At 46.5% G+C, this 60,948-nt stretch overlaps 1 protein-coding gene across 3 annotated transcripts; it reads left to right on the top strand.

The window, feature by feature from the left end:
* The first annotated feature begins 319 nt into the window (after nt 1-319).
* On the top strand, nt 320-37,531 carry ca7 (carbonic anhydrase VII). Of its 3 annotated transcripts, none has more exons than XM_060837565.1 (8): nt 320-347; nt 1,651-1,923; nt 2,731-2,928; nt 14,984-15,102; nt 19,894-19,989; nt 24,412-24,474; nt 26,668-26,823; nt 36,948-37,531. In XM_060837565.1, the coding sequence occupies exons 2-8, from the start codon at nt 1,884-1,886 to the stop codon at nt 37,077-37,079; spliced, it is 804 nt and encodes a 267-aa protein (XP_060693548.1). In that variant the 5' UTR covers nt 320-347; nt 1,651-1,883; the 3' UTR covers nt 37,080-37,531. The 3 variants fall into 3 exon arrangements, with proteins under 3 accessions (XP_060693548.1, XP_060693547.1, XP_060693549.1); XM_060837564.1 differs by lacking the exon at nt 320-347 and adding an exon at nt 1,060-1,096; XM_060837566.1 differs by lacking the exons at nt 320-347; nt 2,731-2,928 and having other exon boundaries at nt 1,633-1,923.
* Nucleotides 37,532-60,948: the final 23,417 nt, after the last annotated feature.

Here is a 60,948-nt window from a genome sequence, read left to right as displayed (position 1 = left end):
TATCACTGGACTAGTAATCCTCCTTGGGGATGGCTCCAGTCCCCACAGAGCAACTGGTGCAATTTAAATTCATCTAATTGAAAATTAGTCTCAGTAATTGTGCCCATGAAGCTATTGCTGATTTGATTTATTATTGTCACATGTTCTGAAGTACAGCAGAAAGTTTTGTTTTGAGCACAGTACAGGCAGATCATACAGTACAGAGTGCATTAGAGTAATAGAACAGAGCGGGGAATACAGCTGCAGAGAAGGTGCACAGACAGCAAAATCAACATTAAATTTGAACTCTGAGAGGTCCATTGAGCAGTTCAATAACAGCGGGGAAGAAGCTGTTCCTGAACCTGGTGGTACGTGTGTTTAAACCGCTGTATCTTGTCTGATGGAACAGGGTGGAAGGGATTAAAACCAGGCTGGGAGGGGTCGTTGATTTTAATTGTAAGGTTCACCAACGTCCTTTACGGCAGGAAACTGCTGTCGTTTCCTGGTCTGGTTGCACGTTCTCCCCGTGTCTGCGTGGGTTTCCTCCGGGTGCTCCGGTTTCCTCCCACAGTCACAAAGATGTGCGGGTCAGGTGAATTGGCCATGCTAAATTGCCCGTAGTGTTAGGTAACGGGTAAATGTAGGGGTTTGGGTGGGTTGCGCTTCGGCGGGTCAGTGTGGACTTGTTGAACCAAAGGGCCTGTTTCCACACTGTAAGTAATCTAATCTAATCTAATCTGATGGTCTACATGTTACTCCAGGCCCACAGGGATGTGGTTGACTCTTACCTGCCCCTTCAAATGGCCTAGAGAGCCAATCAAGTTCAAGGGGGAAGTGGCGCTGGGCAGGAATCACAGGCCTCTCAGAAATGTTCACATGGTCATCACCTGGGGGAATATTGTGCATTTGTCCTGTAGACTTCCTGACATTTTCAAGGACAGACTTCTTGCAGTATTGGCGATGAAGGGGTTAATAACTGCTGCTTCTCTCTTTCTAAAAAAAACACTGCTGTTTTCTCCATACTTCGATGACTAAATATGAAACCAGAGGCTGTTTCCTATTCGATACCCCAGCTAAAAAGAACGCCAGGGCTGAGGGAGGAATGTGCATTTTACTGGTGGGTAGTTAGAGTGTTAGTTTAGGAGCATATTTTGGTAATTGGTGAAAGATAAAGGAAAGCAGGGGAGCTCTTGCGGTGCAGTGGTAGTGTCCCTATCTGTCAGGTTAGAGGCCAGGTTCAATTCCCATCTCCTCAATTAGAAAGTATTTTAAAAAACGCACATGTCTGCTTGACATAGAAAAATGTACAGTGATATAGACAGAGCTAACTACAAGCTGCTGTCTGGACAGGGAGCTCAGTCCCAGCTGCTCTGAGTGACAGGGAGGTACAGTTGACATGTTTATTTTACCGCTCAGTGTTTCTTTTTACCTTCAGCAGTATTTTTGGATAAAAATTCTGACTGCGTAGAGAGGTTTTGTCACAAGCGAGCTATGGAGCATTTTATTTCATTTTCTCTGACTGGAAGCTGTGCAAACGGATTGATTGAAGATGCGTGTTGCTGTGTTTGTCCCCCTCCCCGAGCTACAGAGGGAGGGGGAGTGATTGAGGAAGTGGTGTGATAGCTGTAAGATCTGGGATTCACTTGCAGCCTCTCTCTCTCCCTCACACAGCAGCATCGTTGTGCGGCGCTGCTGAGCCGTCGAGTGTTCACCTCACACCTTCACATTCCCGGGATATAAAGCCTGCTGATACTCCCACCGCCTCCTCTCTCCCACTGCCTGGCGCCACCTCCAAAACAACAACAACACCAACCCATGAACGGGCAGGTGAGAGACAGGCAGAACTGAGGGAAAGACGCTCTGACTCCAGCCTTTCAACCCATCAGCGCCCCTGCCCTCTCATCATGAATGGACAGCACTGCTGGGGCTACGGGGATGATAACGGTAGGCATTCAATCCTCCTTTCACTGGAATTCGGATTTCTCAATACTTTGTAAAAGAGCAGGTAGCTGCAGTCGCTAAACGGAAGGGGCATCGTTTATGTGATGGCTGTGTGTACAGTTAATGTGTGATTCATTATCAAAACAAAACCTCTACTCCTTCTGAACTTGTCAAAAAGCAGGTAATTTCTAACATTGATTCCCTCCGAGGTCCTAGTATTGGAATCAGGGTATTGCAAGTTTTATCAGGTAGTTTTAATTGTATGTAATTCTGGGCATAAACTCCCTCTCAGCTCCAGTTTACTGTTCTGGAGTGAGTCTGGACAGAGATTACTGAAGGGGGGATTTGTAAACGTGGGGGGTGAGGAGGGGGATTATAAATGTTGGGGGAGGTGAGATTTTGCTGAGTCCTCCAAGTTGTTGGGATCTGTAAGGTACTGCCTGCAAGGCGGCTGGGAGCAGATTCAGAAGGAACTCTCAAAAAGGAATTAGAAAACTGGCAAATGGAAGAGAAGGCATGCAGGTCTCTGAGGTAAGACTTATTGCAGCAACCCTGGTCCGGCCGATCTGTACCTGTCTCGGTAGTGCTTTGAATGTGACTTAGGCACAGTGTGACTAAAATAGCTTTTGAATTCACCAAACTCGGATAGCAGAAACAAGCTAAAGGATACTCTGGGCAAAGAAACCAGAGGGGCTTTAGGGGAAGGAGAGCCAGATGAAAAGGCAAGTGCTTTCTGCGAGCCAGTACCAACTCAATGGAGCGAATGGCCTCTCTGAGCCACTGTATTGTGAATTCTGTTTTCTCTTGCAGGCCCCTCAAACTGGCACAAGCAGTTCCCGTTCGCACAGGGGGACCGGCAGTCTCCCATTGACATTGTGCCCGCTCAGGCTGTTTATGATGCCAGCCTTACACCCATCTCCATATCCTACAGTGCCTGTACCTCGCTGTCCATCTATAACAATGGTCACTCCGTCATGGTGGAGTTTGAGGACTGTGATGATAAGACAGGTGAGAAGCATGGGGGTGGGGGAAGGCAGGGCAAGAGGGTTGACGAGTGGGGGAGAAGCGGGTGGGGGGTGGGGCATTGCGGAGAGGGAGCTGGGGAGAAGAGGGCGGGGGGAGTTAGGGTGTTGGTGGGGAAAGTGGGATGAAAGCACTAGAACTCAGCGCCTCAGCACCTTGCAAAGTGTTTCACAATGACCTGTTTTTACATTGTGCTTGCTGTCTCAATGTACGACATGCAATTGTCAATGTGCACAAAGCAAGATCCCACGAGCAGGAGAAAGTGAGGTCTGCAGATGCTGGAGATCAGAGCTGAAAATGTGTTGCTGGAAAAGCGCAGCAGGTCAGGCAGCATCCAAGGAGCAGGAAATTCGACGTTTCGGGCATAAGCCTTCCTGAAGAAGGGCTCATGCCTGAAACGTCGAATCTTCTGCTCTTTGGATGCTGCCGGACCTGCTGCGCTTTTCCAGCAACACATTTTCAAGATCCCACGAGCAATCTGATAATAACCAGGGAATTTGTGTGTGTGTGTGCGTGCAAGGTGTCAATATTGGCCGTTACATAGAGGAAGTTTGCATGTTCTGTTTGAAGGAGTGTTATGGGATCTGTTCACCAACCAGATGAGATTAAGATCAAAATCTGCCTGTAGTTTAGCTCCTCATCAATGAGTAATATGTGTAGACTGTTCATGAAATGTTGTAGAGAACTGGATTGACCCACAGTTAACCTGCTTGGTTTCAGTTTTTAGTTATGTCGGCATCATAGACTAACATCATCTGTACCCCACCAACACTTGGTGTGAAGCTCCCTCTGTATCTCTGACAAACCTCCTGTTATGACATTCACTCACCTGGGAGCCCTGCAAAGTGGGGAGGGGCAGGGGAGCAGGCAACAGATTGGGCTGACTCCCAGTGAAACAGCCCCATCCATCCCCACGTTTAAATCCCTTTCTGATGCTGGAAAAGGGAAGTAGCCCTCAGTGTAATGTGTGTTACCTCTGCACCCCCCAGAGCAATACTATTTTAAAGTGTGGTCGCGTATACTGTAGGGAATGCAGCACTCAAGTTATGCAAAGAACGATCCCAAAAGCAGCTCTATGCTGATGGCCAGATTTCTTTGTTTGGTGTTAATGATTAGGGATTTACATCGACCAGATGACAATGAATAACTATCCCCACCTCCATTCCTCTTCAACATAGTGTCACAGGGTGTGTTACATCCAGGGCAGACAGGGCATTAGTCTAATGTTCGACCTGAAAGATGGTTCCTCTGACAGAGCAGCACCACCTCAGTACTGCACTAGAAGTGCCAGCCTGGGTTATATTCCCTGCACTATCCAATGGATAAGACTATTGCAATGGTAGGAATAATGCTTCATTGGTATAAACCAATAGAAATAAGCACACACGCAGAATGCTAAAGACTGCATGGGGTGTCAGATTGAAGGTTCAAACATTTAAGATGTTGGTCCAGTCTTTGTCAATGTGTCCAGTCATAGAGACGTACAGCATGGAATCAGATCCTTCGGTCCAACCCGTCCATGCCGACCAGATATCCCAACCTAATCCAGTCTCATTTGCCAGCACTTGGCCCACATCCCTCTAAATATTTCCTATTCATAAGCCCATTCAGATGCCTTTTAAATGTTGAAATTGTACCAGCCTCCACCATTTCCTCTGGCAGCTCATTCCATATACAAACCATCCTCTGTGTGAAATAGGTGCCCCTTAGGTCTCTTTTATATCTTTCCCCTCTCACCCTAAACCTGTGCCCTCTAGTTCTGGACTCCCCTGCCCCAGGAAAAAGACTTTGTCTATTCGCCCTATCTATGTCCCTCATGATTTTATAAACCTCTATGAGGTCACCCCCTCAGTCTTTGGCGCTCCAGGGAAAACAGACCCAGCCTAATCAGCCTCTCCCTATAGCTCAAATCCTCCAACCCTGGCAACATCCTTTGCTGGAGCGTTTCTGTATCGGTAAGGTCTAGGTTCCAATTTACACACACACAGTTGAGCACACAATCTGTGTGCAGTACAGAGGGAAGGCTGCACTGTCAGAGCTGCCGGCTTCAGCTTTGAGATGTTTGATCAGCCTTGGGTTGGTGAGCGTTAAAATTCCACAGCACCATTGAAGTGCACCTCCACAAGCTAAAAACAATCTACCGCATACAGAGACAATAATATTAGCAATTAGGAAAGTGAGTGACATGTGTCTTTATTGCAAGGTGACCGCAGTAGAAGGGCAAGGAAACCTTGCTACCATTGCTTAGGGCTTTGGCGACACCCAGAATGCATTTGTGTTCTCACTTTCGGGGAGGCCTCCGCAGTTTACTTCCCATTATCAATCACTCATCCAATCCCAAGGTGAAAAAGAATCCATTAGTAATTCATCTCATTGTTGTTAAGGAAATAGGAGCAGAAGTAGGCCATTCTGCCCCTTGAGCCTGCTCCATCATTCAACACAATCATTGCTGATATTGGCCTCAATGTCACTTTCCTGCCTGCTCCCCACATCCCTTGATTCCCCAAGAGATCAAAGGTCTGTCGATCACAGCCTTACATGTACACAACGATGGATCACACACACCCCTCTAGGGCTGAGAATTCTAGAGAGACCCAGCGCTGGGTGAGGAGCTCTCCCCTCAGCTCAGTCCTGAATGAAACAAAATCAGGAAATTGCTGGCAAAGCTCAGCAGGTCTGTCAGCATCTGTGGAGAGAAATCGAAGTTAACTTTTCGGATCGGGGACTCTTCTTCAGAAATCAGACCTGAATGATACCTGTTTAATCCTAAGACTGCACCACTGTGCTTCAGGATCCCCAGTCCGAGGGGAAACTACCTCTGTGTTTACCCCCTTAAACCCCTTCAGAATCTTAAACAAAAAACAAAGAACTGGGGATGCTGGCAATCTGAAACTGAAATAGAAATTGCTGGGGAAACTCGATAGGGCTGGCAGCATCTGTGGAGGGAGGAACAGAGTTAATGTTTCAAGTCTGCTGTGACTCTTCTTGTTCTGAGGAAGGGTCACTGGACCTGAAATGTTAACTCTGTTTCTGTCTCCACAGATGTTGCCAGACCTGCTGAGTTTCTCCAGCGAATTCTGCCTCCCTCAGAATCTTGTTTCAATGAGATCACTTCTCATTCACCTAAACTTCAGAAAAATGAACCCAATTTACTCATCTGCAAATGTGTTGCTGGTCAAAGCACAGCAGGCCAGGCAGCATCTCAGGAATAGAGAATTCGACGTTTCGAGCATAAGCCCTTCATCAGGAATATGAAGGGCTTATGCTCGAAACGTCGAATTCTCTATTCCTGAGATGCTGCCTGGCCTGCTGTGCTTTGACCAGCAACACATTTGCAGCTGTGATCTCCAGCATCTGCAGACCTCATTTTTTACTCCCAATTTACTCATCATTGAACAACGCTTTCATCCGAAGAACTTATCTCATCAACCCTAGCTGAACCCTCCAGTGCATGCATATCCTTCCTTAGATATAGGGGACACACCTGTACATCTGGGTCTCACCAAAGCCCTGAACAATGGAAGCAAGGTTTCCTTTCCCTTCTACTGCAGTCACCATACAACAAAAACATACCTCACTCGCTTTCCTAATAGCTAATATTATTGTCTCTGTACATGGCAGATTGCTTTTAGCTTGTGGAGATGTACTGTGTGTAAACTGGCTGCTAGACTTCCTACATTACAATAGCAACCATACTTCAGAAAGTGCTTAATTGATTTTGAGAAATGATGAGGTGCAGCAGGAAGTGATCAGACACAGGCAGAAAGAAGCAGTGCCTCTATCAAGCTGAAGACAAATGACCACAAAGTGCTGGATATCTGAAAAACAAACAGGATTTACTGGAAACAGTCAGTGAGGAGACCAACTAGGGTTAGCCTACCATTATAACCCACATCCTGTACTTACATATCCCTCCTTTCTCCTTTTTTTTGGACTGAGGATTGAAAAGCTATCGGGGGAGGCAGAGATATAGATTAAGGGCCACAACCTTATTGAATGAGGGAGCAGACTTGGTGGGAAAAATGGCCGACTACTCCCAATTAATACGTTCACATATTTATATGACACTCTGAGGAGAAGGTCCACAGTGCTCAGGCTCTGACTAAACACACACACACGGACACACACACACGGACACGGACGGACACACACACACACAAATTTTGCTTTACTGCATATTTAAAAGAAAATTATTTTTCAATGGGCATCAAATGGTAAGGCCTGTTTTTATTATAGAGTGGTAAACTTTGCTGTCATTCTGTGGAGGTTTAATGCCTCATTAAGCCTCTCCAAGAGGCAATGAGGAGTTAGCACATTGTTGTACAACATGCCTTCAGATTTCTGGTCCAGGAACATAAACACAAGTTCATTCGCACTGTTTCTTCTCTCTCGCTATCTTCAGTTCCCCCATCAATGCTGTTTCTCCCTATCCCCACCTTGCTACTCCATTTCTTTGTTTAGTAACTGCAGGAGGCCATTCATCCCCATGAGCGTGTTCTGTCATACAATTAGATCATGGCTGATTGTTTCTTGATTCTGCAATCCATTGATAAACCCTGTCTCACAAAGATCAATTAATCTGCATTCGGGAATATTCCATTGACACCCCTCGCATCAGCAACCTTTTCAGGGGAGAGTTTTAGATTGCTTGAAGTAACACTCCCTGATTTTTTTTCTCTCTCTCCTTTAATGATTTTAAACAGTTCAAATAGTTCATGCTTTTATCTTCTGTGCTCTACCAGACTCATCTATGGGACCTTTAACCCTTTTTCGTCTCCATGCAGCACTCCTTATCAGCTGGAACTAGGTTCTGTTACCTCGAGTACCTGAGAGATGTACAGGAAATAAAATGATGTTGAATCAGAATAATTTCAGACTGAAATGTATCTAACTCCACATCAATTTGACTTAAAATGTTGGTGAATTTGCTGGTCTTGGAATTTGATTGGTACAGGATGCAGAATGTGGTGCTGAAAGGGTCAAATCATTTCTTGTAATCTTTTGCCAGTTAATTATTCATTCAGAAACGCAGCACGATATATTACAGAGTCAAGGCCATCACTGACATGGAGGATGGCTTTCTTGCTAAACGAGCTATAAATGTGGATCTAAGATTTGCAAACTGCAATCACATTGAACGTGGTGGCTGTAATTTCCCTGCGGCATTTGTCCTTCTGGCTGGTAGAGGTCACGGATTTGGAAGGTGCTGTTCAAGGAGCCTTGGTGATTTCTGCAGTGTATCTGCTAGACAGTGTACAGTGCACTGCTGTCAGTGAGTGGGAGACCTGACTCCAATTCTAGTGTTCCATCGTGTTGCCCCATCAGCTGCTTTTTTTGCTTTTTGCTGCTTTAATCAACTGTTTTTGGTGAAGGGAGGAGGTGGGGAAAATAACAGCAGGCACGCACTCCCAGATAATCAGAAACCACTCTTAACAACCAGTTTCTCATGCTGTAGTTACTCGACTCGAGTTTAATGATAGGTTTCGGGTGACGTGAACTGGGAGGTCTGACATCCTTCCGGTCTCTTGGTTTGGGTTTTAATCCCTCTCTTACTTTAAGCCAAATAAAACCTCCATGTCAGAAATTGAGGAAAATTATAGGAATGAAGCCATGGGTTATCACTGAGTCAGAGCAAGCGAAGGACTTTGCATTCTTCTTCCTTTATGACTTTACCGAACCCAATAAACTAGTCCGAAAGCAGCGATAGACCCTACTTGAGCAGAAAATAATTCCAACACACCACAGCTGTAGCTCAGTTGGTAATACATCTGTGAGTCAGCAAGTCCTGGGTCAAGTCCCACTCTGTAGACTTGCATGATTAATCTCGGTTGATAATCCCAGAAATAGGGAGCTGTAAGTACTGAGGGAGTGTTACAGAGAAATACAGGAATAGGTGCAGAACCTCAGCATTGTGAGGAGAAAACAGCAAGACCGTTTCCCACCCAGATCTGAACAAAGGTCATTGAACTCAGAACGTCAAATGTTTCTCTCCCCACAGACGCTGCCAGACCTGTTGAGTTTCTCCAACACGTTCTGCTTTTGTTTCAGATTTCCTGCACCCACAGTTTTTAGCTTTATCTGAGGGAGTGCGAGACTGTCAGAGATGGTGATGCTGAGGGGGTGCCGCACTCTCCGAGGGGGCAGTATTGATGGGGTGCCACGCTGCCACAGGGGATGGCGCTGATGGGGTGCCACTCTGTCAGAGAGGGTGGCGCTGACAGGGTGCCACACTGTCAGAGGGGGCAGTACTGATAGGGTGCCATGCTGTCAGAGGGGGCAATACTGATGGGGTGCTACACTGTCAGAGGTGGCGGTGCTGATGGGGTGCCACGCTGTCAGGGGGGGCAGATTGAAGGGTTGAGGCCGGATTGAGGGAGTGCAGTACTGTTGTTGGGGATGCTTTGGTGATGTGGGGAGGGTGTCACTGTTGAAGGGTATCATTTAAGGATATGCTCACATGATCAGGGCAGCAGGGCTAATGTTGAGTGGAAGCTACAGGGGGGAGGCTGTGGGTGTGGAGCTGAAACCAGGTATAGACTATGTCACCTCCTATTTCCCCCCGCCCCCAACTCACCTGCCATTGGTTGCTTGACATGTCAATTCTCAACCTACTCCACCAATAGGAAAGCAAGGTGTCGATCGGACTGTTTCACTGAGAGGTGTGAATTATTCCTGTACCTGCCTCAACAGGAAACAGTAATTCATCAAAAACATTCATCAAAAAAAAATCATCTTTTATATTTCCCTATCTGAGTTCCTTCCTGGGTTCCAGCTCACTGTAGTGTTTTGGTGATTAATCTTCAATTCCAGGGAATTCTAGACTAATCCAGGAGGGTTGAAAATGCGTTGCTGGTTAAAGCACAGCAGGTCAGGCAGCATCCAAGGAACAGGAAATTCGACGTTTCGGGCATAAGCCCTGAAGGGCTTATGCCCGAAACGTCGAATTTCCTATTCCTTGGATGCTGCCTGACCTGCTGTGCTTTAACCAGCAACGCATTTTCAACTGTGATCTCCAGCATCTGCAGACCTCATTTTTTAATCCAGGAGGGTTGCCATTTCCTGGAACCCATGATGTGGGAGGAGCTGGTGTTGGACTGGGGTGTACAAAGTTAAAAATCACACAACACCGGGTTATAGTCCAACAGGTTTAATTGGAAGCACTAGCTTTCAGAGCGCTGCTCCTTCATCAGGTGGTTGTGGAGTAGGATCCCAGGACACAGAATTATGACAAAAGATCATAGTGTCAATCAATGATGTGATATGTTGAACAAACACATCTCCTGGAACAACACTGGGTAATGGTGGGAGGTTGCTTTCTGAATGACAATTCCATAACCTGGAGCCCGGTGTTACTGGGGAGATACCCAATTCCATGCACCGAGCCAGTCCATACTCATGTTGTAGCTTTGCTTAAACATTAGTCCTTTCTGGAGAAAAAAGAGATTATGCTAAGAGGCTTGGAATTGTAGAACTTTAGTGTTTAACTAGTTCCCATCTCCGGGGATGACTATTCACCAAATCCCTTCAATAAGGCTCCGTGACCCAGTTGGAAGAAAAACCAGGGAAGGATAGAACTGTGATGCAGGCCATTGCCAAATAGCCAGCTAATCCTTGCTTTACAAGTGTCAGCTAACCAGCGGCTGAGTACTGGAGAAAAAAACTGTACCTTGGAATTGAATTACTGGGAGAGGGACAGAGTTAGTCAGGAGTGGATTGAATTTAATTTGATAGATTGATATTGGCAGGTAGTTAGAGTCTCAAAGGGTTAGATGTGAAGCAGCTTGTTTGTTCTGTTTGAATTTCAAAGCCAACGTGGAATTGCAATGTCTTGTCTCTGTTCTGTTGATCAATGTGAGAATGAATGATGGCTCTGATCTGTACAGATTCCTGAAAGGATCTGCCCTGAAAGTTTGTCTCACACACACACACACACACACACACACACATACACACTTCCCCCTCCATTCCCATCCGGCTTTGTGGGAAACAAGCATCCACAATGGGGAAACTGAAGGAGCTTCCAGTCCATTCTGCCCATCGTGTCTTTGCTGGCTCAGTCAAAGCTTTATTCTAATCCCACTTTACCACAGCCCTGAAGGAGGGAGGTGTAGTTCTTGGAGCTAAAGGGATCAAAGGATATGATGAGAAAGTGGGAAAGAGGACTGTTGCTGATCAGCTTCATCATACAGAGTGATAGAGCAGGCTTGAGGGGCTGAATGGCCTACTTTCTATGTTTGATTCAAAGATAGAATACAATGGCCTCTCCCTGTGCCAAAAGTAACCCATTCCCAGGAGGTTGCAGAAAGATATTTCTGCCAAAGCCTCTTGTCACTTCCTCAGGGTCATTTTAAAATTCCTGCCCCCTTATCAATGACTGCCCAACCAGAGGGAATAATCTCCCTCCTCTGATCAAAATTAAACTCCACTGAATCTGAACTGAAAACAACAAATGCTGGAGGTCACAGTGGATGAGGCAGCATCCATGGAGAGAGAGCGAGTGAACGTTTCGAGTCCAGATGACTCTTTGTCAGAGCTGACATGAAGAGGAGAACATGCCTCCCACTCAGAGCATCATTACGGTAAGCAGTTAGCAGGATAGCAGAGGAAATACTTCAGAGACGGCTGTAAGCTCTCCCTGAATAAGTCGCAGCATCCCAACCCCCCCACCCCCACCCTCGACTGTGGGCACCCGAGATCTCTGACTCGAGACCGCCCAGCCGGGGAAAGGACCATCTGTGAATGTGACAGCTCCTCCAGGGTCTCTGCCAGGTGTCTAAGTGCAGACAGTAGGAGGAGTGCCACCCCATTCAGCTCAGCAACCACCCCATGCCCTCGCACCTCATCATCGTGAGTGGGCACGTATTGGACCAGTATTGGAGTGGAGGGCACTCAGCTTTGTGGAGAAACAGGTGCCATCTGCCCCTTATCTCTGCAAATCTCCTCCTGTCTGAGTGCTAACTTGCACCAAGTTCCAGTCAGTCTTCACTCCACAACTCCCTGTCTTACACTGGTTCAACGAGGCATCGGTCTTTAAAAGATCCTCCCCCTTGGTTTCTAAACCTATCCCCAGTGTCTCACCTCCCCATCTCGAGAGGTTCCTCCAGGCCCCCAAGCTCTGTGCACTTTACTCTGGCCTCCTGCCTACCATATGAATCGCTGCAGCAGAGGGGGGCTGTGCCTTTGGCTGCCTGAGCCTTGGGAATTCCCACCCTACCTGGGATCTGAACTCAGGGATTCCTTCTCTCTGCTGGGCACCTAGCTCTGGGGATCCCAGGATTCCCATCCTACCTGGGATCCGAACTCGGGGATTCCCTTCCTGACCCTCTCCTGCTTCCGCTGCCCACTTTCCCTCTTGCAGGTTGTTAGCTGATGAAGTAGCAGCGCTCCGAAAGCTAGTGCTTCCAAATAAACCTGTTGGACTATAACCTGGTGTTGTGTGATTTTTAACATTTGGTAAAGACATGTTGTAAAAGGCAGTTGTTGAATGCAACATGAACATACAGTAAATGTGAGTGTTTGTGGTGTATTAGGGAACCTTTGACAGGGCCTTCAGTGGTTAATTTTACCACTAGCCATGAGAATTGTAGGTGAATCAAATTACTGCGATGTAACTTCTGCCAACTTGGCATTTGATGTGCATAAATTATTCAGGGTGACCCACTCCTACCTGTTTCATCAGAGGAGGGACAACCATCCTGACTGATTCTTTTCCTCCCTTGCTACCATGTTGAAGAAAACAATGAGGCCATTTGGCCCTCAAACCAGCTCTACCATTCTGGTGGGTATGTGTTCCCTTTTAACTTAATCCTTTAGGTACCGGTGTCGTTCTGACAATCTGTACTGTACCTACTCCAGGCTGAGTGAATCCTAGCCAGTGTGACTCCCTCTCACTCTGGAAGCTGAGTAAGGCAGACGGAAACTTCTGTTCTTCATCTGTGTTTGCCTTACTGCTCTGACAGGTCTTCAATCAATGGGCAGCTTCATGGAGAGAGATTGGATATCTCGTGAGCAAAGAAAAGAGAAAAGTTGCTGTTCTGTATACATGCCTGCTGCTGGTGTCTGAGGCTGTCACCTCACCTGCTGTTCTCCTGTTCTCAAAGGAAGTGATCACTCACTGGTCTGTCAGTGAGGGGTGGGGGAGCCGGGGCTGGGGGAACACATCGAGGATCCTTTGCTGCTTCGATTGCCTGCCCTGGATGAATCATTTACAGGCTAATAACCAACCAGTTAGATTGGATTTGATTTATTATTGTCACATGCACCGAGGTATAGTGAAAGGTTTTGTTCTGCGTTCACTACAGACAGATTGTACCATACAAAATGCATTAGGGTAATAGAACAGAGCCAGGGATACAATGTTATAGTTGCAGAGAAGGTGCACAAAGTGTGAGGTCAGCATTAAATTTGAGAGGTCCATTCAAAAGTCTAATAACAGCGGGGAAGAATCAGTCTGTCTGTGAGTCTGTTTGGACATGTATATATTCTGCCCAATGGAAAAGAGTATAACTGGGATGGGAGGGGTCTTTGAAGTTGGCTGCCTTCCCAAGATAGAGGGAAGTGTAGACTGAGTCAATGGATGGAAGGTTGGTTTGTCTGATGGACTGGGCTGTAGTTTCCTATGGTTTTGGGAAGAGCAGTTACCTAACCAGGCTGTGGTGCACTGGGGAAGTATGCTTTCTCTGGTGCATCTGGACATGAACCCACCTTCTCTGGTCATCAAATCCTGGAGTAGGACGTGAACCTGGAAATGTTACCCACTGCACCACAAGACTGCCCCTGGGTTAATGAATATTGAGTGATTGAAATCTTCTGGTCTTCATTTACTTGTTTCTTCTTTAATTCTTTCTTTCTTTCATCCTTTAGTTTGTCCTTTCTCAGTGTATAAAGGGATCTGTTCCTTAGATGACCCTTGAATTACAGCAGGGTGCTGTGGGGTATGCGGTGCTAAGAGAGGAACCTCTGATACAGAGTAGACTGAGATAGCCCTTGGTAGGAATGTGCCCAGAATGGGCTTTAATAAGGAAAGGTTAGACAGGCAGTGCCTGATTCTGCTGGAGTTCAGAAGATTGAAGGGTGACCTATCGAAGGGGGTAAGACCCCGTGATATTAGTAAGGTGGATGTGGAAAGGATGTTTCATTTTGTGGGTCAGCCCAAAACTTGGGGACACTGTTTTAACATCAGGAGTTACTCTGAGATGAGAATATTTATCTATCTGGGTGACGGGATGGGGTCATAGTTGTGATTTCTGGAACACTCAGCCTCAGATGATGGGGGGATGGGGGTAGTAGTGGGTCGATTCTTGTCAGGCAGGGGGAACCAGGGTGGGGGCTGGTGGGGTTGATGGGAATGTGGGGAATTCAAAACACAACCAGGTCAGACATGAATAAAGCCAAAATCCCGCAGATACTGGAAATCTGAAACAAATGGAGAATGTTGAAGAAATTCAGCAAGTCTGGCAGCACTTGTGCAGAGAGAGACTGAGTCAATGGTTGGTGGTTAGACAAACAAATCAGCCATCATCATCTTGAATAAGAGCAGGTTCGAGGAGCCGAATGGATTCCTTCTGCATGTGTTTTGTGCGACTGACCTTTGTTACAACACAACAGTGAACCCTTCTGTTAGTTAAACCAAACATCCAGAAAAGCTCACCTCGCCTCTGTTAAAATACAACTGACAGAGAATTCACAGATTCCACTATTTAATGAAAATAACAACAATTTATTTTCTTACTCTAAAAGTGAACATTAAACAAAACAAATTCATAAATCTAAGCCCCCTTTTCTCTTAAATGCTGTTCTGATTTCAACTCGATAACATGTGGATGGATAACTGAAACACCACAGTATGAGGTTACAGGCTAAGTGTTGGAAAATGACACTAAGTAGATGGAGGCATGATCACTGGTGTGGGCACGATGGGTCGAATGGCTTAGTTCCATGCTGTAAAAACTGTCTGACTGTCTTAAAGCTGCTATCTAAATGCAAATTGTTATTGTGTGGTAGTGAATGGCTTTCCTCACCTGCTTTCTGATTGTTGCAGTGGTAAGTGATGGCCCACTGGAAAACCCCTACAAACTGAAACAGTTCCATTTTCACTGGGGACGGAGAGGCAGTCAGGGATCGGAACACACCGTCGATGGCAAGTCATACCCTGGCGAGGTGAGCAAGAGTGTCTTTGACCGATCAAAACCTGGATGGGGGAGGGGGGGGGAGGGAAGATGGGGTCTTTCCCAGAAGTAACAATCTCCAGGGTTCAGATTCTCACTCCGGTTACTCACTGTTACCTCCTCCAATTCCATTGCTTAGTCATTGATAGAATGTAAAAGCTGGTCAAATATTTCCCGTCCCTAGTTGCCCATTGAGAAGGTGGGGGTGAGCTACCTTCTGGAACAGCTACAGTCCATGTGCTGTAGGTAGACCCACAATGTCCTCAAGGTTGGAATTCCAGGACTTTAACCCAGCAACAGTGAAGGAACGGTGATGTATTTCAAAGTCAGGATGGTGAATGGCTTGGAGGGGAAACTTGCAGGGGATGGTATTCCCACGTACCTAATGCCTTTGTCCTTCCAGGTGGAAGTAGTCATGGATTTTGAAGGTGCTGTCTGAGGATCTTGGGTGAACTTCTGCAGTGCATCTTGTAGATGGTACACACTACTAAAAGTAATGGGTATGGGTATAGATTAGGGGGTCAACCTTCATGAACTGACTGAGACAGTGAATACTGATAGATTCTGAACCTTCACCCATGGCCCCCTGCCTCCCATCCTTGTTCTTGTCTGATATCCCTGAACAGGGTCCGGCCCTGGCTCAGGAAGAGATGTCCAGGTCTTACTTTTGTGTTACTGTGGGGTGCTGAGGTGAACTGTAGCAGCTCCATTCCAGGTCAGGCTGAGAAGGGTGAACCATTTAAGGTGACTCCTTAGCTGTATAACTTTCAACCCTGATTTAGGTAGGGACAATGAAATGGGGGAAAAGGGCAGGTGAAAGGGACGGAGTCATTTGGAGATATAGTACGGAAACAGTGGACTAAATGGCGACCTCTTGTGTGCTAACGATCCTAATTCTGTGGTTCAGGTCATTAAACCATGGGATGAACCACAGGCCAAATTGAAAAGGACATCGCATGAGGGATAGCACAGTATCCAATCCTTGCTGGGTCATTAAGATATTGAATATTGAGAGGTGTCCTGGGATACCTGTTACCCAGCGGTGAATTCACAAGCTGCTAATTGTACATTGCTTTGCGTACTGGTCTGTATCTGTATATGGGCCTGACCTCAATTGGCACCCTCCCACACCCCCAAGGACCCGCAAGTCCAGGGCCTCCTCAACCACCGAATCCAAGCTACCCAACGCCTGGAGGAAGAATGCCTCACCTTCCAACTACACAGCATCATTGTGGATTTGACCAGTTTCCTCACCTTCCCTCCCTCCCTCCACCTCATCCCAGATCCAATTCTCCAACCTAGCACCACCCTCTTGACCTGTTCTACTTGTCCATCTTCCATCCCACCTATTCGCTCCACCCTCCTCTCTGATCTATCACCTTCACCCCCATCTGCATCTACCTATCGCCTTCCCCCCCCACACCCCTATTTATCTCACGACCTCCCTCTCCTCCACATTCCTCCACATGGGAGGGTTTATGCCCCAAATGTTGACTCTCATGCTCCTCAGATGCTGCCTGACCTACTGCGCCACACTTTTTGACCTTTGGGTGAAGGTGTGTGTACTTTATTCTTCATGACGTATTTTACGTGAATAGTACCATTCGAAGACGGAGTAAGAATAGGCCATTCAGCCCCTTGAGCCTCCTGCTGTTCAATGTGATCATGGCTAATCTGATTGTAACCTGAATTCCACAATTCTGTCTGCACCCTGGTAACCTTTCACCCCTCTCCCATTTATCAAGAATTTATCTACCTCGGCTTTAATATTATTCAGGGACTCTACCTCCACCACCTTTATTGGGAAGAGGGTTCCAGCCCTCTGAAAGAGTAGGTTTCACCTCATCTCAGTTTGTCAACGGGCAGTCCCTGGTTATTGATCAGTCAGCCTGAAGTTTAGGCTCTCCCACAGCAGGAAGCCTTCACCTTGTCAAGAGTCCTCGGAGTCTATTACATTTCCATTAAATCACCACTTACTCTTCTGAATGCAGTGGATACAGGCCTAGACTAGAATCCCAACAGAGTGAAAAGAGGCCATTCGGCCCATCAAGTCTGTACCAACCCTCCAAAGAGCATTTCACCCAATCCCTGTAACTTGGCATTTACCATGGCCAATCCACCTAACCTGTACATCATGGGTAATTTCACATGGTCAATCCAACTACCCTGCATGTCTTTGGATTGTGGAGGGCCCACACAGACATTGGGAGAATGTACAAACTCCACACAGTCACCCGAAGGTGGAATCGAACCCAGGTCCTTGTCGCTGTGAGGCAGCAGTGCTAACCTCTGAGTCACTATGCTACTGCCTGGCCAGCTTTTCCTCATAAAACAACCCCCCTTATTCCAGGTAATCATCTGGTAAACCTTCTCTGAACTGCCTCCAATACACTTACATCTTGTGCACAGCACTCCAAATACAACCTCATCAGTGTCTTTACTTAAACTCCGTAATTTTATATTTATATTCAGTTCACCTTGTGCTAAAAGAATACCTTGCACCTGTTTCCTAACCCCTTGCTGTATCTGCATGCTAGTCTGCTGTCTCACCTTCCCACACTGCTGTGCTACCTTCTGGGTCACAGTCTACACCAATCCATCCATCCCACCCAGAAACACCTGGGACAGGCAAGGTAAAGAGAAATCAGAATCCCAATTTGGTGTGAATACAAGTTTAGAGAAATCACTTCCTGATCTCTTTCCTACTTCACTCCATCCCCAATTTTGCTAGTTTTTTTTCCCTAAGTGATCAGAACTAGCCCAGGAGGGTTCTTGACAACTCCATATAATGGGTCTTATTTAAACAGGAACAGGTTAGCTCTCCCTTGTGTGGTTTATGCACATTTTTGTTATCATTTATTGTAAGTTTTGGGTACCATGTGAGTTTTCTGTGTCTCTGAAATTAATAATTAACTTCAGTATTTCTGTAACCATGGTGATTTCCCTGAAAACAGCCTTTGAGACCTAGTTTGAAATGAATATTTTTTGTGCACAGTGCGTTTGTTAGAGATTTTTGGAGCTTGATTTTTTTTTTCTGCTTAAGAAAATCACCCATCACTCAGAGAGGGATTTTTTTTAGTTTTACTTTTGAATTTTGGACAGTCCAATGAAACCCTTTGATGAAGATTGCTGTTTTTAAAACCTGTGCTTCTGAGAAGGGAAAGAAATAGTGAAGGACATCTTAGAGTGAAAAGTCAGTGTTCGCCTCAGACTAGAAATGGTGGGATTGTACCCTGAAGAGATTACTGAAAGCTGAATACGTTTAACTTCAAGTGTATGAAGGCTTCTTCCTGGAACTGTCTGCAATTAAGTCTATACATTAAATTACAAGAAATTTAAATCTATCAGGGCATTAGTGACAGAGACTCTGTGAACAGTCTATAAGTGGCAGGTTTGGAGATCATTCAGCATGTGAACCACAACTAGATTGTCCCCTAGTCTAGACTTCCCTAAAGGATAGAGTCCTTCCCGTTTACCCTATCTTAGAAACTAAATGGCTTCAAACTGGAGTGAGTCAAACCCCAGCATACAGTGGCACTACAAGTCCTGACCAGATTAGAGATCATAGAGTCATAGAGATGTACAGCACAGAAATAGACCCTTCAGTCTAACCTGTCCATGCCGACCAGATATCCCAACCTAATCTAGTCCCATTTGCCAGCACTTACCCAATATCCCTCTAAACCCTTCCTATTCATATACCCATTTAAATACCTTTTAAATGTTCTAATTGTAGCAGCCTCCACCACTTCCTCTGGCAGCTCATTCCATACACATACCACCCTCTGCGTGAAAAAGTTACACCTTGGGTCCCTTCTAAATCTTTTGCCTCTTATCTTAAACCTATGCTCACTAGTTCTGGACTCCCCCTACCCCAGGGAAAAGACATTGTCTATTTACCCTATCCATGCCCCTCATGATTTTATAAAATTCTATAAGGTCACCCCTCAGCCTCTGACGCTCCAGGGAAAACAGCCCCAGCCTGTTCAGCCTCTCCCCATAGCTCAAATCCTCCAACCCTGGCAACATCCTTGTAAATCTTTTCTGAACCTTTTCAAGTTTCACAACATCCTTCCGATAGGAAGGAGACCGGAATTGCACGCAATATTCCAACAGTGGCCTAACCAATGTCCTGTGCAGACACAACATGACCTCCCAACTTCTGTCCTCAATACTCTGACCAAGAAAGGAAAGCTTACCAAATATCATCTTCATTATCCTATCTACCTGCGACTCCACTTTCAAGGAGCTATGAACCTGCACACCAAGGTCACTGTGTTCAGCAACACTCACCAGACCTTACCATTGAGTGTATAAGTCCTGCTAAGACTTGCCTTTCCAAAATGCAGCACCTCACACTTATCTAAGTTAAACTCCACCTGCCACTCCTGTGATTGGATTAATGTTCCTATCAATCACACAGCTGGAATTGACTGGGATCTGTGTTGTATACCTGTTCTCCATTCACTGCAGCTTGCTGGAGGGGAGATCCTGCACTGAGCAGCAGCTGTGTCTGAGCTCTTTCTGCTGCAACTGACAGATTCCCCGTTTGCAGGGAAATGGACAGGGACGTGCATTAGGAAGGTATACAGGCCAAATGCTGGCAAATGGGACTCGTTTGGTTTGGGAAACTTGGTCAGCATGGATTAGTTGGCCTGAAGGGTCTGTTTCCCTGCTGTATGATTCTCTGACTCAGTTGAATCAGACTGAATGCTGCTGACTGGGGAGTATCTTGGCCCCTCCTGATGTGGATGATCAGAGTTTGTTTCTCCATCTCTTTCAGCTTCACTTGGTTCACTGGAACTCGACAAAGTACAAAACCTTTGGAGAGGCGGCAGGGTCACATGACGGACTGGCTGTGGTCGGTGTGTTCCTGGAGGTAGGGCCAGAGAGCGAACACTTACTGTCATATCGACTGAATCATTCTCGTTTTACTCTCTGTCAAATTCAATCTACAATAACCAACTTTGTGCATGTCTCTGTGTGTGTACATGAGTTTACATGTGTGTCCAAACGTGTGCACATGTTTGTGTGCCTGAACATGTGTGCGTATGTCGCTGACTCCAGCCAAAGGCCAGAAGGTCAGATCTGCCACAATTATTGTAGCAAATCTATTTTGTTCAAAAGAAACGATTTACGTTTAAACAGGGCTGGGTTATGACCTCCGAACACTTTACAAACAATAATTTCCTGAGGAAGCAAGACATTCTGAAACCAGCAACAATCTGTGCTGTCGCTCACCCACTAAACAGTGACCAGTCATCAGTTTTGGTGTCTTTATGTAAAGAAAGATATCAAGATTTGTGCGAAGATTTGTAGCTTGGGTGCTCGTTGTTGTGGTTCTGTTTGCCGAGCTGGAAGTTCTTGTTGCAAACGTTTCGTCCCCTGGCTAGGTGACATCATCAGTGCTCTGGAGCCTCCTGCGAAGCGCTTCTTTGATGTTTCTTCCGGTATTTATAGTGGTCTGTCCTTGCCGCTTCCGGGTGTCAGTTTCAGCTGTCCGCTGTAGTGGTTGGTATATTGGGTCCAGGTCGATGTGTTTGTTGATGGAGTTTGTGGATGAATGCCATGCCTCTAGGAATTCCCTGGCTGTTCTCTGTCTGGCTTGCCCTATGATAGTAGTGTTGTCCCAGTTGAATTCATGTTGCTTGTTGTCTGCGTGTGTGGCTACTAGGGATAGCTGGTTGTGTCGTTTCGTGGCTAGTTGATGTTCATGTATGCGGATTGTTAGCTGTCTTCCTGTTTGTCCTATATAGTGTTTTGTGCAGTCCTTGCATGGTATTTTGTAAACTACATTAGTTTTGTTCATATCATTTCAGTGGAGGCAGTTCAGAGAAGGTTCACTGGGACGATCCTGGGTGTGGAGGGATAGTCTTAGGACCAACGGCTGAACAGGTTTCAGCTGTACTCACTGGAGTTTAGCGGAGAGAGAGGTGATCTCAGGATTCTTAAGGAGCTTGACCGGGTCAATGCTGGGAGGATGTTTCTCCTCCTGGGAGAGTCTGGGACCAGAGGGCACAGTCTCAGAATAAAGGGGCAGCAATTTAAGACTGAGATGAGGAGTAATTTCTTCTGAGGGTTGTAAATCTCTAGAACTCCTTGTCACAGAGAGCAGAGGGGGCAGAGTCCTTGTGTACATTTAAGGCTGAGGTAGATTCTTGATCAGTCGGGCTGAATGGCCTACTCCTGTTCCTATTTCTCATGCTGCAAATGTGTTGCTGGTCAAAGCACAGCAGGTTAGGCAGCATCTCAGGAATAGAGAATTCGACGTTTCGAGCATAAGCCCTTCATCAGGAATAAGAGAGAGAGAGCCAAGCAGGCTGAGATAAAAGGTAGGGAGGAGGGACTAGGGGGAGGGGCGATGGAGGTGGGATAGGTGGAAGGAGGTCAAGGTGAGGGTGATAGGCCGGAGTGGGGTGGGGGCGGAGAGGTCAGGAAGAGGATTGCAGGTTAGGAGGGCGGTGCTGAGTTGAGGGAACCGACTGAGACAAGGTGGGGGGAGGGGAAATGAGGAAGCTGGAGAAATCTGCTCATGGTCTCATCTGAGCAGTGATGCTGGTGAAGAGAGTAATATTGGCTGGGAGACTGGGCAGAATTCCGCTGCTTTTTGAGATATTAACACAGAATCTTTCTTTGACAGAGTAGAGACGGTGGCACAGTGGTTAGCACTGCTGCCTCACAGCGCCAGGGACCTGGGTTCAATTCCCACCTCAGGCGACTGACTGTGTGGAGTTTGCACGTTCTCCCCGTGTCTGCGTGGGTTTCCTCCGGGTGCTCCGGTTTCCTCCCACAGTCCAAAGATGTGCGGGTCAGGTGAATTGGCCATGCTAAATTGCCCATAGTGTTAGGTAAGGGGTATATGTAGGGGTAGGGGTTTGGGTGGGTTGCGCTTCGGCGGGTCGGTGTGGACTTGTTGGGCCGAAGGGCCTGTTTCCACACTGTAAGTAATCTAATCTAAAAAAAAAGACTGGCATTGTGGGAATATGATGAATTGCAATCACCAGACCCAAGCTAATTCCGGGTTCCAATCCATGCCATCAGCTGGTGGAATTTAAATTCAATTCCTATTGCTAGAATTGAGAATAAATATCTAGTCTCGGAGATTGTGACCATGAAATTACCATGAATTGTCATCAAAACCTATCTTGTTCACTACTAATGTCCTTTAGGGAAGGAAATCTGCTATCTCTACTTGATGTAGTTTACCTATGATTCCAGACCCACAGTATGAACAAGGAATGAGTGGATGGCCCTCTGAGGAAAGGTTAGACAGGCTGAGCCTATATTCCCGAGAGTTTAGGTTAGTCAGAGGTCACATAACTGAAACATTTCAGATCCTGAGGGGTCTGGACTGGACGGATGTGGAAAGGATGTTTCCTCTTGTGAGACATTCTAAGATGAGAGGGTCATGGTTTAAAAATAAGGTGTTACTCATTTAAAACCGAGTTGAGGAATTATACTCTCTCTGAGGGTTGTGAGATTTTGGAATTCCCTTCTTCAAAAGGCCATGGGTGCAGAATCTTTCAATATTTTTAAGGCAGAGGGTGATAGATTATTAATGACCGAGAGGATGAATGAATATTGAGGGTATGGAATTAGAATGGTTAGGTAGTGGTTTTTGACTAGTGCAGAGGAAATGGGCTGAATGGTCATCTTTCTGTGCTGTAGACCTCACTGATCCTACAGAATGTGGAGTTGAAGTTCAAATCTGATCAGCTGTGATTTTATTGATTGGAGAAGCAGGCTCAAAAGGCTGAGAGGCCTCTTCTGGTTCCTTGTTCATAAACAGCTGGCACTTGATTACCCTCTGAAGTGGGCCAGCATGCTGTTCCCTTCAGGGGCAGTTAGCAATGGGCGACAAGTAAAGGACAATGGACAGTACAACACAGGAACAGGCCCTTCGGCCCACCAAGTCTGTGCCAACACGTGATGCCTTTCTAAACTAAAATTGTTTTGCCTCGATGCTGTCCGTGTCCCTCTGTTCGCTGCCGATTCATGTACATGTCCAGATGCCTCTGAAACATTGCTATTGTATCCCCCTCCACCACCTCCTCTGACAGCACATTCCAGCCACTGACCACTCTCTGTGTAAAAAACCTGCCTCTCACATCTCCTTTAAACTTTCCCCCTTTTAACCTAAGAGTAGATTAGATTCCCTACAGTGTGGAAACAGGCCCTTCAGCCCAATCAGTCCATACTGATCCTTCAAAGAGTAACCCACCTCCCCTCTGACTAACACACCTAACACTATGGGCAATTTAGCACGGCCAATTCACCTGACCTGCACATCTTTGGATTGTGGGAGGAAACCGGAGCACCCGGAGGAAACCCATGCAGACACGAGGAGAATGTGTAAACTCCACACAGACAGTCACCCAAGGCTGGAATCGAACCTGGGACCCTGGTGCTGTGAGGCAGCAGTGCTAACCATTGAGCCACCATGCTGCCCCTGAGCCACCGTGCCGCCCCTAAACCTATGCTCCTGAGTAATTGACATTTTTACCCTGGGTGATATGAAAGAGCAGTGAACACCCTCCATCTGAAGGGTTAGCGTTCCAGTGCAGGGTTCTTCAGTGCTGCCACTGTCAGCTCAGCCAGGGTTACATGGGAATTCACTCTCTCCCTGTTACTCAAAGAGGAGATTTGTGATATATGAAGGACATGGAAGCACGGGAGAGACAGCACATTACTTACAATCATGATAGTTAAACTGAGATTTATAATTATTGGGAAAAATTTAACAAGCCTATTTTCATTGGAATCAAATATGATTCTGCAGGTTTTAAAAATTCCAAAGTGGTTTGTTTGGGTTGATAGAGACGTCTATGCTTGTAACGAAGACTAAAACTGGGGGCCATAAATATAACATTGCACTTACTAATCCAGGAGGGAACTTGAGGAACTCTCCTTGACTGAGAATGTTGAACTTGCCCCCATTAGGGAGAAGGTAGTGGAAGGGTGGGCCCAATGAGGTAAGGTGTGGAAAAGGTTCACATGGGTAGGAGGTCCCACCTCAGGCTAGATTCTGTGTCTTACAATCTTATTCTCCACAACCACCTGATGAAGGAGCAGCGCTCCAAAAGCTAGTGCTTCCAATTAAACCTGTTGGACTATAACCTGGTGTTGTGTGATTTTTAACTTTGTACACCCCAGTCCAACACTGGCACCTCCACATCATGACGTCAGGCTAGATGGGCCAAACGGCCCTTGACTGAGGTATAAGGTTCTCCATTGGCTAAGGGTATCTCTGATTAACCAATCTCATCTCACTATATTTTAAAATTCTCATCCTCTCTTTCAGATTGGAGATAAACATGCCGATATGCACAAATTGACAGATGCCTTGTACATGGTTAAATTCAAGGTAAGGTCGATGTTTGTGGTGGTATAGAATTGTCCATCTGCCCTGGGTGGAGGCAGGGCAACTTTAAATCTGACAGAGAGTCAGTGCTGGACAGCACAGAAACAGACCCTTCGGTTCAACCTGTCAACCAGATATCCTAACCTAATCTAGTCCCGTTTGTCAGCACTTGGCCCATATCTCTCTAAACCCCTTCTTATTCATATACCCATCCAGATGCCTTTTAAATGCTATAATTGTACCAGCCTCCACCACTTCCTCTGGCAGCTCATTCCATACACATTTATTATGGTTGTTTTGTTATTCCCTTGACTATTAGTTTACTGCCCTGAAGGAATGTTGGAGCTTTATCTTGGAGTCAGTCATTTTACCACAAAGTGGATCGTTAGTCATTTCATTGATCAATTTTGTTTTCTGTGGTTGATTTAAACAGTCTGTCTGACCAATTGCTCACAGGTTCCACTCACTCCCTGCAGGATAATTGGGAACCTGTTGGGTTACTAAAACAATTTGGACAGATTTCGTGGGGATTTATCCTCTGCAAGCTTGTATTCCCTGAAATTTAGAAGGCTCAGGGTGGATTTTATTAAACTTAAAATATTGAGGGGAAACTGATAAATTAGGTTTATTTCCACTGGTTGAGGAAGAGGAGGACTGTTGTGTAAAGAAAATAGAGCTGGGCCTTTCAAGAGTGAACTTAAGAAATATTTCATCCAGATTAGCAGAATTTTCAAATCCTCTTCCACAAATTGTTACCGGACCCCACCCTGAAAAGACTTTGGACCTAGCTACACATTCAGTTGCTCTTCAGTGACACTGTATTCTGCAAGTAAGCATTTTTTTAAAAAAAATCTTACAACTAATTAATACAATCAGTTACTTTCCAAAAGACAGCGGTGAGTACTTTAGGCAGGAAAGTCCTACAGACATTGACTTAAATGACTATTTAACCCGTGTAAGCAGGAAATGCTTATTCCTATTCACAAAGAGTCACTTTGACCCCAGTATCATGGTGAAGAAATGACCTAAACTGTGGTTTTAGCTGAACCCATGACTTCTGACTCACCAGTAAAAGGACTTGAGCAAGACCTGGACCAAACAGGAGCACACTTAATGCTGATGCTGGGTTTTTTTTTCCTAGTCTTGATGCAAGTCCAGCCAGCAGAGAGGACGGCAAGTGTTGGGCAAGTTTTCATTGCAAGGAGTGGAGTGCTGGAGGAAGGTAGCCTTGTTCTCACATGGACAGAGAGAAGCACTCCAGCAAAGACCTAACATGATGTGGCCATCCACACAAGCTTCAAAGTCCGTTTGTTTCCAAGACAGTGCACCAACATCATCCCTTCCAAGAATAACACCCCCATGGGACAAGCTACCAAAGGGAATAGTCACCATTCCAACCCTGTAAAATCCTTAAACCTCACCTTCTCTAGATATAAAAACAATCATTCATGAAACATGGGTGTCACTCTCTGGGGCCAGCATCTATTACCTGTCCCTAGTTGTCCTCTTGAGAAGGTGGGGGTGAGCTGCCTTCTTGAACCGCTGCAGTCCATGTGCTGTAGTAGACCCACAATGCCCCTTAGGAGAAAGGGAGGACTGCAGATACTGGAGATCAGAGTCGAAAGTGTGGTGCTGGAAAAGCACAGCCAGTCAGACAGCATCTGAGGGCCAGGGGAGTCGACGTTTCGAGCATAAGCTCTTCATCAGGAATGAGGGGTGGCCCAAGGGGGCTGAGAGAGAAATGGGAGGGGCAGCTGGGAACACAATAGCACCACAGCTACACTAGCACCATTCCCCACCGGGTCAAGGAAAATGGATACGCAGAGCAGGAAGATGGCATTGCCGGTGTTGGACTGAGGTACGGAGAAATTTCTCTCAGAGGGATGTGAACTTCTAAGTCCCAGGGAGCTGTGGATGGCTGTTCAAGGGGTACTAGTGAAGACCAAGAGCAGTAGATGTTTGGGTGTAAACAAAATGAGAGGATGTTGGGATAGAGGAATAAAGGAAAGCTGAGCAAAAGTATCAGCTGTGATCAGACTACAGAGTGGGACAGTTTCATGTCTCTGTGCAATCTCCTCCTGTTGCTGTTTCTTACACTGAGTTATTGACCTGAGAAATCTCGAGCTGAGTTAATGAGGCTTGTTCCTCACTGAGATGGCCATGACTAACACAAAATCCGTATCCATCTCTCATTAGGAAACAAAGGCTCCGTTTAAGGACTTTGACCCACAGTGCCTGTTGCCGAAATGCAAGGATTACTGGACATACGCCGGCTCTCTGACCACACCACCCCTGAATGAGAGTGTGACCTGGATCGTCTTCAGGGAGCCCATCAGCCTGTCCGAGAAGCAAGTGAGTGGCCAGTGTTTCTCCTGGATACTCCAGACATGTCAGGATATCTCTCACTCTCTCCTCTCTTTCCTCTCTCTTTCTTTATCGTTTTCTCCCTTTTCTCTTCCTGTCTCCCTTCCTTCCTTCTCTTTTTTCATTTTCTCTCTCTCTCTCTCTTTTTTCATTTTTTTCTCTCTCTCTTTTTTCATTTTCTCTCTCTCTCTCTTTTTTCATTTTCTCTCTCTCTTTTTTCATTTTCTCTCTCCCTCTCTCTCTCTCTCTCTCTTTTTCTCTTTCATTTGGTTTGTGACTTGTCCAAACTCCTGGTATAAATTCTTCCAAACAACTATTGAGAAGAGTGGAGCCAGTGCCTTCAATCTCTGCCTCAGACTCCATCCCTTTGTTCCAAGCCCCATTCCTCTACTTGGCGAAACTCTGAGATGGGACCACATTATTCACAAGTTCACGGAATATCCAACCACACATCTGGGCCATCAACCAGAAAGCAGAATCAATGGGCCGAATGGTCTAACTCTACTCCTATATCATAGAGTCATAGAGATGTACAGCATGGAAACAGACCCTTCGGTCCAACCCGTCCATGCTGACCAGATATCCCAACCCAATCTAGTCCCACCTGCCAGCACCCGGCTCATATCCCTCCAAACCCTTCCTATTCATATACCCATCCAAATGCCTCTTAAATGTTGCAATTGTACCAGCCTCCACCACTTCCTCTGGCAGCTCATTCCATACACGTACCACCGTCTGCGTGAAAAAGTTGCCCCTTCAGTCTCTTTTTTTATATCTTTCACCTCTCACCCTAAACCTATGCCCTCTAGTTCTGGACTCCCCGACCCCAGGGAAAAGACTTTGTCTATTTATCCTATCCATGCACCTCATAATTTTGTAAACCTCTACAAGGTCACCCCTCAGCCTCCAACGCTCCAGGGAAAACAGCCCCAGCCTGTTCAGCCTCTCCCTGGAGCTCAGATCCTCCAACCCTGGCAACATCCTTGTAAATCTTTTCTGAACCCTTTCAAGTTTCACAACATTTTTTCAATAGGAAGGAGACCAGAATTGCACACAATATTCCAACAGTGGCCTAACCAATGTCCTCTATAGCTGCAACATGACCTCCCAACTCCTGTACTCGACACTCTGACCAATAAAGGAAAGCATACCAAACGCCGCCTTCACTATCCTATCTTCCTGCGACTCCACTTTCAAGGAGCAATGAGCCTGCACTCCAAGGTCTCTTTGTTCAGCAACCCTCCCAAGGACCTTACCATTAAGTGTATAAGTCCTGCTAAGATTTGCTCTCCCAAAATGCAGCACCTTGCATTTACCTGAATTAAACTCCATCTGCCACTTCTCAGCCCACTGGCCCATCTGGTCCAGATCCTGCTGTAATCTGAGGTAACCTTCTTCACTGTCCACTACACCTCCAATTTTGGTGTCATCTGCAAACTTACTAACTGTACCTCTTATGCTCACATCCAAATCATTTATGTAAATTATAAAAAGTTAGAGGGCCCAGCACCAATCCTTGTGGCACTCCACTGGTCACAGGCCTCCAGTCTGAAAAACAACCCTCCACCACCACCCTGTGTCTTCTACCTTTGAGCCAGTTCTGTATCCAAATGGCTAGTTCTCGCTGTATTCCGTGAGATCTAAACTTGCTAATCAGTCTCCCATGGGGAACCTTGTCGAATGCCTTCCTGTGAAGTCCATATAGATCTTGTGGTCTTATCATCAGAAAATGACTCCTCTGTGTCTGCAGCATTGCCTGCCTCTGCCCCTTCCTCAGTCCCTGGCTCAGGAAAGGTATTTGCTTCTTTCTGTTCTCTGGATGGAGCTGCGTCACCGCTCTGGAGCCAATGGAATATAAACATGGGCCTCCTGGCTTAGAGGTAGGGACACTACCAGTGTACCACAAGAGCCCCCCTGAATCAGGAGCAGGGGAGGTTATTGGGTGGTAGGATTTGTTTGAGTGCACTGGCAAAGAGCTAGCACAGATTTGATGGGCAATATGAATTGAATTGAATTGATTGTCCCGTGTACCGAGGCACAGTGAAAAGCTTTGTCTTGTGAGCAATACCGGCAGATCAGAGTTCAATAGCATAGATAGTAAATAATAGGTAAACAGCAGCAAAAACCAAAACACAGGTACAGGCAAATGTTAAGAGTTTGTGAGTCCATTCAGTATTCTAACAACAGTGGGGCAGAAACTGTTATGAAACCGGCCGGTGTGTGTGTTTAGGCTTCTGTACCTTCTCCCCGATGGTAGAGGTTGTAGAAAAACATTGCCAGGGTGGGATGGATCTTTGAGAATGCTGGCGGCCTTTCCTTGACAGTGGGCCTGGTAGATGGATTCTGTAGATGGGAGGTTGGCCTTTGTGATTGTCCGGGCTGAGTTCACCACTCTCTGTAACCGTCTCCGATCTTGAATGGTACAGTGGCCATACCAGGTAGTGATACATCCAGACAGAATGCTCTTGACGGCGCACCTATAAAAGTTGGCAAGAGTATTCGTCATCATGCCCAATTTCCTCAGCTGCCTGAGAAAGAAGAGACGTTGTTGGGCCTTTGTAACCAGTGCGTCCACATGAAGAGTCCAAGAAAGCTTGTTGTTGATGACCACTCCCAGGAGCTTGACACTCTCCACTCATTCCCCCTCTGTGCTGTTAACGTGTAACTTCCTACCAAAAGTCAACAATGAGTTCCTTGGTTTTGCCGGCATTGAGAGCTAGGTTGTTCTCAGTGCACCGTTTTTCCAGGTCTTCCACCTTCCATCTGTCGTCTGTTTCGTGGCCATCTGAGATTTGACCGACTATGGTGGTGTCATCAGTGAACTTGTACATGGCATTAGTCTGGTATTTGGCAACGCAGTCATGGGTGTACAGTGAGTACAGTAGGGGGCTGAGTACACCCCCCCCCCCCCCGGGGGTGGGAGTGGAGGTGGGGGGGTTCCAGTGTTGAGTGTTAGTGAGGATGAAATATTGTCCCCAATCTTCACTGATTGTGGCCTGTGGGTCAGGAAACTGAGGATCCAGTTGCAGAGAATGGGGCTTCATCTGAGATCACTAAGTTTAGTAATCAGTCTCGAGGGGATAATAGTGTTGAAGGCTGAACTGTCATCAATGAGTAGGATTCTTATGTTGCTGTTCTTGGTGTTAAGATGTTCTAGGGAGGAGAGAAGGGAAAGTGATATGGCATCTGACGTGGATCTGTTGGTCCGATAGGCAAATTGGAGTCCGTCAAGAGTAGTGGGGAGGCTGGAGTTGATTAATGCCATGACCAGCCTGTCAAAGCACTTCATGAACAGCGAGGTTAGGACCACTGGGCGGTAGTCATTGAGACATGCTGCATGAGCCTTCTTAGACACAGGGATGATGTTGGCCTCTTGAAACAGGCAGGGACAGAGGCCTGCTGCAGGGAGAGGTTGAAGATGTCCGAGAAGACCTCTGCCAGTTGATCTGCACATGCTCTGAGTGCATGGCCTGGTACTCCGTCTGGTTCCATCGCTTTTTGTGGACTCGCACGAAGGAAAACTGATCTGACCTCTGATGCAGTGACTGTTGGGATAGGTTCATCAGGACTTATCGGAATAGGTGTTACCTCTCCACCGACATTCTGCTCAAAGTGAGCAGAGAAGGCGTTGAGACGATCTGGGGAGAGATGTGTCATCATCTGCTATCTTGCACTGTCTCTTTTTAGAACCTGTGATGTCTTTCAGTTCCTACCCTGTTCCAGTCACTCTAACCCAGCCCATTAATACCCAGTATTTCAGTGTCTTTTCTAGCGATAGCGAGCAGGCATAGTTTAGAATGGGCCTTTGTGACAGTTGCTGCATATTGTGTATGTTAAAGTTGAATTAAGTCTAACATTGGGCCAACGTGAATATATTAAGAGGCTGTAATGATACAATTAATACCAGGAAAGCTGCAGGCTACAGAGGCTAATTATACTGCTCAAGTTCAAACATTCAGCCTCCCACGTCCTCTCATTTCACTTTCTCTGACTCCCCATTCTCTCACTCACTCACTCCCACCTCCCCACTCACAATTTCACTCATGCCCCGCATTCTCACCCTCCCATCCCCCATTGTGTTTATTTTATTTCACTTCCTGTCAGCTGTCTCTTTCTCCCTCTTGTTCCCTCCAACCCAATGCTTTCTCACTCTTTTTCTCTCTCTCTCTGTCTCCACCTCCCTATCTCTGTCTGTCTCTCTCTCTCCCTCTGTCTCTCTCTCCCTCTGTCTCTCTGTCTCTCTGTCTCTCTCTCCCTCTGTCTCTCTCTCCCTCTGTCTCTCCCTCTGCCTCTCTCTCCCTCTGCCTCTCTCTCCCTCTGTCTCTCTGTCTCTCTCTGTCTGTCTGTCTGTGTGTCTCTCTCTCTCTGTCTCTCTCTCTCTCTCTCCTTGTGTCTCTGTCTCTCCCTGTCTCTCTCTCTCTGTCTGTCTGTCTGTCTGTCTGTCTGTCTGTCTCTCTCTCTCTCTCTCTCTCTCTCTCTCTCTGTCCCTCTCTCTCTCGCTGCACATTTCCCCTCCCCCCCAATAATCTGTCTCTCATACATGTGTCTCTAGTGACTGTGGAGGAGCACTGAGTGACTCAGAGTTGAATGCTCACACACTGAATTAGCACAGAGCTCAGACACTGAGGGAGAAACGTCATGACTGACTAATACCCAAAAGGTTCAGCCCATCAGTGCAGCGGTGTTAGAGCTGCTCGGAACATTTAATTGCTTCAGCGTGTGGGAGATGATCCACTTCCCCTCTGCACCTTCTGTGGACTGGAGCAGCTGTCACTCGGAAGCTCAGTGTCATTGTATCTGCCCTGGTTCTCTCAGCCTGTGACTCACAGTCACTGCACAGCCCCCTGTACGCCTGCGGACTGACAGCTCTCTCTCTCTCTCTCTCTCTTTCTCTCTCTCTCTCTCTCTCTCTCTCTCTCTCTCTCTCGCTGCCTCCTTTCAATTCTCCTCCAGCACTGTGGCTGCTCTGATTGTCCTCCTGTCATTGCTCTGCACAGTAAGGAGCCCACTCGGTCCATTCTGTTTGGGGTAGCACGGTGGCTCAGTGGTTAGCTCCCAGCACCAGGGACCTGGGTTCGATTCCCGCCTCAGGTGACTGTCTGTGTGGAGTCTGTATGTTCTCCCCATGTCTGTGTGGGTTTCCTCCCACAGTCCTAAGATTGTGCGGGTTAGGTGAATTGGCCATGCTAAATTGCCCATAGTGTTAGGTGCATTAGTCAGGGATAAATATAGGGTATGGAAATAGGTCTGGGTGGGTCACTCTTTGGAAGGTCAGTGTGGACTTGTTGGGCTGAAGGGCCTGTTTCCACACTGTAGGGATTGTATATACTTCACCTGGTCTTCCTTCTACCTCAATGACCTCTCCCCACTCGGAGCGTCTATTCCCTTCTCTCCCACAGAAGCTTCAGCTATCGCTGTCTGTTCCCACATTCCAACACTTCACTCCATTATCTCTAAACAGCTTCAGGACTCCCTGTAATGGTGAGAGGCGCTATATCAAGGCACTGAATCTTCCTGACTCCAAGGATATGGTGGGCTGGGGTGGGGGATGGAGGAGGGGTAACTAAGGGGAGCGATGTAGGGACACATCCCCCATCGTAGGCATTTTCAGGGGGTTCAAGTGCCAAGAGTCAAATGGAGCAGAAAGTGAGGAGTCCATGCCGTGCCAGGTTCCCATTGACCTTCCCACCAATGACCAGTGCCCTCGCGCTCTCCTCCTCCCTACCCCCTTGCCCTCAAACTACCTTCACCCTCTCTCCCTCGCCTTCTCCCTTGCACCCTCCCTCACCCTTGATGCACCTCCATCCCCCTACCCCCCCCCCCCCCCAACTTCTTCACCACCTCTCCTCCTCCCCCTCATGGAGACTCCCAGCAGGGACTGGCCGGTGATCCCGCACCCTGACCCGGGCGGGTGTGTTTGATCTTTGTCCTGGACTCACCCACAACCGGAGTCCCATCAAGGATTTAGGAGAAATCTCTTTCGCCAGGGGGTTAGTGTGGATTGTGACTCACAGGGGGAGGGGGAGGTGGGCAGTGTGCACATATCCTTGGGGCAGATAGATAGGGGGAAGGGCCACGGGCTTGGTGACAGTGAGCTAGGAATCCAGACTAATGTGCCACCCTTACCCAGTCTGGTGAACATGTGACTGCAGACTCATAGCAATGTGACTGATTTCTCAACTCTCCTCACCCTATTGAGGGCAGCTTGCTTGTGGTGCCCACATCCCATTCCAGAATAAAGGGCAAAACACAGTGTCTGTATAGTGCAAAAAGAGGCCATTCAGCCCACCAGTTCTATACTGACCTTCCAAAGAGCACCCCACCCATATCCTGTAACCCCTCATTTAAACTGGCTAGTCCACCTAGCCTGCATATCCCTGGGCAATTTAGCATGGCCAAACAACTTAACCAGCATGGGTTAGGATTGTGGGAGGCAACCCACACAGACACAGGGAGAATGTGTAAACTCCACACAGACAGTCGCCCGAGGCTGGGATTGAACCCAGGTCCCGTGAGCCTAATCACTGAGCCACCCGTGTGAAGCAGAAACAGTTAGAAAGCTTTGTTGATGGGGTGAGATGAAGCTGAGTGGGAGGATCCTGGATGATCGATCCTGTTTCTGTGTGATGGTCAGTGTGGGAGGGAGTCCTGGCTAAACCTTCCACAGTCCCATCCCCTGCTGGGGCTCCCTGATCTCGGGTGAGCCAATGACAGATTCAATCCCAACAATAGCCCACACTCCCAGGGCAACAAATAAACAAAATGGGTTTTGTTTCTTTGGTAATCCCCGAATGTGATGATTGGTATTCTGCCCAGAAATTGTTGGCTCCGACTTCATGTATTCCCGGAGGTTTCATCAAAGACCAGCCTGATCCATCAATCATTTCCTAATGATTAATAACAAATTTAAACACAACAATACTTCCTCGGTTCCTGTATTGTTTCAGGTAGTGTTTATAGAGATGTCCATGATATTCCTGGAGCAGCTGGGAAACACTGTCCTGTTTATGTTATTTTCTTGCACGTGGCCTGTTAATGTAATTGGCTTATTTCTCAAGCCGAGACTAGGGAAGGTTTCTCTAGACTCACTTCCCCTCAGGATCACAACCTAATATATAAGATCTTGACCCAGATTCCATCGTGGCCAGTTAAACATCCATTGTTAGCCACTAACAGCTTTTCACCCTCCGGGCTTAATCGGGAATAATGAAGGGCTTTTGCCTGAAACGTCGATTTTCCTGCTCCTCGGATGCTGCCTGACCTGCTGTGCTTTTCCAGCATCATAGAGTCATAGAGATGTACAGCACGGAAACAGACCCTTCGGTCCAACCCGTCCATGCCGACCAGATAACCCAACCCAATCTAGTCTCGCCTGCCAGCACCCAACCCATATCCCTCCAAACCCTTCCTATTCATATACCCATCCAAATGCCTCTTAAATGTTGCAATTGTACCAGCCTCCACCACATCCTCTAGCAGCTCATTCCAGACACGTACCACCCTCTGCGTGAAAACGTTGCCCCTTAGGTCTCTTTTATATCTTTCCCCCCTCACCCTAAACCTATGCCCTCCAGTTCTGACTCCCTGACCCAAGGGAAAAGACTTTGCCTATTTACCCTATCCATGCCCCTCATCATTTTGTAAACCTCTAGAAGGTCACCCCTCAGCCTCCGACGCTCCAGGGAAAACAGCCCCAGTCTGTTCAGCCTCTCCCTGTAGCTCAAATCCTCCAATCATGGCAACATCCTTGTAAATCTTTTTCTGAACCCTAATCTAGACTCCTATTATTTACTCCCTATCCCTCCCCCCTTTTCCTTCTGCTTATAAACCCACATTTTCTCAGTTACTGTCAGTTCTGAGCAAGGGTCACTGAACCTGAAACGTTAACTGATTTCTCTCCACAAATGCTGCTGAGCTTTTCCAGCAACTTCTGTTTTTGTTCTAATTTACAGTTCTTTTGGTTTCCATTTGTATTTTTATTGGGGCTGTGGGGTGTCCCTGGCAAGACTGGTCTTTGTTTCACCCTTAATTGCCCTGTAGCTGAGTGGTTGGTAAGATCATTCCAGAAGGCACTTAAGAATCAACTCCATCACTGTGGGTCTGGAGTCACGTGTAGGCCACACCAGGTAAGATGGCAGCTTCCTTCCCTAATGGCCATTAGTGACCCAGGTGGGCTTCTGTAACTTGATAGCTTTCATGTCACCATCCCCAAGACTAGATTCCAATTCCAGTTGCTGGGATGGTGGGACTTGAGCCGATGTCCTGAGAGCATTAGCTGGGCCTCTACATTATTAGACTAGTGACACCAGATATCTGCCTCCCCCAAGTGCAGTTAACTCTGCATTTGCATGGCACCTTAAACAGAGCTGCTCTGTGTGGCCGACTGTGAACCCTGTCACCTCATAATCCGTACAGCAGGAACAATTGCACTCAAAACAGAGCCAAGCTCTTGCAGAACCTTCCAGGACCTTCCGTGAGGTGCAGAGTGACTGCTGGTTAGAGGATGTTTAGATTTGAGTTGGGAATGGTTTTACACAGAAATAATCCAAACTACAAAGTGAGCCCATCAGTGTGATGTCAGACACCCTCTGTATGAAAGAGAGTGTGTGCGCGTATGTGTATGAGAGAGAGAGAGGGTGAGTGTGTGAGAGAGAGATGGTATTTGAGAGAGGGTGCGTGAGGGAGAGGGTGTGTGGGAGGGTGGGTGGGTGTGTGTGTGTGAGCGAGAGAGAGAGGGTGTGTGTGTGTGTGTGAGTGTGTGAGAGGATGGGTGGGTGGGTGTGTGTGTGAGAGAGAGAGAGAGGATGGGTGGGTGGGTGTGTGTGAGAGAGAGAGGGTGAGGGTGGGTGTGTGTGTGAGGGAGAGGATGTGTGTATGGGTGAGTCTATGAGAGGGGGAGGGTGTGTGTGCATGAGGGAGAGAGAGTGTGTGTGTGTGTGTATGATGTGCATATTCCCTCTGTGTGCTCCGTGCTATGAGCCAGATTATAAATGAGTTCCACTTCACTTCACTCCTGGCCATTTGCCAGAGTAGAGTTTGTCAGCTTCACCCTCGAATTAAGTTGTTCAATTGTCAGACATTGAAGAAATTGAAATTACAGAAAAGGGTGTTTTCAGTATCTCCATCAGTAGATTTTAATTTAGCAGTCTCCTAGCTATGATAGCGCCTCCTCCTGGGGGTTATACTTGGCAACTGTAGCTAGATTAGATTAGATTACTTACAGTGTGGAAACAGGCCCTTCGGCCCAACAAGTCCACACCGACCAGCCGAAGCGCAACCCACCCATACCCCTACATATACCCCTTACCTAACACTACGGGCAATTTAGATGGCCAATTCACCTGACCCGCACATCTTTGGACTGTGGGAGGAAACCGGAGCACCCGGAGGAAACCCACACAGACACGGGGAGAACGTGCAAACTCCACACAGTCAGTCGCCTGAGGCAGGAATTGAACCCAGGTCCCTGGCGCTGTGAGGCAGCAGTGCTAACCACTGTGCCACCGTGCCGGCCCACCGTGCCGCCCCTTAGGTGGCAAGCCCCATTTCTCTTAGGTGGCAAGCTCTTAGGTGTTCAAGCCCCATTTCTCAGTAATGTACAAAGGATGGATTGTGGCCGTTTGGGTGGATGTAATAGTTTAATACTAAACTCAAAACACCAAAGACCCGCGGCTGCTTCAGAAAACAAAGTGTTCTGAAGAAGTGTCAGTGGACCCGAAACATTAACTCTGCTTTCTCTCCTCGGATGTTGAGTTTCTCCAGGAGTTTCTGTGTTTTTTTAGTGGTATCATGTCTAGTCTGAGCAATCCCTCAGCCCCGACAGTCAGTCCTCATGCAGTGTTACGTGCTTTGGATTGGGTTTGAATCTTTGTGTTGTAATAGGAACAATAGGAGGCCATTCGGCCCTCAAACCAATTACTATTCAAATGCAATCATGGTGGATCCAAAACTTTCCTCTATCCACTCACCTTGGCTCCACCTCCACATTTGGCAAAAACCTATGGGTCAGGGATTTAACGTGATGAATTGGATTTATGTGCATTACAGTTTGTGAAGAGAAGATCCTTATTTCTCCCGCTGTGTGTGTGACATTCTGTACTTCCTCCACATAGCTGGATAAGTTCCGAATGCTCATGTTCTCAGGAGAGGAAGACTCTGAGAAGCAGCCAATGGTGGATAACTTCCGGCCTCCTCAACCCCTCAAAGGGCGAACAGTCCTTGCCTCCTTCAAATGGAAACCTTAACGTCCTCCTTCACTGGCTCCAAATCAAAATGGAAGCCGTTGGAACGACAAAGGCAAGCAAGGGCCCAAGGGAAAACTGGCCAGATGACTTGTCACTTCTATCGCATCAGCACCCAAACCAATCCCTGCTCAGGTATAAAATATAGTATATCTCTTTTGGCTGTTGCATCAGATTTGAGCCTCCTCCATTCCCCATCTCCCCCTCTGCCCCCTGTAGATAGTGTGTATTTGTTCACGCTGTTCAGTGGACAGGGAGCTCCCAAATATCTGTCATGCTCTCTGGATTCTCTGAGGAATTTTTACTTGGAGCTATTTTGAAATCAACATTGAAACTGGGGATTGGTCTAAAGTCTACACCTCACACATGCACCCACATACCGACCAACACGATGATTATCTTTGAATTGAATGAATGTTAGTCCCTTTTCCCTTTCTGAAAATGTGTTGCTGGAAAAGCGCAGCAGGTCAGGCAGCATCCAAGGAACAGGAGATTCGACGTTTCGGGCATAAGCCGAAGAAGGACTTATGCCCGAAACGTCGAATCTCCTGGGCTCCTTGGATGTTGCCTGACCTCCTGCGCTTTTCCAGCAACACATTTTCAGCTCTGATCTCCAGCATCTGCAGACCTCACTTTCTGCCCAAGGTAGCCATGATACGGGGGTGAGAGTCAAAAAGTGTGGTGCTGGAAAAGCACAGCAGGTCAGGCAGCATCCGAGGAGCAGGAGAGTTGACGTTTCAGGCAGAAGCCTTTCATCAGGAATGAGGCTGAAATGTCGATTCTCCTGCTCCTCGGATGCTGCCTGCTTTTCCAGCACCACACTGATCGACTCTGACACTCCAGCATCTGCAGTCCTCACTTTCTCTTATGATGTGGAGGTGCTGGTGCCAGACTGGGGTGGACAAAGTCAGAAGTCACATGACACCCGGTTATAACCCAACACGTTTATTTGAAATCACAAGCTTTCGGAACACTGCCTACTCATCACATTCTCCTGTTGGGCTATAACCTGGTGTCAAGTGACTTCTGACTTTGAGAAAGTGAGGACTGCAGATGATCAGAGTCGAGAGAGTGTGGTGCTGGAAAAGCACAGCAGGTCAGGCAGCTTCTGAGGGGCAAGAGAATCGACGTTTCGGGCAGAAGCCCTTCATCAGGATTGCCTGAAACATCGATTCTCCTGCTCGTTGGATGCTGCCTGACCTGCTGTGCTTTTCCAGCATCACACTCTCTCGACTCTGACTTTGACTTTGCCCAAGGTAACCAAGACCTGTGTGAGGTTATAGCAGTTTAATTCTCCCATCTGCTTCAGTCTGTGTGAACAGCACATACTTGTCAACCCAGTCAGGTGCTCAGTGTTCAATTAATTATTAATACCACAAGTGTGGCTATTAAAGGGATAATATCCAGGCACAGGTTAGAGACTAGCGATTTCTCATAGCACCAGAAGTGCAGTTCCAGTTCAGTCTCAATTCCAGAATGTTTGATCAGGTTATTTGTCATTGTGCATTAATTTCAAGCTACGTTTAAACCACTTCCAATAGAGGGGAAGTAAGACAAGTGAACTCTTTGCTTATTTCTGTCCTACTCAGTTAACTCAATGTAATTATAATTAGGCAGCTCTTCCTTAAGCCCTTTTTCCTGCCTATTCTGCAACTACAAAAACAAAAAAAAATTTTTTAATGAGGGATTCACATTGAGGAGTCTTCAAGCTAATCTACATCCAACAACTTGCTCTGAAGACTCTGCTTACATTTTGACAGCTGTTACAGAATCCATCAGAACAGCTGAGACAAGCTGCAACAAACGAAATGACCCACGGGATTATTTTAAACAAAAGAGCACACTTTGCCTCACCCTGATGTTAACAAATCCTCCAAAAGATTCCGCATCTGCCTTGCTGCCAAACCCTAATCAGTTTTCCTTTTGTCCGTACCCTAAATATGTTTCATTTTTTTTTGTTGAAATCCATCCATTAGTTTAAGGGATGCATTGTTGGTCTGTTTGCTTTAAGCATTCATTACCTCCTCACACGTCCAGTGGTGAAGGGAGTTTGTTACTGGATGATTGGCCTAGCAAATGGGATTGCATATTCCAATGCGTGGAGCTTCAGAGTTTAAATCAGATGAAAATTATCAGCAAAATACAAAATAGTTCACTCAGGTCCTAGGGGGACAGAAATCTGCTACCTATTGGGTTTGTTATATGACTTGAGATCCGTACTGATGGCATTGACTCCTCACTAAACAGTTGCGTTACATATGCCATTCTCTCAAACCTGCTGCAGACAGACATTGTGATGGTTCTTGATGAAGGTCTTGCAAATGAAACCACTGGTCATGTCACAGACAGCCCCACATAATGCAAATACCAATCTCACCAACCTCACCAATAATGCAAGTACCAACCTACACTGCCATACCTCTGCCTGGTTCACGCCAGAGCTTGAGCTAATGGGGCAAATTCCTGTTTATCTATTTCCAAATCCAATTTGCCAGTGGGGCCTTTCCTTCTCCACTGTAAATTATCAAAACAATTTGATAATTTTAGTGTCAACCAAAATTTTAGATCTAGCCCAAGCTATGGAAAATCACGCCCAAATCTAGCTACACGTACCCAATGGCATTCCATTGTCCTCACTGATCATGCATCATTGACTGTCCGGAATCACTGCTTGCTATGTTCAATGCTTTGGTCACTTTCCTGGGTGAGTGTAGCTCCAACAAATGCTCTAGAAGCTTGATATCATCCTGGGAAAAGCAGCCTGCTTCATCAGCACCCCATCCACAAACATCCACTGCCTCCACCATCAATGCTCAGTAACAGCAGTGTGTATCACCTACAAGATGTGCTGCAGAAATTCACCAAAGATTCTCCAAACCCACGACCACTTCCATCTAGATGGACAGGGGCAGCAGATACATGGGAACACCACCCCCTGCAAGTTCCCCCTCCTAACCACTCCCTATCTTGACTTGGAAATATATCGCCGTTCCTTCACTGTCAATGGGTCAAAATCTTGGAATTCCCTCCCTAAGGGCATTGTGGGTCTACCATCAGCACATGGACTGCAGCAGTTCAAGAAGGCAATTCACCCCCCACCTTCTCAAGGGGCAACTAGGGACGGGCAATAAATACTGGGCCCAGGCAGTGACACTTCAAAAAAGTCTTACATGGACAAAAGTGCACAATAGCAAGAATGTATCAGCTTAATGGCTCTTCTGTAAATTTCGTGGGACCTGGGATCTGTTAAAAGTGTGTGGTGATTTCTGTTTGTAATTGAGTGGTTTCCACGCCTGTAATTTATTCAATAGTAAAGCTATTAAATAATAAATGTATTCCATTAAATTACAGCTGTTTTGTCTTCTGTTAAAACAATGCAAGAAAGAACTAAACACAATTCTTATTTTCCCCCACCCCCTCCTGACCTATGGACACTGTTGTGTGAACTGTTCATGTGATGGTTGGTTTGTCCTGGGGGGTGATTGTCTTACTGATTGAGCTGTCTGTAAGCCTGCTGTGTACTGCGCAGTCATCTGTTTACAGTCTGGGAATTCACAGGAGGATCGTGGCCTCAGCATCACCAGAACAAAAATCAGCTCTGCAGTCAGTCAGGAGGTTGGGGGTGACAGCGAGGCACAGGCAGGGAATGCAGACTGACTCTCCGATGCAGTACTGATGGAGTGCTGCACTGTTGATGCCACCTCTCAGTTGAGATAATGGCTTGGAAATTTCAAAGGCCAGGTTGTTGTCGGAGCAGAGCAGACTGGAATTGCACTTTGGCATCCTGTGGAATCCCAGGCATAGCAACTCCATGGGAGTTATCCAGGAAGGTGAAAATTCTGATGGGCAATTCCCATCATTGGAATGCTCCGAAGAAAAATACCTAACCTGGGAGGGTTCCACTTGCGTTAAGGGTCACCCGGGAAAGCAGATGGAGTTCCTTAGTAACTGTTCAGCTGAGCGAGGCCTCCATTCTGTGGAAGAGATGTTACTTGGAGAAGAGGGTATCTCATTGCTGAAACAGAACATTGCTGACTGTGGGATCTTGCTGCGCATAAGTGACTTTTATAACATAGGAAGCAATGCTCCAAATTTCCGGCCTCACAGCAGGGTTCAGGTGAAAGTGGTCCTTTGGATTGTTCCAGAACTGTCCTCTGGAACTGCACCTGGAGTGTGAGGAGCTCTGTGTTTCAGGTAAATGGCTCTTCCAATGCCTTGGAAGGAAATGATTCCTGACTGGAGTGTCTATAATTACTCACAGGCTTCCTGTGTTTGTCTTCTTTACACTGGAAAATAACTGATTCCCACCGGATGGCGAAGCACAGTAGATAATTTTCAGGTTTAGTTTTTTTTTAGATCTTTCTGTTTTTTTTAGACTCTCAATGAGGTAATCAGAGCAGACTGGAAGTGAAGACCGTCCCTCCTGTGGTTGGTAAATGGATGTTGATTTGAGAGAGGGTGGCGAGAGAGAATGGGCAGCCAGAGATAGTGAAGGGATAGCGATATATTTTCTATCAACAGACACATCGACCTAGACCCTATATACCGGCCACTGCAGCGGACAGCAACTGACAACCGGAAGCGGCAGATTCAAACCAGTATAAATGCCGGAGGAATCAGCACAGAAGCGCTTCACAGGAGGCTCCCAAGCACTGAGGATGTCACCTAGAAAGGGGACAAAACGTTTGCAACAAAACTCCCAGCTCGGCGAACAGAACTACAGCAACGAGCACCCGAGTTACAAATCTTCTCACAAACTTTGATATATTTCCAAGTCAGGATGATGATTGGCTTGGAGGGGAACTTGCCGGGGATGGTGTTCCCATGTACCTGCTGCCCTTGTCCTGGTAGAGGTTGGTGGTTTGGAAGGTGCAGTTGATGGCGGTTTGATGAGTTGCTGGAATGCGTTGTGTGAAATGGTGGTGCAGCGAAAGGGTCTGGGACCATATCCAAAACCACATCAGTGAACACTGGAACTGGAGTCATTTAACTCCGGACTGATCATGTGTTCAACTTGAAACTTCCGGCTACATTCTTATAAAACCTTATCTACAACCTGCTCACTATTAATTTACAACCATCACTGCCTTGTGGTTGCAACTCGAGCTAATTTGAGTGCCATTAACCAGTCCCATGATGGAATATAATTATGGTGACGATATCTCCAGAGATTAGTAAAATTTGATGATAATTGAAATATTACCTGAGATAACAATGTACCTTCATATGTTGCCTCAGTTAAAATAAATCATTAACTGTAAATTAAGGTCTGACTATTCTAAAGCCCAGTGTTAAACCTTGAATCTCAATGCATTTGTAAACTTTGTATTGAAGGTGAAAAGTATGAGAACCTGCTAAAAATAAATCACTGTTCCCATCAAACACTCTCAGGACAGAGCCAGCACAGGGTTAGATACAGAGTAAAGCTTCCTCTACACTATGGAGAAAATGAGGACTGCAGAGGACAGCATGGGGTTAGATGCAGAATAAAACTCCCTCTACACTGTCCCCGTCAAACACTCCCAGGACAGGGACAGCACGGGGTTAGATGAGCATGGGGTTAGATGCAGAGTAAAGCTCCCTCTATACCAGCTCCCTCTATATCCCTCTATAGAGAGAGAGAGAGAGAGAGCTCCTGAAGAGTCATAGCTAGCTTGTTGCTTTATAGAACTGACTCATGGAGGAGTTGAAGAGTGTGGCGCTGGAAAAACACTGCTGGTCAGGCAGCACCTGAGGAACAGGAGAATCAACATTTCGGGTTAAAGCCCTCTGACCCGTGTAATGAAAGGTGTGTGACATTTGATGTGTATATCGATATATATATTTAAAGTTTGGATTGCAAATGAGTGACATGTGCGTGTTGGTTAGTTTGGAAGAAAGATTTAATAAAACAAAGGTTTAATAATGGAAAACATTCCACCCTGACGGTCAGGGACTAGTAGTAGGACATAGAATATAGAACATTCCAGCACAGTACAGGCCCTTCGGCCCTCGATGTTGCGCCGTCTTGTGAAACCAATCTGAAGCCCATCTAACCTACACAATTTTTGTCTATATGCCTATCCAATGCCCATTTACATGCCCTTAAAGTTGGCAAGTCTACTACTGTTGCAGGCAGTAGTCATAGACTGGTGTCCTGCAGGGATCTGTATTTGGGCCTCTGCTCTTTGTAGTTTTTATAAATGACTTGGATGAAGAAATGGAAGGGAGGGTTAGTAAGTTTGCTGATGATACAAAGGTTGGTGGTGTTATAGATAGTGGTGAGGGCTGCTGCAGGCTACAACGAGACATTGACAGGATGCAGAGCTGGAAGATGGAGTTCAACCTGAACAAAAGTGAAGTGATTGATTTTGGAAGGTCAAATTTGAAGGCTGAATACTGGATTAAAGACAGGATTCACGGCAGTGTGGAGGAACAGAGGGATCTTGGGATCCATGTTCATCGATCCCTCAAAGTTGCCACCCGAATTGTTAGGGTTGTTAAGAAGGCATATGGTGTTTTCACTTTCATTTACAGGGGGATTGAGTTTAAGAGCCGTAAGGTTTTGCTGCAGCTCTATAAAACCCTGGTTAGACCACACTTGGAATGTAGTGTCCAGTTCTGGTCGCCTAATTATAGGAAGGATGTAGATGCTTTAGAGAGGGTGCAGAGGGAGATTTACTGGGACACTGCCTGGATTGGAGGACTTGTCTTATGAAGAGAGGTTGAGTGAGCTAGGGCTTTGCACACTGGAGAGAAGAGGCAAGAGAGGTGACTTGATCGAGGTGTACAAGGTAATGAGAGGCAGAGATAGAGTGGATAGGCAGAGACTTTTCCAAGGGCAGCAATGTTAAAATGATATCCCCTTTTTCCAAGGGGAGATCATTTTAACATGATTGTAGGAAGGTTTATGGGAGATGTCAGAGGTAGGTTTTTTTTACCCAGAGAGTGCTGGGTGTGTGGAATACACTGCCAGCGGTGGGAGTAGAGTCAGGGACATAGGGACATTCGAGCAACTGCTGGACAAGCCCATGGACGGCAGTAAATTGAGAGGTGTGTAGGTTAGGGTAATCTTAGATTAAGATAAATGTTGGGCACAACATTGTGGGCCGAAAGGCCTGTACTGTTCTATGTTCTATGTTTGAAAAAAAGGTTATAGAGTCTTTCTGAAACAATTTCAAGATTGAATCTCCAGACCAGGTTAACTGCAGTGAAGTGTGAATTCTGTATTGTTTATGACATTTAGTAAACCATAGACTTGCTTTTGGGGTGAAGTTAATCAGGGACTGATTCTAGTTTATGAAAACCCAGAGACTGAGAGCATTTAGGGCAGGTTTAGGGAGGAGATCTGACTGGGGTCTGCAGCAAGGAGAAAGTGAGGTCTGCAGATGCTGGAGATCAGAGCTGAAAATGTGTTGCTGGAAAAGCGCAGCAGGTCAGGCAGCATCCAAGGAACAGGAGATTCGACGTTTCGGGCATAAGCCCTTCTTCAGGAATCGTCGAATCTCCTGTTCCTTGGATGCTGCCTGACCTGCTGCGCTTTTCCAGCAACACACTTTCAGCTGGGGTCTGAAGCAAATACTGTTACAGCAAGGAACGTAGAGTCACCTTGGGTAAAGGTTTAGTTTGTGAAGTTTCCAGACCAGGAGTTCTTGGCTAGAAGTCTGCAGATTATTAAAAGACTGAGAAAGTCTCAGCTCTCAGTTTTGTGGTGTGGAGGTGTTAGTGTCAGACTGGGTGGAACCAAGCCAGAGGGCATCAGGTTATAGTCCAACAGGTTTGTTTAAAATCACAAGTTTTCAGAGCGCTGCCCCTTCGTCAGGGGAAGACACTTCACCTGAGAATGGGGCAGGGCTCTGAAAGCTTGTGATTTCAAATAAACCTGTTGTACTATAACCTGGTGTCATGTGACTCCTGACTCAGTTTTCAGAGAATTCATGTAAAAAGATCTCATAGCTCATAGACAAAAGTGGGGAGGCGCGGTTAAATCAAAAGCTTTGATGTAGATGAGAGTTTTTTTCTCTGGATTTGTGAGGCTATAGAATAATAGTGTTAGATAATAAATAAGACTTTATTTTGATGTACATTTAAATATCTTTCAAGTTAGGTTCAAGATTTAGATACTCCCACATGGGTCACTAATGTCCTTGAGGGAAGGAAACTGCCATCCTTACCTGGTCTGGCCTCCACGTAACCCCAGACCCACAGCAACGTGGTTACTTCTCAACTGCCCTCCGAAATGGCCTAGCAAGCCCCTCAGGTCAGAGGCAACTAGGGACGAGCAATAAATGTTGGCCAGCCAGTGACACCCAGATCCCATGTGTGAATAAAAAAATTATCTTCTTTTGTGGTAATCAATTTCTGTTTTATTGTTAAAAGGAATCAGAAGCCTTTGTTTCAGAGAATTATCATTATGTTAAGTAAGGATCAAAGTGATCTATCAAGCCAGCTTTCAGTCTGGGATCTAACTTTCTCAGTAGTAACATCAGCTCGGACCATACCCTGATCCTTTGCAGTTCCCATAATGTTTGTTCAAATGAGAGTTCCAAGAAAGTACAATAATAGAATTAAAAGTTTGAATTAATCTACCAATGCTGGACATTAAGGTCCTAATGAGGGCCCTTCCACGTTAATTTCACTTTCCATTCTGTCTTCAAAAACCCTGATTATTTTCTCCTTTGTGAAGATATTAAATCTGCTATAATACTGGTTCTCAACATTCAGGACCTGCAACACTCACTCCCTGCACCACCAACGCTCAGTAACAGTTTGTGTATCATCTACAAGATGCACTGTCGAAACTCACCGAAGGTCCTCTGACAGCACCTTCCAAACCCATGACCACTTCCATCTCGAAGAGGGAACACCACCCCCCTGCAAGTTCCCCTCCCACTCACCATCCTGACTTGGAAATATATCGCTGTTCCTTCAGTGTCAGTGGGTCAAAATCCTGTATTTCCCTCCCTCAGGGCATTGCGGGTCTACCCACAGCTCATGGACTGTAGAGGCTCAAGAAGGCAGCTCACCCCTGCCTTCTCAAGGGGCAACTAGGGACGGGTAATAAATTCTAGGCCTAGGCAGTGATGCTCACATCCTGTGGAAGAATAATATAAATTTCCTCACTCGTCCCTGGACATAAGTTCAATTGATTACTGTACGAGGTAGTTGGTTAGTTGGCTGAGCTGCTGGGCAATTATGCAGTTGTCTCGTGACCATTCTGGGCAACATCATCAGAGTGACCTCTGTGAGGCGCTGTTGTTCTGTCCGCTTGGTTTTATGGAGGTTCAGTCTATTGTGGGGGGGGGGGAATGGTGGCCTGTCCGAGACTTGGTTACTTTGTCCTCATCGAATCGATGGCCCTCTTGGTCTGAGTGTACAGAGATGAGGGAGAGTGGATCATGTTGTTTAGTTACCAGCTGGTGATTGTGAAGCCGGATGTTTATCTGATGTAGTGCTTGTTGCAGTTGTTGCATCCCACGTTGGTCCTACATGCCGTGGGTATGGGGCCCTTCAACACCAATTGTTGAAGTCACTCTGATGATGTTGCTCACGGTCAGTGAGATAACCAACTCCCTCATCCACAACCTGAGCTACAGATCTTCACAAAAATCCTTAATGATTAATGTATTGCTTACGATAGCTGCCTAGTTATGTTTAGGTCTAGACCAGTAATTTGGAGAATGTGAGTTAAAATCTCACCATGGATCTCTGTGAGTTTCAATTTTATTTCAAAAAAAAAGGAAATAAGATAAAAGGTTGGTTTTGCTAAAAGTGACAGTGATAATGTTGTTGGATTAATTGATGCCCTGATATCCTTTAGAGGGGGAACAGTGGTGACCTTCCTGAGTGTGGGTCCATGGCTGATCCCAGGCAGAACAACACCATCTGAATTAGTCTGGATTGCAGTCTCTAGGGTGGGACTTGAACCCACAGCCTTTTCTCACTGAGGGAGAGTGGGAACCATTGGTCTCTGTTTGACACATACCCAGCTCTATTTGGGAGAGATGTTATGATTGGTTATGGTGTTGGGGGATGGGATAAGTCTGATAGCTGCTGTGAAATGTAACCATGTTTGTACGTACAGTAGCGCCCCCGAACCTCCCCCCCCAGGGGATACATTCCAAGACTTACCACGGAAGCCTGAAACTGCAGATAGGAGCGAACCCGTTTACTTCAATGGCAAACGAACCTTCCCAGCAGCCCCCTGGAACCTGGTTCTGGAAGGTTCCCTATAACAAGTTCGGGCCACTGTAAACTGCGGGTAACTGAAACTGCGGAAACCGATTCCATGAATACAGGGGTCGCCCTGCGCAGCTTCAGGTACAAAGCCCTGACATGTTGGACGAGTGAGTTGCCACTCACCACCTCAGTCCATACATGATCAACACACCCTGCAATATTGTTAATGAGTCAACAATTCACATAACATAGCTCTTGGCCCTTGGACCCGGGTTAAGTCTCAGTTAAAATACTTTGTGTTCAGTTTAAATCTCCTCACATAGTTAGTCATTCCTGAACCTTTAGGTAGAGAGCTCAACAGGATTAATTCCTAGCTCACAGCACTTTTAATTTATTGGCGTAGACTAAAGGAGTTGAAGTTTGACACTTTGAAGGAAGAGAGACCGGGTTTCCAGGATTGTGCGCATACAGGTTAATGAGGAGCGAGCAAGCCCATGCTAGTCCCGGCAGTGTAAGGCTGGATTGTGAGTTCACCTCTGAGCTCGAGCTAACTTGAAGCACCGTTTTCTGACTCAGTGGTGGAGGAGGAGAGTGCTCTGCACACAGGGCAACATTGGTGGGTGGGACAGGCTGCGTGGAGCCGGGAATCTATTCCAGGCTCTTACTCGCTGATGTGTATCAAAATGGGATGGTCAGGAAATGCAAGCTTGGGGTACAGACAGAAAAGGATATCAGCAACAGTTAGGGGAAACTGAGCTCAAACATACTCCCAAACCAACCAGACAATGGGAGCAATACTCCGACAATCTCAACCCAGTGTGACCCCAGGCACTTGCACATGGATTGATATGTTATAATTATCCGAGCTTAACTGAGACATTGAGATGAAAGACTACAAACAGACCTCCTAAACGTACAGACAGTACGTCAGTGTTTTTGAGGGAATGCAGCCAAATTGTTCACTCAGTTGGTGGAATTTGGGATCTGAAATGTGGAGCCAGGTCACTCAGGGGTGATTGTGGGAAGCACGTTCTGACATCAAAGATCATAAAATCATCAGGAACCTTCCTCCTGGGCACAGCTGTCCACCCTGGGGTTTACTCAGAGGTTTGTAAACTGAGATTGGTTGATTGTTTGAGACAGTTCTTTGCAGCAAAGAGAGTGAGTCCGGGAAGCTGTTTCATGCCCAGTGCCAGGGTCTGGAACATTTGCTCAGGCCCGGGGAGGTCTGGGTAGGAGAGGGGCAAGGTCCAGACATTGTGTCGAGGTCAGTCCCAAGGACACAATCAGGGCTGTTTGATATGGTCAGGAGGAACTGAGCGAGGAATCACATTCAGAATCAAAACGTCAAAGCTCATAATATCTCACCCAGAGAGAAATGTCTTCACCCAGAGAGCGGTGAGCCTGTGGAATTCACTACCACAGAGAGTGGCCAAGGCATTGTGTGTTATCAAGAAGGAGGTAGATACAGCTCAAGTAGTTACAGTGATCAAGGGGTATGGGCAGGGGGGGAGGGGAGATGAACTGGATCAGCCATGGTCATACTGAAAAGGTGAAGAACATTCGATGGGTCGAATGGCCCACTCTTTCTCCTATTGATATGTTACTATGACAAAGACAAGGAGTCACTTGTGGGTGTGGTGTCCAGGTCCCTAATAATAACCAGACAGTAGGATGAAGTGTGAAAGCAGAAATAATGGAGCTTATTCCGAAAGGCAAGGCAATAATCATGGGAGACTTGAATCTATTTATTAGAATCAGGTTTTATTGTCACCTCAACCCAAGTACAACAGTGCAGGAGTGCACCACACACAGCACCATCTTAGGTACAAAGTACATAGAACATAGAACATTACAATGCAGTACAGGCCCTTCGGCCCTCGATTTTGTGCCAACCTGTGGAACCAATATGAAGCCCATCCAACCTACACTATTCCATTATCATCCATGTGTTTGTACAATAATCATTTAAATACCCTGAAAGCTGGTGAGTCTACTACTGTTGCAGGCAATGCATTCCACGCCCCTACTACACTCTGTGTAAAGAAACTACCTCTGACACCTGAACTATATCTATCATTCCTCAGTTTAAAGCTATGTCCCCTCGTGCTAGACATCACCATCCGAGGAAAATGGATCTCACTGTCCACCCTATCTAACCCTCTGATTATCTTATATGTCTCAATTAAGTCACCTCTCAACCTTCTTCCCTCTAGCGAAACAGCCTCAAGACCCTCAGCCTTTCCTCCTAAGACCTTCCCTCCATACCAGGCAACATCCTAGTACATCTTCTCTTTCCAAAGCTTCCAAATCCTTCCTATAATCAGGTGACCAGAACTGTACGCTATACTCTGAATGTGGCCGCACCAGAGTTTTGTACAGCTGCAGCGTGATCTCATGGTTCCGAAACTCAATCCTTCTACCAACAAAAGCTAACAGTTTGCCTTCTTAACAACTCTACCAACCTGGGTGGCAACTTTCAGGGATCTATGTACATGGACACTGAGATCTCTCTGCTCATCTACACTACCAAGAAGCTTACCATTAGCTGAGTAATCTGCATTTCTGTTACTCCTTCCAAAGTGAATCACCTCACACTTTTCTGCATTAAATTCCATTTACATAGAACATAGAACATAGAAGGATACAGCGCAGTACAGGCCCTTCGGCCCTCGATGTTGCGCCGACCGAATCCTACCTAACCTATACTAGCCTAATAACTTCCAAATGCCTATCCAATGCCCGCTTAAATGACCATAAAGAAGGAGAGTTCACCACTGAGACGGGCAGGGCATTCCATGAACTCACAACCCGCTGTGTGAAGAATCTACCCCTAACATCTGTCCTATACCTACCACCCCTTAATTTAAAGCTATGTCCCCTAGTAACACCTGACTCCATTAGCGGTAAAAGGTTCTTAGTATCTACCCTATCTAAACCCCTAATCATCTTATACACTTCTATCAGATCTCCCCTAAACCTTCTCTTCTCCAATGAGAACAGCCCCAAGTGCGTCAGCCTTTCCTCATAAGATTTTCCTACCATTCCAGGCAACATCCTGGTAAACCTCCTCTGCACTCGTTCTAAAGCTTCCACATCCTTCCTATAGTATGGCGACCAAAACTGCACACAATACTCCAGATGAGGCCTCACCAGAGTCTTATACAACTGCAACATGACCTCAGGACTCCGGAACTCAATTCCTCTGCCAATAAAGCCCAGTACACCATATGCCTTCCTCACAGCACTATTTACCTGGGTGGCAACTTTCAGAGATCTGTGTACATGGACACCAAGATCCCTCTGCTCATCCACACTACCAAGTAGCCTACCATTAGCCCAGTAATCCATCATCTTGTTATTCCTACCAAAGTGAACGACTTCGCACTTAGCTACATTGAGTTCCATTTGCCACATTTCCGCCCAGCTCTGCAACTTATCTATATCCCGCTGTAACCTACCACTTCCTTCCTCACTATCCACAACTCCACCGACTTTTGTGTCATCCGCAAACTTGCTTACCCAGCTTTCAAGTCTTTCCTCTAGATCATTTATAAAGATAACAAAAAGCAATGGTCCCAAAACAGATCCTTGTGGTACACCGCTAGTAACTGCGCTCCAAGATGAACATAATCCATCAACTACTACCCTCTGTCTCCTTCCAGCCAGCCAATTCCTAATCCAAACCTCTAATGTATTTGCCACCTCTCAGCCCAGCTCTGCAGCTTATCTATATCTCTCTGTAACCTACAACATTCTTCGGCACTGTCCGCAACTCCACTAACCTTAGTGTCTTCCACAAATTTACTAACCCATCCTTCTATGCCCTCACCCTAGATCATTTATAAAAATGACAAACAGTAATGGCCCCAAAATAGATCCTTGCGGTCCCCCACTAGTAACTGAACTCCAGGACGAACATTTCATTTAAACAACACCTCTCTGCCTTCTTTTAGCTTGACAATTTCTGATCCAAACCGCGAAATCACCCTTAATCCCATGCCTCTGTATTTTATGCAATTGCCTACTGTGGCGAACCTTATCAAATGCCTTACTGAAATCCACATACACCGCATCAACTGCTTTACCCTCATCCGTCTGTTTGGTCAGCTTCTCAAAGAACTCTATAAGGTTTGTGAGGCACGATCTACCCTTCACAAAACCATGCTGATTATCCCTAAGCAACTTATTCCTCTCTAGATGATTATAAATCCTATCTCTTATAATCTTTTCAACACATTACCCACAGCCAAAGTGAGGCTCACTGGTCTATATTTACCAGAGTTGTCTCTACTCCCCTTCTTGAACCAGGGAACATTTGCTATCCTCCAGTCTTTTGGCACTATTCCTGTAGACAATCACAACATAAAGATCAAAGCCAAAGGTGAGGCAATCTCCCCCCTAGCTTCCCAGAGAATCCTGGGATAAATCCCATCTGGCCCAGGGGATTTATCTATTTTCACACTTTCCAGAATTGCACACCTTCTCCTTATGAATCTCAATCCCATCTACTCCAGTAGCCTGTATCTCAGTATTCTCCTCAACAACATTGTCTTTTTCTAGTGTGAATACTGACAAAAAGTATCCATTTAGCACTTCCACTATCTCCTCTGACTCCACACACAATTTCCCAGTGCCCTAATCTTACTCCAGTCATTCTTTTATTTCTGATATACCTACAGAAGGGCTTAGGGTTTATCCTGATCCTATCCGCTAACGACTTCGCACGTCAGCTCCTGGCTCTTCTCAGCTCTCTCTTTAGGTCTTTCCTGGCTACCTTATAACTCTAAAGCCCTAACTGAGTCTTCATGTTTCATCCTAACATAAGCCTTCTTCTTCTTCCTCTTGAAGAGAGATTCAACCTCCTTAGTAAACCACGGGTCCTGCACTCGACAACTTCCTCCCTGCCTGACAGGTACATACATATCAAGGACACTCAGTAGCTGTTCCTTGAATAAGCCTGACATTTCAATTGTGCCCATCCCCTGCAGTTTCCTTCCACATTCTATGCATCCTAAATCTTGTATAATCACATTGTAATTGCCTTTCCCCCAGCTATAACTCTTGCCCTGCAGTACATGCTTATCCCTTTCCATCGCCAAATTAAATATAACTAAATTGTGGTCACTATCACCAAAGTGCTCACATACCTCCAAATCTAACACCTGGTTACAAATCTTAGCAACTAAAATATATGAACTGGGAAATTCCAATGAGCACATGAATTCCCTACCATCAACATCCTGGGGGCTATCATTGACCAGAAACATAACTGGACTCACCACATAAACACAGTGGCTAGAAGAGCAGGTCAGAGAGTAGGAATACTGTAACGGGTAACTCACCTCCTGACTCCCCAAAGCCTGTCCACCATCCACAAGGAACAAGTGTGATGGAACACTCCCCACTTGCCTGGATGGGTGCAGCTCCAACAACACTCAAGAAGCTCGACACCATCCAGGACAAAGCAGCCACTTGGTTGGCACCACACTCACCAGCATCCACTCCCTACACCACCGACACTCAGTAGCAGCAGTGTGTACAAAATGTATTGCAGAAATTCACCCAAGATCCTCTGACAGCACCAGCCAGACCCATGACCACTTCCATCCAGAAGGACAGGGGCAGCAGATCCATGGCAACACCACCCCTGCAAGCTCCCCTCCAAGCCACTCACCATCCTGACTTGGAAATATATCCCGGTTCCTTCACTGTCACTGGGTCAGAATCCTGGAATTCCCTCCATAAGTGCATTGTGAGTCTACTACAGCACATGGACTGCAGTGGTTCAAGAAGGCAGCTCACGCACACACACACACACACACACACACACACACACACACACAAAATGAGTAGTTTGCATCAGTGTTTACTGTGGAAAAGGATTTGGAAGATATAGAATGTAGGGAAATAGATAGTGATTGAAAAATGTCCATATTACAGAGGAAGAAATGCTGGATGTCTTGAAACACATTAAGGTTGATAAATCCTCAGGATCTGATCAGGTGTACTCTAGAACTTTGTGGGAAGCTAGGGAAGTGATTGCTGGGCCCCTTGCTGAGATATGTGTACCATCGATAGTCACAGGTGAGGTGCTAGAAGACTGGAGGTTGGCAAATGTGGTGCCACTGTTTAAGAAGGGCGGTAAAGACAATAGACCAGTGAGCCTGACCTCGGTGGTATGCAAATTGTTGGAGGGAATCCTGAGGGACACGATTTACATGTATTTGGAAAGGCAAGGGCTGATTAGAGATAGTCAATATGGCTTTGTGTGTGGGAAATCATGTCTCACAAACTTAACTGAGTTTTTTGTAGAAGTAACAAAGAGGATTGATGAGGACAGAGCAGTAAATGTGATCTATATGAACATCAGTAAGGCATTCGACAAGGTTCCCCATGGGAGATTGGTGAGCAAGGTTAGATCTTATGGAATACAGGGAGCACTAGCTATTTGGATATAGAACTGGCTCAAAGGTAGAAGACAGAGGAGGGTTATTTTTCAGACTGGAGGCCTGTGACCTGTGGAGTGCCACAAGGATCGGTTCTGGGTCCACTACTTTTTGTCATTTATATAAATATGTGAGAATAAGAGGTACAGTTAGTAAGTTTGCAGATGACACCAAAATTGGAGGTGAAGTGGACAGTGAAGAAGGTTACCTCAGGTTACAGCAGGATCTTGATCAGATGGGCCAATGGGCTGAGAAGTGGCAGATGAAGTTTAATTCAGATAAATGTGAGGTGCTGCATTTTGGGAAAGCAAATCTTAGCAGGACTTATACACTTAATGGTAAGGTCCTAGGGAGTGTTGCTGAACAAAGAGACCTTGGAGTGCAGGTTCATAGCTCCTTGAAAGTGGAGTCGCAGGTAGATAGGATAGTGAAGAAGGCGCTTGGAATGCTTTCTTTTATTGGTCAGACTATTGAGAACAGGAGGTAAAAACAATGACTGCAGATGCAGGAAACCAGATTCTGCATCAGTGGTGTTGGGAGAGCTCAACAGTTCAGGCAGCATCCAATAGGAGTTGGGAGGTTAAGTTGTGGCTGTACAGGACATTGGTTAGGCCACTGTTGGAATATTGTGTGCAATTCTGGTCTCCTTCCCATCGGAAAGATGTTGTGAAACTTGAAAGGGTTCAGAAAAGATTTACAAGGATGTTGCCAGGGTTGGAGGATCTGAGCTATAGGGAGAGGCTGAACAGGCTGGGGTTATTTTCCCTTGAGCATCGGAGGCTGAGGAGTGACCTTTTAGAGGTTTACAAAATTATGAGGGGCATGGATAGGATAAATAGACAAGATCTTTTCCCTGGGGTCAGGGAGTCCAGAACTAGAGGGCATAGGTTTAGGGTGAGAAGGGAAAGACATAAACGAGATGAAAGGGGCAACCTTTTCACACAGAGAGTAGAATGAGCTGCCAGAGGAAGTGGTGGAGGTTGGTACGATTACAGCATTTAAAAGACATCTGGATGGGTATATGAATAGGAATGATGGGTATATGAATAGGGAGATTGTGCAGTTTGAGACAGTCTGAGACTCTGTCATCATGCAGTCACATACAAGCTGGGCTTCACATTGTGCCTGTTGTGTGAGGAGATGAATGCTGTGAAGGCGGGATTGAAGCAGAGCTTGTTATTAACAGACGATAATCTAGTCAGCAGCCAAACATTAGCCCTGTATGTCTGTTTTCTGAATGAAAATAGACGGGATGAGGATTAACAGTTTTAGTGCAGAGCTTTGGGAGCTTCCAAACGCAGACACACAGCTGAGACATTAATCTCCAACACGCTGCTAGATACAGGGGAGGAAGCTCACTGAGAGAAAGACAAAGCAGCAATGGGAGTGTGACACTGTCAGTGATACAGCACTGAGAGAGTGTGGCACTGTTAGTGATACAGCACTGAGAGAGTGTGGCACTGTCAGTGATACAGCACTGAGAAAGTGTGACAGCGTCAGTGATACGGCACTGAGAGAGTGTGGCACTGTCAGTGATACAGCACTGAGAAAGTGTGACAGCGTCAGTGATACGGCACTGAGAGAGTGTGGCACTGTCAGTGATACAGCACTGAGAGAGTGTGGCACTGTCAGTGATACGGCACTGAGAGAGTGTGGCACTGTCAGTGATACGGCACTGAGAGAGTGTGGCATTGTCAGTGATACGGGACTGAGAGAGTGTGGCACTGTCAGTGATACGGGACTGAGAGAGTGTGGCACTGTCAGTGATACGGCACTGAGATAGTGTGACAGCGTCAGTGATACGGCACTGAGAGAGTGTGGCACTGTCAGTGATACAGCACTGAGAGAGTGTGGCACTGTCAGTGATACTGCACTGAGAGAGTGTGGCACTGTCAGTGATACGGCACTGAGAGAGTGTGGCACTGTCAGTGATACAGCACTGAGAGAGTGTGAGAGTGTCAGTGATACAGCACTGAAAGAGTGTGGCACTGTCAGTGATACGGCACTGAGAGAGTGTGGCACTGTCAGTGATATGGCACTGAGAGAGTGTGGCACTGTCAGTGATACAGCACTGAGAGAGTGTGGCACTGTCAGTGATACGGCACTGAGAGAGTGTGGCACTGTCAGTGATATGGCACTGAGAGAGTGTGGCACTGTCAGTGATACTGCACTGAGAGAGTGTGGCACTGTCAGTGATACAGCACTGAGAGAGTGTGGCACTGTCAGTGATACGGCACTGAGAGAGTGTGGCATTGTCAGTGATACGGGACTGAGAGAGTGTGGCACTGTCAGTGATACGGGACTGAGAGAGTGTGGCACTGTCAGTGATATGGGACTGAGAGAGTGTGGCACTGTCAGTGATACAGCACTGAGATAGTGTGACAGCGTCAGTGATACGGCACTGAGAGAGTGTGGCACTGTCAGTGATACAGCACTGAGAGAGTGTGGCACTGTCAGTGATACCGCACTGAGAGAGTGTGGCACTGTCAGTGATACGGCACTGAGAGAGTGTGGCACTGTCAGTGATACGGCACTGAGAGAGTGTGACACTGTCAGTGATACGGCACTGAGAGAGTGTGACACTGTCAGTGATACGGCACTGAGAGAGTGTGGCACTGTCAGTGATACGGCACTGAGTGTGAGAGTGTCAGTGATACGGCACTGAGAGAGTGTGGCACTGTCAGTGATACGGCACTGAGAGAGTGTGGCACTGTCAGTGATACAGCACTGAGAGAGTGTGGCACTGTCAGTGATACAGCACTGAGAGAGTGTGGCACTGTCAGTGATACGGCACTGAGAGAGTGTGGCACTGTCAGTGATACGGCACTGCGTGAGTGTGGCACTGTCAGTGATACGGCACTGAGAGAGTGTGGCACTGTCAGTGATACGGCACTGAGAGAGTGTGACACTGTCTGTGATACGGCTCTGAGAGAGTGTGGCACTGTCAGTGATACGGCTCTGAGAGAGTGTGGCACTGTCAGTGATACGGCACTGAGAGAGTGTGGCACTGTCAGTGATACGGGACTGAGAGAGTGTGGCACTGTCAGTGATACGGCACTGAGAGAATGTGGCACTGTCAGTAATACGGCACTGAGAGAGTGTGGCACTGTCAGTGATACCGCACTGAGAGAGTGTGGCACTGTCAGTGATACTGCACTGAGAGAGTGTGGCACTGTCAGTGATACCGCACTGAGAGAGTGTGGCACTGTCAGTGATACGGCACTGAGAGAGTGTGGCACTGTCAGTGATACAGCACTGAGAGAGTGTGGTACTGTCAGTGATACAGCACTGAGAGAGTGTGACACTGTCAGTGATACAGCACTGAGAGAGTGTGGCACTGTCAGTGCTACGGCACTGAGAGAGGTTTGAACAAGATTTCTTTTCTCCACAGGACCTCCAACCAACATTATACACCCGGTACATTGACCCATGGACCCATGATGAGGAGTCACTGAAACAACTACACAGTGATATCAACAAGTTTCATCCACCATCAGACTTACCATGGACTACTTTTTAGAATCTGTCTCATTCTTGGACAAATGCATCTCCATCAAGGATGGACACCTCAGCACCACACTCTACCGCAAACCCACAGACAACCTCACAATGCTGCACTTCTCCAGCTTCCACCCAAAACACATTAAAACAGCCATCCCCTATGGACAAGCCCTACGCATACACCGGATCTGCTCAGATGAGGAGGAACATGACGGACACCTGCAAGTACTCAAGGATGCCCTCAGAGGAACGGGGTACGATGCTCAACTCTTCAACTGCCAGTTCCACAGCAAGGAACCATAATGACCTCCTCAGGAGACAGACACGTGCTGCAACTGACAGGGTGCCCTTCGTTGTTCAGAATTTCCCAGGAGCTGAAAAACGACGCCATGTTCTTCGTGACCTGCAGCACATTATCAATGCGGATGAGCACCTCACCAAGACCTTCCCCACACCTCATCTACTTTCCTTTAAACAACCGTCAAACCTCAAACAGATCATTGTTCGTAGCAAACTTCCCGACTCTCAGTACAACTCCATACAACCCTGTCACGGTGGACGCTGCAAGATGTGTCAGATTGTGGACATAGATACCACTATTACGCATGGGAACACCTCCCACCTTGTACATGGCAGGTACTCATGTGACTCAGCCAACATTGTCTATCTTATACGCTGCAGGCAAGGATGCCCGGAGGCATGGTACATTGGGGAAACCGAGCAAAGGCTACAACAACAGATGAATGGGCACCGCACAACAATCAACAGACAGGAGGGTTCCCTCCCAGTTGGGGAGCACTTCAGTGGTCCAGGACATTCAGCCTCAGGCCTTCAGGTGACCATCCTCCAAGGTGGACTTCGGGACAGGCAGCAGAGGAAAGTGGCCGAGCAGAGGCTGATAGCTAAGTTCGGTACCCATAGGGAGGGCCTCAACCGGGACCTTCGGTTCATGGCACATTACAGGTGATCACCATTGCACTACACACACACACAGATATTCCTACACACACACACACACACACACACACAGACACACACACACACACACACACACACACTCCTATAAACACACACACATTCTCCTATAGACCTATACACTCATGCAGACCCTCTCTCATAAGCTCATATATACATTCCCACACTCCCACACACTCACCCTCTCACAGACTTATACCCCTTTACACTCTCACTCCCACATATACACACACTCTCTCACAGATATTCATAATTCGCCCACCACCCCCAACACACCCACATGCGCACATACACATATGGGTTTGTGGTGTGAATTTGTAATTGCTGAATTACATTTTATTTTGCTGTAAAACTGCACAAATCCATGTAAGATTCTGTAAATCCCTTTTTTAGATGAGAATCAGCCTGAACATTGGGGCACAGACAGCCTCACACAGGACAGCTCACACCTTCAATACATTATCTGGGCCGACAGGACACAAATTGTTAAAGTTCACTTGAGAATGATTCCGTGATTTACACATGGAAGAACTGAAGCCAACATGGTCATTCTAAAAGATGAGAGACTGAACAAACAATCCCAGTCTATTTTAATATATGATTTCAGTTACATCACACTGTAAACTTTTGCTATAAATTCTGTATCTTACAATCTTATTCTCCACAGCCACCTGATGAAGGAGCAACGCTCCAAAAACTAGTGCTTCCAAATAAATCTGTTGGACTATAACCTGGTGTTGTGTGATTTTTTAACTCCCTTAATAATGGATTTCAAAAGTTTCAATGAAGTTAGATGTTAAACTGCCTGATCTGCAGCTTCACGTTCTGCCTGCAGCCTCCCTCCTCCATCCTGAGGAAGGATTTTGGCCTGAAACATTGACTCTCCTGCTCCTCAGATGCTATCCAAGCTGCTGTGCTCTTCCAGCTTCACATGTATTGACTCTGACGTCCAGCATCTGCAGTCCTCACTGTCTCCAACTCCATTGGCAATGTTGTGGTTAATCTTTCTGCTGCTCTCCCTGACTGGAGGAGTGGTCACTGCCTGTTTGTAATTGGCCTTGAACAGAGAGGGTTGATAGGGCCCTTTCAGGACTGAAGCTGATTGCTGTGGGTCTGGAGTCACATGGAGACCAGGCAGGGAGAGGCCAGCAGATCCCTGTTTAATGGGATGGTGAGTGTGGAGGCAGGAAATTAGGAATCCACCTCCAAAGCAGTCCCCTGCCAGTCTGCCTCACTATTTTATAAACCCTGTAAGGTCACCCCTCAGCCTCCAACGCTCCAGGGAAAACATACTCAGCCTATTCAACCTCTCCCTGTAGCTCAAATCCTCTGACTCTGGCAACATCCTTGTAAATTCTTTTTCAAGTTTCAAAACATCTTCCCGATAGGAAGGAGACTAGAATTGCACGCAATATTCCAACAGTGGCCTAACCAATGTCCTGTACAGTCACAACATGACCTCTGAACTCCTGTACTCAATACTCTGACCAATAAAGGAAAGCATACCAAACGCCTTCTTCACCATCCTATCTACCTGCAACTCCACTTTCAAGGAGCTATGAACCTGCACTCCAAGGTCTCTTTGTTCAGTAACACTCCCCAGGACTTTACTGTTAAAAGGAACTGAGGAAATTTAATCAATTGTAATTGTAAATAAATAATTCATTGAGCACTTTGATCAGTCACAATAATTTGGTGATTGTAATGTGTGGGCCAGCTTTGATAGAAAGGTTGGGTGCTTGACTCTGACAGTGAAGATGAATCTGACGTACTGGTCAATGATGATGGAGTGGGGAATGTCACTGGATGAGGAAGTCTAATTCTCTGGAGATCTGGGTTCAAAATCTAGCACGGCACCAGCTGGGCAAGTTTCCATTCAATTCATCAAAAGTGGAACAGAAAGCTGATCTCAGTAACAATGATGAGAAAGCTATGATTGATTGTCATTGAAACCCCATCAGGCTCACTCATGTCCCCTCAGGAAGGAAACCTGCCATCTTTACCTGGTCTGGGTCTGCATGTGACTCCAGACCCCAGCAATCTCACTGACACTTAATTCCCTCCTTAAATTGGTATCATTTAAAAGTAAAGGGGGCACCTATTTCGAATAGAGAGGGAGGAAAGGTCTTTTCTCTCCAAATATAACCCTTCCTCAAAAGACAGTGGATGTAGAATCTTTCAATATTTTGAAGGCAGAGAGAGACAAAGTCTTGATGACCAATGGGATGGAGGATTATCAGGGGGTATTAATGAATGTCGGGTTGTGGTTAAAATTGGATCAACCATGATCTTATTGAATGGGGGAGCAGGCTCAGAGGGCTGAGTGGCCTCCTCTTGTGCCTGGTTCATATGTTTGAATGCCCTTTGATATGGCCCTTGCGAGACGTTCAATTCAGGGGCAATTTGGGATGGGCAACAATTGTTGCCCTTGTCATCAAGACCCATATCCCAGGGAAAAATAAATAATAAAACCCTATCAGATTGAAATGAGGCTGGATTGAGGAACTGAACCGTTATGGATTGGAACCGGCAGCCAATCAGCTTGTCGCATCCTTCTTGGAAAAGCCCACCACTGTTCCAGGAGGGTGTGGGAGGCTATCACAATGCAGTGTCTCCTATTTTCCTGGGGTAACGCTGCCCCACCCTGGACCCTCAATCCACCCAGAGCAAGTCCAAACCCTGCAGTAAGTATCTGAGACTGAGCAACTCCTGGTCTACAGCCTCACACTGCCACCTCCTGGTACAGGGCAGAACAGTCAGGTACAGGGGCAGCAATTCATTTTCTGGGA

This window comes from Hemiscyllium ocellatum, chromosome 17 (genome assembly GCF_020745735.1).
Source record: "Hemiscyllium ocellatum isolate sHemOce1 chromosome 17, sHemOce1.pat.X.cur, whole genome shotgun sequence".
In the NCBI taxonomy this organism is placed as follows: domain Eukaryota; kingdom Metazoa; phylum Chordata; class Chondrichthyes; order Orectolobiformes; family Hemiscylliidae; genus Hemiscyllium; species Hemiscyllium ocellatum.
Note: the sequence above shows the minus strand (reverse complement) of the source record. Positions and strands in the feature narration are given on the sequence as shown.

What these genes read in the sequence shown, in the direction of transcription:
- ca7 (XM_060837565.1), top strand. Translation starts at nt 1,884, where the DNA reads ATGAATGGACAGCACTGCTGGGGCTACGGGGATGATAACG. An exon ending in TGGTCGGTGTGTTCCTGGAG is followed by an intron (nt 19,990 to 24,411) that starts GTAGGGCCAGAG and finishes CCTCTCTTTCAG; the next exon opens with ATTGGAGATAAACATGCCGA. An exon ending in TGTACATGGTTAAATTCAAG is followed by an intron (nt 24,475 to 26,667) that starts GTAAGGTCGATG and finishes ATCTCTCATTAG; the next exon opens with GAAACAAAGGCTCCGTTTAA.